This window comes from Acomys russatus, chromosome 13 (genome assembly GCF_903995435.1).
Source record: "Acomys russatus chromosome 13, mAcoRus1.1, whole genome shotgun sequence".
NCBI classification, from domain to species: Eukaryota; Metazoa; Chordata; class Mammalia; order Rodentia; family Muridae; genus Acomys; species Acomys russatus.
Genome location: NC_067149.1, coordinates 50,024,392 through 50,081,681, shown reverse-complemented (window position 1 = coordinate 50,081,681; position 57,290 = coordinate 50,024,392). Strand labels below are relative to the sequence as shown.

General features: G+C 43.7%; 2 protein-coding genes and 1 pseudogene across 2 annotated transcripts; 1 reads left to right on the top strand and 2 right to left on the bottom strand.

Annotated features, from left to right (window-relative positions):
• Window positions 1-5,604: 5,604 nt before the first annotated feature.
• On the bottom strand, window positions 5,605-18,525 carry LOC127197419 (C-type lectin domain family 4 member A-like). Its single transcript, XM_051155313.1, has 6 exons — window positions 18,211-18,525; window positions 16,804-16,917; window positions 12,325-12,426; window positions 8,960-9,111; window positions 7,276-7,391; window positions 5,605-5,864 (listed from the first exon to the last, which is right to left on the bottom strand). The coding sequence occupies exons 1-6, from the start codon at window positions 18,290-18,292 to the stop codon at window positions 5,717-5,719; spliced, it is 714 nt and encodes a 237-aa protein (XP_051011270.1). The 5' UTR covers window positions 18,293-18,525; the 3' UTR covers window positions 5,605-5,716.
• A 13,138-nt stretch (window positions 18,526-31,663) lies between these two features.
• Necap1 (NECAP endocytosis associated 1) lies at window positions 31,664-44,850 on the bottom strand. Its single transcript, XM_051155306.1, has 8 exons — window positions 44,700-44,850; window positions 37,770-37,870; window positions 37,517-37,621; window positions 36,707-36,788; window positions 35,916-36,024; window positions 35,314-35,494; window positions 32,803-32,905; window positions 31,664-32,292 (listed from the first exon to the last, which is right to left on the bottom strand). The coding sequence occupies exons 1-8, from the start codon at window positions 44,792-44,794 to the stop codon at window positions 32,244-32,246; spliced, it is 825 nt and encodes a 274-aa protein (XP_051011263.1). The 5' UTR covers window positions 44,795-44,850; the 3' UTR covers window positions 31,664-32,243.
• A 4,427-nt stretch (window positions 44,851-49,277) lies between these two features.
• Window positions 49,278-49,623, top strand: LOC127196861 (60S ribosomal protein L34-like; annotated as a pseudogene).
• The last annotated feature ends 7,667 nt before the right edge of the window (window positions 49,624-57,290 follow it).

Sequence of the window (57,290 nt, the reverse complement as noted above, 5' to 3'; positions counted from 1 at the left end):
TTAAAGTTTTGAAATGGGGTTTAGGTAACACTTTTTTTTTTTTAAGAGCCAGAACATTTCTGCCATGGGCTGGCTTGAGTGCATATGGGCGATTTAGTCACAAGGGGAAAAGAGAGAAGTGGTTATGGCGCATTACCACGTGTTTCTACTTCCCGTGAGAGAGGAAGTGAGTCAAGCTAAAGAACTGAATCATTTGATCTCGCAGAGAGAAAATGTGTTCCTGGGCTGCACCAGCGAATCAGCTTAAAGCTTTCCCTCATCTGTGTGAGCTCTGTCTGTGCAGTCTGCTCTGGACCACCGGCAATCCTCCACTCCGCTGTCTGCTTCCTCCCATCCTTTTGTCCTGTGTTTCTGGATCGTGCTGCACATCTGTTGATAAAGAATGAGGATGTGGTTAAAGACAAAGTCCAACAGGAGAATAGCTCAGGGTGAAATAAAATATGAAACAGAACAAAGTGGTAAGGAAAATAGAAATCTCAGAGTGTGGGCAGAATGGTGGGTCAAGTTCAAGTCAGGTGTGCAGATGAATGCAAAACATCCTAGCCTCTCCAGGGAGCTAGGTGTAAAACCAAGTCCTCAATGTATGACCCCCTCTGCAGGACTTCGAAGCCAGGTTTGTCCTGCTGGTTGATATAAAGATTGGTGCAGAGAAGAAAGGCACAACATAACTGGAGGAAGAACAGTTTGATGTGTGATTTTATTGTCCTTCTTTGGCCTTGTCAGAGGGCTGAAAGTTGCAGCTATGCTGTGGGAAGGCGGAACCCAATCAAGGTGAAATGACTACACTCTCAAGGGCCACAGCCCCAACCCAGGTTCTAAGGTAAGCTCGGAACCCATTGATGGATTTTCTTTCATAAATATTTTAAAACAATACTTTTAAGATTTTTTAGTCCCGGAATATAAACAGTATGAGCTAGTTTGCCCCTCCCAGAAGAGTCTCTTCTTAAATTTTTCTATAAATACTAAAATCCTTCATTAAAGAAAAGAACAATCATTTTGATCTCATATAACCTCATTAATCACTACTCTTTGCACTGAGGTCAAATTGGATCCTTACAGTCTAGACATAAAGGCTAACTAGAAACAAACGAGCAGTCCCTGATCCAGCAACTCAACCTGAGTCATCTAAGGCTGAGAAAATGGATTTAGAGCCAGGCGATGGTGGCGCACGCCTTTAATCCCAGCACTTGGGAGGCAGCGGCAGGTGGATCTCTGTGAGTCCAAGGCCAGCCTGGTCTACAAAGTGAGTCCAGGACAGCCAAGGCTGCACAGAGAAACCCTGTCTCAGAAAGAAAGAAAGAAAGAAAGAAAGAAAGAAAGAAAGAAAGAAAGAAGGAAGGAAAGGAAAAGGAATTTAGGTGACTGAAGAGTACTGGAGCCCTCAGCTGCCTTGGGGAGCTGAAGTAACTGTGTTCTGCACACCCTTTAATCCCAGCACTCAGGAGGCAGAGGCAGGTGGATCTTTGCGAATTCGAGGCCAGCCCGGTGTACAAAGCAAGTCCAGGACAGCCAAGGCTACACAGAGAAACCCTGTCTCAAAAAGCAAACAAACAAACAAACAAATAAAAAAGAAATTAACAGGTCATCAAACTTTTCATACAATAGTTCATAGTTAAAGGAATGCAACCACAACATGAAGAGATATGATATATCTGGGTATATAGATATATGTATGGACAGATATATACACACATATATGCAAAGAAATATAGTAAGTAAATGGAGCTCAGTATATGGTTTTGTTTTTATATTTACTATTTCAAATTAGAATATTTAGTGTGCCATAAAATAAAATCAACGTTCAGATTTTCTATGAAGAACTGGAAACTTTATTTTTAAAAGCAAATAGTGAAAGTTAAGAGTTGACCAATGCAGTGGCTACTGTTAAGTACTCAGTGTCTGGGTAATGTCACCTACAGTCATCGTGAGATCCCTGGGACACATCTGCTAAGTGTGGAGAGGCCAGAGCTTTGCAGACGCGGTGTTCCGAGAGGCACTTTCCCGAGCACAGCTGCGGCAGGTAGAAGACACTAGATCCAGACTTGATGCTCAGACCTAAGCCAGTCGGAGGTCCTTGAAGGAAGAGGCTGCACCTTCCTACACAGGAAAAGCTGCGGGGATGCCAGTGCAGAGTGCTCAAGCTGCTGTGGCCACCTTATCCTGCATGAGGCAGCAGCAGCAGCCACAGCAAGTCCTGAGCTGGGTGCCGAGGGCCATGGGGATGGGGGCCAGTGTGTACAATACTTGAGGGTGTAACAGGTACAAGTATAAGCAGGTGTGCTGTGGCAGCATGAGCCTGGCCAGATGCAAGCTCTTCAGGCCTGCAGGTGTCCCCGCCGCCCTCCTAGCCTTCAGCATCTCCCTAAAGACAATACACAGACCAGATGCTCTGGGTCCTGCTAGGCGTGACCTCGCCCCTCTCCACCTGCTCCCTTACAGCGCCCATACTGCGTTGCTCAGTGTCCTCCAAAGATGGTGGTGGCCTCACATTACCTCTTCCCCCAGTGGCCTTCCTGGGGTGGAAACTGGATGAAAATGGAGCCCCAGTGGCTGTCAGCGCTGCTGAGGTCTCCCCTCCTACCCACTGTGTCGACCTAGATACAAAGGAGGCAGGTGCCCAGCACTTTCCCACCTCCCTGTGCCTGCTGCCCATCTGGTCTGTGGTCTGAGCAACTTTTGATTGCTGGAGATCTTTTCAGGTATGAAGTCAAACCGAGGCAATGCAAGAGACTGAGAGTCTACTTTCATATCTGACCACCCGATGTTCACAGGAATGCTGGGAAATCGGGGCTATTCTGCAAAATGTTCAAATCGGCTGCTGAGGAAGGTCGCCAGATTGCAGAGGCCTCCCCAAAGCATAGCAGTTAAACTATTCGGACACCGGTGCACAAGTAACAGCAAAAAGTCTGGACAAACATTTCTTAGAATTCAACAGAAAAGGGAAGCCTAGCCCAGCCCCTCCTACAGAATTTTCCTGAGAAGTGGGTCTAGGAAATAAGACACACGCTAGCGCCACTGTCCTGCCCTTCCCTTGGAGGCTTTGCCTTTCCCTTAGGTTTGTTCCACTAAGTGTCAGAGCTTTAAAAAGAAAGGGGGGGACATCTTTCAGTTAAAAGCAAGATCTGAGAATTTTAGCCAGATGTAGCAGCTGCCCACTCCACACTCCCACCCTCCTCCCTCTCACCAAAACAGCTACTGCTGCCCCTGCCCCCCTCCCTGGCCGGGTGTGGGCTTCATGACACAGGAGACTGGGTTACTGGGATGGGCTCAGGTGATCGAAATCCTCGTGGCTCCCTGGTCTTTGCCTCTTTTTTTTTTAATTTTTAAATTTTATTTTATTAATTTATGCTTATTGCATCTCAGTGGTTAACCCATCCCTTGTATCCTCCCATTCCTCCCTCCCTCCCATTTTCCCCTTACTCCCCTCCCCTATGACTGTGACTGAGGGGGACCTCCTCCCCTGTATATGCTCATAGGGTATCAAGTCTCTTCTTGGTAACCTGCTATCCTTCCTCTGAGTGCCACCAGGCCTCCCCATCCAGGGGACGTGATCAAATATGAGGCACCAGAGTACGTGTGAAAGTCAGACCCCACTCTCCACTCAACTGTGGAGAATGTCCTGTCCATTGGCTAGATCTGGGTAGGGGCTCGAAGTTTACTGCAAGTACTGTCCTTGGCTGGTGCTATAGTTTGAGCGGGACCCCTGGGCCCAAATCTGCCTATCATAATGTTCGAACACAAACAGCTCCTCCGTAGTCCATAGGGAACCTTCCCTGGATGGCCATCGGGGGAATTGTCTGGGAAAGGCTGAATAAAAACAGTTCACAGTTGCCCCAGTGCGGCTTAAATTACAAACCACAGATAACTCTTCGCCTGCCCCCTCTGCTCCACTTCCTGAACCAAAAGTGACACTTGTTTTCCCTTCCTTGGGCAGTGTAACCCAGAGCAGGAAGGTCATGACATCAAGGGGTGTTTGATACATTAGAAATTGTTCAAATCTGTAAGATGTAGAAGGTGGGTTGAATGTGCTTTGCTGTTTTGCGGCAAAAAGTTCAGAAAGTGTAATGCAATTTAAAACCTATTCGGCTGTAGGTGGCTGATAAATCACCCCGACCCCTCAGGCTTGAAGCAACAGCTAATTTAGTGTTTCTTACAGGCCCATTCGTTGATTTGGACTCACAGGGATAATTTTTAGTTTAATATCATCCTGTAAACACAGAGCTTATTTCATTTTGTGACATACTCATTTACTTAAAGATGCCCTGGGGGAAAATTAAAGAGGCACTGAAATGTGTCCATAAAATACAAAGAAGTGGGAACCCATCCAGCACTGAGAAGGACACTCTGCACTCCGAGTGCACTCAACCGGGCAATCAGGGGTTCTTACTAAAGTGGGACTTTTCTACTTCCTTCACTTCCATCTCTGTTGGAAAAAAACAATGAGAAAGGCTCACTTTTAATAAAGTTAAAGTCCCACCCCGACCCCACATATGACAGATGCCAGCCAAGCAGTGATGCCACACACCTTTAATCCCAGCACTTGGGAGAGAGATATCTCATCTGGAGGCTAGCCTGGTCTATAGAGTCAGTCCTGGAACTACACAAAGGACTACACAAAGAAACGCTGTCTCAAAAAGAAAAAAAGAAAGAAAGGAAGAAAGAAAAGAAAATCCCCCAGTCACTTCTTCTCTGGGAAGTGAACTTGCAAATCTGACCACACATGAAACCGAAACCTGCATAAAAATAACTTGAATTTGGATATTATGAGGAAGTAAGTGGCTAATGAAAAAAGGCTCAGATGCAGGAACTCTGGATGTCACATAGTGATGACCCTGTGTAGATAAAAAGCCCACCTGTGTGTGGAATCCTTACAAGTAAATCTCACAGGAAGAAAATACAATAGCAATTTCAAGGAGCTGGGTGTTGGGGGAAACAGGGTTATGATGTTCAACTGAAAATTTCAGAACCAATGTGTATTGGGTGACAACAGTCAACAGTTTTGTAGTATGCACATGAATTTGTTTAGAAGAACCTTAAGTGTTGTTTATTACAAAAACACAAACAAATGGCCACTGTCTCAGTAATGGATGTGTTAACTAACCTGCAGTTATTTCCAAGTATATATGCACATCAGATCACATCAGGCATCTTCAGTATACAAAAGTTTATTTGTCAATTATACATCAACAGAGCCAAAGAGGGAAGACAAACAGGGCTGAACCACATTATCCAACCAGTGAGTAAAACCTTGGCAGACAGACATTAGCAGAAAGACACACGTGCTTTCTATATGTCTAGCACAATGTGAGGAGATGAGTGAGGAAATGATTCAGTGAAAATGTGAGCTGATGAGCTGATGTTCTCATAAGTGGAAGAATCAGTTACCTCCCTTCCTACCTAAAAGTCTGCAGACATCTCTTGCACATAAAGAAGTCATGAGGAAGCCAGGCAGTGGTGGCACGCTCCTTGAATCCAAACACTCAGGAAACAAACACAAGAGGATCTCTCTGAGTGTGCAGCCAGCCTGGTCTACACAATGCGTTCTAGGACAGCCAGGGCTACATAGTAAGACCCTGTCGCCAAAGACAGGGGCTGAAGCTGGGGTTCTAAGAACTGAGTTACGGATAGAGTTCCAAGTAGCTATGTTTGATCCCTAAGAGGACCAAATGAGGAACTTTCTAGCAGTCATGTCACGTGTCCACAGAGAATGTTTGATTCATAAGTAGAGCTGCCTCATCTCACACACTGCCCTATGATCACCATCACAAAGGGCATCACTCCAGCCCCATCTTTTAAGGTTTGGGTGATAACTTAGCACAACGCAGAATTCCCTGTTGCCATTGGGTTCATCTGAGTGCCAGGATCTGAAAGAGAAAGAGATGAGGGTAATTCTCACAGTCACCATACTTTGAAAAGGGATAGAGGCACTGAGGCTGCCCAACTCACCCCTCCCTCACTACAAGCTCTGGCGTTTCCCTTGAAAACTGAGGCCACAGCATGCAATATTCTCACACCTTATTGCATTACGCATTCACCCCCAACCATCTCAAAGGCTCACTTCTATCTATTTGATTGTTTCTATATTCTATCTGATAAAAAATACTTCATACTGGTACCATAGGCCAATGATTTTATCTTTTTTAAAATAATATTTTTATTCATTATTTGAGAATTTAATACAACATATTTTTATCATATCCTTTTCCATCCCCAACTTCTTCCAGATCCTCCCCAAACTCCTTAACCACTCAACTTCATGTTCTTTCTCTCTCCAAAAAAAAAAAAAGAAAAGAAAAGAAAAGGAGTCCGTTTTGTGTTTGGCAACTGACTACTCCAGAGCATGGGTCCTGCCCTGGAGTGCAGTTGCTAGACCTAGTGACACTCCACTAGTGAAAACTGACTTCCCCTCTTCAAGAAGCCATCAATTGGGAATAGCTAGGGGAGGGGCTTTATGCCCACTTCCCCTCCCCCACACTGGGATTTCATCTGGTGTGAGCTTGTGCAGGTCTTGGGCATGCTGCCACAGTCTCCATGAGTTGATGTGTGCATCTGCCCTTGCAAGTGGAACGACTTAGAACCTGAGGAACGCATTAAGATGTACAGATCCTCTACTCATTATATCTTGGGCAAGTACTTTAATTTCTGATATTATCAGTATCTTCTCTTAAAATTTGGAACTACAGTATCGCCATTATAGATGTTGCTCCTTAGACAAAAATATCAAGATAATAATATATTAAAAGTAGATAAGCCTATCAGAACTGAGGATGCTTCGCTTTTGAGAAATGTCACCTTTTAATAATCAATTATCATTGTAACATAATTTTTATTATCAAGATATAAACAGTGAAAAAGCCCAGAATTTTTTACCTAGATCTGAGGGCTATGGTTTGGGTAGCCTGAATCAATTACTGAGGTTCTTCAAATTCAATGTCCTCATCTCTAAAAGGAGAAATGGTAATGTGTGTTTTACAATATGTGATTAAATGAATTAATAAGTCAGGCTTCAGTGGCCTATGCCTTTAATCCCAGCACTCGGGAGGCAGAAGCAGGTGGATCTCTGAGCTCAAGGCCAGCCTGGTCTACAGAGTTCCAGAGCAGCCAGGGCTACACAGAAACCTTGTCTTGAAAACAATAACTAATTAATTAATTAACAAAATCATTGAACCTTGTACAAAGCAACTAAAACAAGAGTGAGCTATTTCATTCTTTTAATCTGACATCTTAAATCCCCAGCATGACACAGGGCCCAGGATTCCTCAACTCTAGACTTACATAGCACTTTGATTGTATGGTGTTTGATCAACCCACTGCCATTGTCCATGGCCCTCTGGATCTGATAGCCCCACATAATAAGCAGCCCAAGTGTCTAGGGTCTTGGTGATGAAATCCTAAAGGGAAAGAAAGAAAGAGAACTCAGTTTGGATTGAGGTAGGTTGGTTAGTCGGTTGGTTGGTTGGTTGGTCGGTTGGTTAGTTAGCTGGCTAGATAACTAGTGTGTTGGTTTGTTCAGCTATTGGAAACTGGTGGCTGTTTGGAGAGAAAGAGTCAGGTTCAAGGATGCAGCCCCCAATAGGCTATCCATGTTACAGAAGAGGTGTTACATTCGTGTACATACTGACAACAAATGGACTCAGTGGATTTAAAATAAATTTATGAAAACTGTGTTCTTAAAGAAGGGAATAGAGGTTGGTAGATAGAGATGAAATGGGGAGGGAAGGGAATGGGGGGCTTGATCAAATATTATATATGTGTATATATATATATACATATATATATCAAGCAATAAAATATTTTCTTCTTTAAATCATTCCATTTAAATCTTCAGTTATAGAAATATGTGCGGATAGCGTGGTAATTGATACAGAGTCACAGCATAGAATGAGCAAATCAGAGTTGCTAGCATTCCAGTGTCTTTCAACATGTTCTTTAAATCTATATTAATATATGATGGATGTATATTTTTATAAATATGGAGTAAGACTTCACCCGAGTTCTTTATATTTACACAAATATAAGAAGAAAAGGTAAAGCATCCAGAATTTGTCACTTGAAGAGACCTACTCACATCACATGTGGAAGCCATGTCTATCCTCAATCCTAAATAATTGCTACCTGAGATTTCCTTTCTTCACTGGGAGGTGCCATTCCTCAAAGTTGTACCTGGGAGAAAATCTGCAGACATGATCGGTGTTTTTCTCATACATTAAGTGTTTTTTAATCTCATTCCTGACTGGTCACTGGCTTTTTAGAATTTAACTTTATTTCCTAAACAGCTTAATAGGCCTCTGTGTTGTACAGTTAATGATGAAGCATTAGCATAGCAAAATCACAAGGTGATATGTCAGGCAGAAGCACATTGCCCTTTAACCCTCAAGGGTTGAACCTTTATGACGGCACAACCTTGTAGGGTTGTTTAGTTTCACTGGAGCAGGAACAAGGTGTAGAATGTAAAGGCTGAAACAACCTTTCCCTTTCTAAATTTAATTTTAATTTTATTTATTTATTCAGATTACAACTCAGTTGTTATCCCATCACTTGTATCCTCCTATTTCTCCCTCCCTCCTTATTCCCCTCCCCTAGGTATATGACTGAGGGGGACCGCCTCCCCCACTATATGGTCATAGGCTATCAAATCTCATCTTTTTTTTTTTTTTTTTTTTGGTTGGGTTTTTTTTTTTTTTTTTTTTTTTTTGGTTTTTTGAGACAGAGTTTCTCTGTGTAGCCTTGGCTGTCCTGGACTCACTTTGTAGACCAGGCTGACCTCGAACTCACAGCGATCCACCTGCCTCTGCCTCCCAAGTGCTGGTATTAAAGGCGTGTGCCACCACGCCCGACTCAAGTCTCATCTTGGAAAGCTTTCTGCCGCAGCCCCAACACCCACGTCAACAAAACCCACTCTTAGTAAAACCAGGCAGACAGCAGGCCAGCCCAGACCCCACTCTCTCCCAGAATGCACCTGTTCTTCCTGGCTGTGGATCACCAGCAGATGAGCACCCAAGCTGGAGCACTTCTCCTCACTCTCTTTCCAAGTTGCAGAGTCAGGGGAAGTGAAGTAGCAGTTGAAACCAAATGGCTTCCAATTCCTTGGGCAACAGCTCCAGACTTTGTCTTTAGTGGAAGAAAGGAGATGTAAGTACAAAGCACAGTATTTAACTGCAAAAATACACCCCAGGGCTCAGAGAAAAGGTAACTCATCATACCAAAAAACCAGGAGGTTTTCAAATTTAACAAAGCAAAGTAAAAAGATAATAGATGCTGAGAAGCAAGGTAAATACCCCTCCATGATTCTGGACCATGAAGGAAAGGGGAGAGAGCAGAGAGAATGTAAGAGCCAGAGGATGGGGAGGAGTGTTGGCTTCTGGGCATGACACGGATGCTGCACATTACAAACTCATTATGGCGGTGAACCACACAAGACTGAGCCCATCACCTACCCTTCCTAGAAGACCTCAGCAGCTAAAGGTTGCAGAATGAGGAAGTCATGTTCTTCAGTGATGTGGCCATTGATACATCACCCTCATCAAGTAGTTAACTACCCCCACCGTGCTCATGCAAGGAGTTCTCCCTAAATGCAGTGGGTCACAGAAAGCAAGACATGAAAGTAAGAGGAAGAAGTAGGAAGGGCACTTGGAACAAAGAAGAATCTTGGTGGTAAAAAGATCAAAGAACATTATATGTGTATAAAAATGTGAAAGAATTTTTTGAAGACTCAAGATAACAAAAACATTAGAATTTTCTGAACAAGATTTAAAGCACCCATGATAAAAGTGCTTCAGTGAAGCTGGGCGCAGTGGTGCACACCTGTAATGGCAGCACCCAAGGAGATAGAGGCAGGCGGATCTCTGTGTGTTCAGGGCCAGCTTGGTCTACAAAGTGAATCCAGGATAGCCAAGGCTACACAGAGAATCCCTGTCTTGAAAAAGAAAAAGGAAAAAAAAAAGTGTTTCAATGATCACAATAACCTGCAGGGTACAGTAGTGGTATTCATACATTGGTAGTAACCAACAGCTCTGTAATTGGACTTAAGACCCACTTACCAAGAGGAAAATAATTCCTGGTACTAGAAATCTAACCAGCTACCCAGGGCTAGTGAAGTCATGGATCTTGGAGAAGAACCTACAACCGCCACTTTATTAAACCAGTAAACTCCCTAACTACATTCTAAATATTTGTCCTTATAGCAACATATAAGTGTAGCCTCACCTCTCATCAAGGAAACTTCTCTTTGCAACACACAGAGACTATCTCAGAAAGCAACAACCAATCAAAAGGTGGAGTTGTGGAGCCCGTTCACAAGGGATACACCTGCAAAACAACTCTAGCACCTAAGGCTCAGGGGTTCTTTCAATAACAGAGGGTGTAAAGAGTGTAGGACTGAGAGGAACAGGGGATTTGCTCTGAGATCGTGTCTCCTAGAAATGTCAGAAGATGCACCCATAAAGTCTCACCGACACGACTGCCTAGACATGAGCTGAACATGGACAGCAACACAGACACGCTAATGTGGATGGGGTACATGGCAGGGAGTCTGTAAGTCCTCAATCCTACACGAAGAACTACAGGCAACCGAGGAATGCTGAGAGTGGGGGAAATAGTCTTCCTCAGGGAAGAGCACATCCACTAGTTAACCGTTACCAAATGGTCTGCCCTGAAAACGTACACACAATTAACATTATACATAATGAGCAGGTGGTACTTACGTACTTATTTTTTTTCTTCAAGGAGAGCTGTAGGGAATGTGTATACAGATAGACAGACAGATATAAACATATATATGTTTGTAATATACATGTATCCATATACATATGTAACAACAAATAACAAAACTAGAAGCCATGAACTTGAAAGATCTAGAAGGAGCTTATAGGAGAGTTTGGAGGTAGGAAGGGGAAGAAGAAATTATGTAATTACATAGTATATATTTATATATGTATAATTTTATATGTAATTATATTATAATCTCAAAAAATTCTAAGTGCTTCAATGAGAAGATACAGACGTCTTGGAAAAAGAAAAGCCAGCAAAGATACAAATGTCAATAAGAATTAAAATGGAAACTTTTTAACTTGAAAAATGCAATAACCTTTTCTATTTACAATAGATGGCACCAATACAGAATGGAGAGGACAGGCAAATCAATCCATTGCCCAGTAGAACAATAAAAAAGACCAACTTAATAAAATGAGATACACAGAAAAAAATAATACAGCCTCATATCATGATCCCAATTGTGTATATAGCAGACCCAAGATATATGAAGTATAAACTGACACAGGGGAAAAGAGAAATGAGACACTCAGAGGTGGAGACAACCACATTTAAAAAAAAAAAAAAAAAAAAAAAAACAGGAAGCGTGTAAAGGGCATTTCCCAACATGCTGGAAATAAATCAGAAGTCAGCAAATAAGAAAAAAAAAAACAAGAAAAAATCTGAGAACCAATTAATACATGCCTATATAATCTAGGTGTCAACCATTAAGGTCTTTTTTTTTTTTTTTTAAGGTCTTTTTTTTAAAACACATTTACCTAGGGTGGGATGTAGCTTGGAGTATTCGCCTAATGATCAAGGAGCGCTGGGTTCTAAACACAGCACATCATAAAACCACTTGCAGCCTCAGGACAAGGGAGGTGGAGGCAGGAGGACCGGAAGTTAATGTCATCTCAGCTGCATAAAGAATTTGAGGCAGCCTAGGATGCATGGGACTCTCTCTCTCAAAATAAAACTGAACTGAACAAAAATGAAAATACAACGTGTCAAAACTGGTAGGACGTTGTTCTTCAATGAAAGGGTCCAGGGCTATTCAGTGAAACGGCTGAGATGAGGATGGCGACCGAGCTATCTGTCACAAGTCTAGGATAAAATCCTTCTACATCCCAGAAGTAAGGAAGCAATTTGTTGAAGGTCACAGTCGAAGGGGCAGAAGGACCAATGAGAAGCGCTCCTAAGGCACAAAGGGGCAGAAGGACCAATGGGAAGCGCTCCTGAGGCACAAAGGGGCAGAAGGACCAATGGGAAGCACTCCTGGGGCACAAAGGGGCAGAAGGACCAATGGGAAGCGCTCCTGAGGCACAAAGGCAGGAAACACACAAGGATCAACTACAGTACAAAACAAACGGCCATGGTACGTGCAGATACAAGTGATTAAGTACAGTAGTAAGTGGACAGAAAAGACAAATCTCATAGGCGTAAGAATTTCAAAATACTATGTTGCTAAGCCTAATGGCTAACAACGCACTTCTCAGGGTGATGTCCTGGATTGCCTTGTGTAGGGTGTTTACACTCTACATTTGATAATTGGATTCAAGGTACATTAAATTTTACCTTCCACAGATGAGTGGCTTTTCATACAATCCAATTTTGTGTGATTCAGTTGTTTTATATTATTTTTTTCTTCAAGGAGTTCAGAATACATTTGAAACAAAACTGGAAAACAAAATAAAGATATTCGTTTTCTTGGTAGCATTATAATTTTATTATTTACTCATGACTTCTTTTCCTTGCTCCCTCTTTGTTTCATTGAGGCAGTGTCTAGCTGTGTAGCCCAGACTCATCTTTTTTTTTATTTTATTAATTTATTCTTATTACATCTCAATGGTTATCCCATCCCTTGTATCCTCCCATTCCTCCCTCCCTCCCAGCCCAGACTCATCTTAAACTCACAATTTATTGTCTCTCCCTTCAGAGAATGAGGCCTGAGCCTTCACAGTTGGCTTTTAATGAACCAAGACTGTCATGTTCATTTCAATTTAAAACAAACTCACAGACCCAAATTGGGGAGCTAGGGAGCTAGGGGTGGATCTAGGAGGAATTAGAAAGGACAGTAGGGTGAATATGATCAAAATGCATTGAATAACATTCTCAAAAAATTAGTAGAAATATATTTTTAAAAATCAAAAAGAAGGAAATAACCACACTACAATCCATAGACCCAAGGAAACCAAGGAAGGATGAAGGGAGGATGCTCGACTCTCACTCAGAAGAAGAAATAAAATAGACATCTTAAGTAGCAGATCGATGGGGGGGCGGATCTGAGTGGGAGAGGGGGTGGAGAGGGTAACATGGATGGGGATCAGGTGTGGGAAGAGAGGAGAGAGAGCCTAGAGAGAGAACAGAAATCGGTGCAGGGGTGGGAGGGTGTAAGGAAGGGCTAGGGGAAAGTTAGGGGAGGTTTAAGGGAGGCATCTCTGGGGCAAGGGAGGCTCCTCAGAGTCTATGAGGGTGACCCTAGCTGAGACTCCTAGAAGCAGGGGATAGGAAGTCTAAAGTCACCACCCCCTGAAGCCAATGGGGGGAGGAGGACGCCAACCCACTCACAAAACCTTCAACCCGATTTCTCCTGCCTACAAGAAGTGCAGGGATAAAGATGGAGAAGAGAAGAGATTGAGGGAATGCCAGTCCAATGACTGTCCCAACTTGAGACCCACCCCATGGGAGACAGACACCCTCTAACGCTATTCATGATGCTCTCCTATGCTTACAGACAGGAGCCTAGCATAGCTGTCTTCTGAGAGACTTCATTCAGCAGCTGATGGAAACAAATACACAGACCCACAGCCAAACAATAGGCTGGGCTCAGGGAATTTTGTGGGAGAGTGGGAGAAAGGATTGGAGGAGCCAGAGAGGTCAAGGACACCACAAGAACACCTACAAAGTAAACTAAGCTGGGCCCATGGGGGCTCACAGAGACTAGACCATCAGCCAAAGAGTATGCATGGGCTGGACCTAAGCTCCCTAAACATATGTAGCAGATGTGCAGCTCAGTCATCATGTGAGTCCCCTAACAATGGGAGTAGGGGCTGTCTCTGATTCTGTTGCCTGCCTTTGGATCCCTTTCCCCTGCCTTGTCTGGCCTCAGTGTGAGAGGATGTGCTTAGTTCTACTTCCAGGGTGGGTTGGTACCCCTTGGGGGACACTCCTTCTCTGAGAAGGAGAGGTCGAGAGAATGAGAAAGAGGCATGAGGATGAGACTGGGAGGAGAGGAGGGAAGGGGCTGGAATCAGGCTATATAGTGATTACAGAAATAAATAAGTGAAGAAATAAAGAAGGAAATACATTCTTTCTGTGATTTGTAATGAACATGATTTTTTTTAACTAATTGATCTATCTCTTTAGAATTGGAGGCTTTTCTCTTTCCTCACTATATCCTATTTGCTCTGTGACCCACTATATCCTGGCTTTTGCTTCTATCATTTTACCAAAACCATCCTTGAGCCAAACATGATGGTGCCTATCTATAATCCAAACACTGGGGATGGAAACAGGAGGATTTCAAACTCCAGGCCAGCCTAGACTATGTATCAAATCCAGTCTTGGCTACAAAGTGGGACAATGACTTTTAAAAAATCATTGAAATAGATTATCAGTAACATCCCAGGGCACTTATTATAGGTCTTGCTATTGGGCTTGAGCCCCCAGTTCTCTCCCTTCTCAGGCCATAGGACAGGGCTGATTTGCCTCACCTTTCCTGCCATCACTTACTGTGTTTTATAATCTCCCCTCCCTCCCCCCCCACCCCTTTAAAACTGCGACACTCCCCACTGTCCTGTTGCTATCCTTCCTGCTCTCTTCCCACGTGGTGGCACATACATCCCCCACGGTCTCACCAGCTGCCTGAATGTGAGGAAAACCTCAGACCTTCCCCTGCTGCCAAGTGTGCTCGCTAAACATGACACTTGAGGATAAACCCAACACGCTCAAAAGCCGAATCAATGTCTTCTATCCTAAGCCTAACCCCTCGCCCTGGGTTGTCCACCTGTGTGAACGTCTTCATCACAGCTGAGTCTCCCATGGCTGGGTTTGGAATGTCTTCACTCTCGGGTCCCCTTCATCCCCAGATCTTGATATTCAGCAGGCCTTTTCCTCCTGGGTTCTTTCCCCTTCACCACTCTTCACAGATAGAATTCTTGGGTCAGGATCTGATCGCATGACTACTGGGTGGTGCATTTGCTTTCTAGCCTTTCTCTTTACCTCTACTTTTCTCTATTCCACTTTCATGCTGGTCTAACAGTGCATTTCTGCACGTCTAATTTGACAGTTTCAATTCCCTGCCTAAAATTCTTCACTGACGACTTCTCCTGACTATGACACATTATAAAAACGCTAACTATTTTTTTTTTTCTTGAGACAGGGTTTCTTCTATGTAGCCTTGGCTATTCTGGATTTGATTTGTATGTCAGGCTGGCCTTAAACTCACAGAGATCCTTCCTGAGTGCTGGGATGACAGGCACCAACCATGCCTGGCGTGCTAATAGTTTTTAATAGTCTTATACCCATGCTTCATCTGGCCAGTCTCTCATTCAAAAGCTACTCTGACTACTTCCAAGTCGGGACTTGGAAGGCATGACTGGCTCTCACTCTCTGTCTTTGTGCACTAAGATGTTCCACGAACAAAGACGGGCTATCCTGGCCCTATTGCTCCAGTCATTCCAGGTGACAGTCTCTTCCTCCAAAGCTATGCTGCGTGTGCCTGGGCCACATGTATGTGGATGGTTGGATTCAATGGGACTACAGGAGCCTCCTAGCTGATGTCAACATAATCTACCAAGCCGCAGAAGCATAAAGCAAACCGAAAGCTGTCTCAATCTATGAAACTTTAGAGCTGCTTCTTAAGAAGCAGAAGATACTTGAAAAATGTTTAATGGAAAAAAATATCTAAACCCCTTTTTGTTTTAGAGACAGGGTCATACAGCATAGCCCAGGCTGGCCTTGCACATACTTTGTAGTAGCCCAGGTTGGCCTAGAATTGGCAATCCTCCTGTCTCAGTTTCCCAAGTGTTAAGATGACAGGCATGCAACTGCATGCCCCACCCAAATATTTTTACTGTTGCACAACAATTTTTCACAATCTGAGTCCCGACGTTGTCTACCACCTATGGCTTCGTTTCCCCCTCACTTGATACGCTTGCTTACACTTCCCCATATTTTCCCACACTCTCACACTTCCAGGACGCTGCTGACCCACGCAGGTCTACATGTCACCTCCTCCAACCCTACCTTGGCCCCCTGTGCTTACACTCTACCTGAACAACACCTCATATACAATTTTGTAACTGTTACCTCACTTGACCAATCTCTAAATTTTTAAGAAACGGGGCTATCATTCTTTCTGGACCCTCTAACACACTGCTTAACACACAGTAAATGGGCATTACTAATTATTGAAAGTAAAAATACACAAAAATATACTAATTTTACACTTTTTTTTTTTTAGATGAGTTCTCACTATGTAGACCTGGCTGGTCTGGAACTCACAGAGATCTATCTGCCTCTGCCACCTGAGTACTGAAATTAAACTAAGGGCATGTGCCACCATGTGGAAGCCAGCCTTATGCGGAAATCTTCTATTTTGCTAAAGTGGTTTAGATCGCACATGGTCTGGATGAGGAACAAAATAATTAGAAGGTGTTCCATTGGAGCACTGTCCCTGGATCAGCCCTGTGCATGTATCCCTTCTCATCCCCCACTCATTCGAAAATGTGAATGTCTGTGTGTCCAATGGGGCTGGCTCCTAAATGGTGCTGGGGACGTACAGATGCATCCTGGGTACTGAAATCTATTAAAGATGCCCAGGATTTCACCATGTGACCCTAATAAGCACGCACATGCTTCTCTAGTGAGAATGAATGGTTTGTACGGAAGCGTGATTCTAGAAAAGGGCAAAATCCCCCAATATTATCATCTTCCCAGGAAACATTACTTCTCCGGGTTTCCTGGGAAAGCCACTGATAATGATCTGTTTCCAATGGATGTCTCTGATTGTGCAAGGCACACACGGTTTACTTATTCCGTTGTCATACTTACTGATCAGAGTAACAGAGAATAAGATTGCCAACAGCTGGAAAAATACCAACAAGGCAAGAAGCAGCACGGGAAAGCCAGGGCTACTCTTTTGAGTGGTAGTCTTCTTTGGGAGAGCTAAAGGAGAAACCAAATGAAGTTAAGTCAGTAATGAATTCTGCCATTTTCTCTTCCTCATCTTCTCCCTTTTCTGCCATGCTACATTGATAGCGTAGACCCTTGAAATAGCATAAAAGTTGGCTAGGAGAGGAAGGATGATGTCCACTGGATAAACACGAAAGCACAACTTTCTACCACTGACAGGAACTCACAAATACTGATATTTGAGAGCTACATGTGTGCTTTTGTGTCGTTTTACGGAGTTTTAAACTGTGCAGACATGTATGCATATTTCCCCAATATGACTGGCATGTCACAATCACTCGTTTCTGCTCCATTGTTTTCCTTCACATTGGATTGTGGACATTTTTCTGTCGTTATATTTTCTTCATTAACCTTCTTTATTATGGCTACACAGTACTTTATTGTATATTTAAATAGTCTCCCAATCTGCTTCCAATGTTACTTTGAAGCCCTCAAAACCAGGTAAGTCTGTATAAGCATATATCGCATGTTTAGGATATAGTCTAAGGTCAACTTTTTAGCTACTATCTCTTGGTTAGAAACCATTCTCTGGGTTGGAGGGGACTGCAAGGGGAAGAGGTATAAATGTGGGGAGAGAAACAAAATGTCACAACTGCTTTCATGAGTGGTGAATTTAGGTGTCACTATATATAAACACATGTGTAAATGTGCGACATGAAAGCAGAAGGAAGGACTATTTCAGAAAGGGACGAGCGAGAGAAAGGAGGGAGATGTGAGACAGCTAAGGATAAGCACAAGGGGTGATGCTATGTCTGATGTACAAAATGCCATAATGAATCAAGTAACAGAGCTTGCATCTGGCATGTGTAAGGTCCCGCATCCTGCACCCCGTCTGAGTAGAGAAAGGGACACTCAAAACGCTCCTTCAAGATAAAATTGCCCCCAGACACAAACTAATTTCTTAAAGTTATCATATGCTGTCAAGTAAAGAGAAGAGAACTTCAATATTCAATAACATAATTTTCATAGAAAAGTATAGTTTTACATACATCAAAAATATGCAGAAGAACTCAGACTTTCTCTAAACGGCGAGAGTAAAGATATTAATGTGAACTCATTTCTTTGCCTGATACAAGGCAGCAAGACCTTCAGAGCCTCTTTGCAGACAATTCAACCTGTAGAGACCCCCCTCCCCCATCTCGCACACACAGCCTCTCCGACAGCCAGTAGCAAAGATACCCAGCCCTTGCTGGGGCCCTTCACCTCACCATTAGCCTAGACCATCAGAAAATGAGGTTACATTATTCTCGGGGTGGGGGAGTTTACCTGAGGTTGCGTCTGGGATGGTGCCTGAGGAAACAGGTTGAGTTTTGAAGTTCACGTCAGTGTAAATGTTGGGTGAAGCCATAGTGAGAAGAAACGTGCTTTCTTCAGAAAACCTGTGTCGTTCTGAATTTTTTCTTTTTTTAACAAGAAATAAGTGTGGTGATAATTATCCCATCATCAACTAGAAGATGCAGACGCACAAAATGGCCAAGTACCTCTGAAAGTACAGCATGAAAATGTAAAACCACAGGGTGAAACTCTCCGGGCCACAAAGGTCGGATCCCCACAAGAATCACAGGCTACAGCCGAGTTCGGCATGAATATGCAAACACTGTGAAAAGTGGACTGAGACGGGGAGGGGAAGAAATAGGAAGGAAAGAAAAAAGGAAGCAGGCATTAGACTTCAGTTCTGGCACCCATGTTCTCAGCACTCTGCAGCAGAGTTCGGGCACTTTGCACACGCAAACGCCATTTCTGCAGCAAAAAATGAGCTAACACTGCCGATCCTGTGGCCACAGCATCCTCTTTAGTGGGACCGCGAGTTCTGAGCATGACATTCTGAAAGGCTCCCTCCGTTCCTTTCGGGCTCAGTAGGATGTGCACGACTGTAAAAGCGGGATGGATTTTTTTTTTTTGTATAAAATGTTTTTAATAAAAAAATTAAAAACATATCATTCAACATAGTAACATTAAATTTTAAAAATGAAAGAAAAATTTGTTTTTTTACATTTTTTAAAAATATATTTTATTGATTTATCCATATTACATCCCAATTGTTATCCCATCCCTTGTATCCTCCCATTCCTCCCTCCCTCCCATTTTCCCCTTACTCCCTTTCCCTATTTTTTCACAGTCATACGGGATGGATTTTCTAAGTCTCTCTGGCTCCCAAAGTCTGCAGCCTGCGTTCCTTCCTCCCAAGAGGAACTCCCAAAACCAAGCCAACGCCCTGGCATGGGCTCTAGACTTTCTCTTCTGCTGGGTCAAGGATCCACCCTTCTACTGTTCTTCCGCTTTCTCCAGATTATTCCCTGCAGATTCTGGAGATTTGGCGGACTGGGCCAGGGTGCACTGTGTACTGCCTTTTAGAGTAACCACTCCCACAACCCGTGCCCCCCCCCCCCCAACACACACCCTGAGGTCATTTCTTCCCAGTGGCACAAGTTTTCTCTGCATCTTTCAAGAAATATGAAGGGCTCAAGGCACTAGGTGATTAACCCTTACATGTCTTCCCTCCTGAGTCAATGCAGTTCTTTTCGACTCAGGCTTGGCTGTGAAGCACAGGTACCCCCAACACACACACACACACACACACACACACACACACACACACACACACCTACCTGTTGGGAGTTGGTCTGGCCCACTGTGTATTCAGATACTGATTTTCTGTGCCCTGCAACCTGGTAACAGTCCAATATGGGCACTGTCATTTCTATGAAGAATCTCCTGTATCAATGTTGTATAAACATTGCTCCCCATTTATCTCTGATTAACAAAGATTCTGGGAGCCAGTGACTGGACAAAGAGGACAGGGAGGCTGGACTTCCTTATGTTCCCAGTGTTGGGGGGATGGGGGTGGGGCGGGGGATCTCAGGTAGAAAGAGAAGAAGAAAGAAGAGAGAGAGAAAGGACATTGCCATGAGGAGCGGGCCATGAGCTGATGGAGCCGAAGCCACCCAGGGGGGGACCAATACGGCCAGTAACTCGAGGTGTGTGGCCAGGAAGTAGCCAAACTAGTGTAGAGATTTTTCTCCCCTTTGGTTGTGTCTTTATACAGTTTTGTTACTGGTCCATGGTGGTTGAATGAGAATTGCCCCCAGAAGCACACATATTTGAATACTTGGTCCCCATTTGGTGGCTGTTTAGTTGGTGATGTGTCACTGGGTGTGGGCTTCAGGTCTGAAGGCCTCCCGCCATCCCCAGTGTCCCCTCTGCCTCCTGCCTGCTGTTCCAGATGTGAGACCGCGGCTGTCCCTGCTGCCACACCTTCACGTAGCCATCATGGACGCTAACCCTCTGGAACTATAAGCTCAGTTAAGTGTGTTCCTTTGTACGTTTCTTTGGTCTTGGTGCTTTACCACAACAACAGAAAAGTCACTAATACACGCAGGGCAAGCCTGGCTTTGTAGGATAAGCTTAGTGGGGTCATTTCCTGCGTATTTTATGGGACTCTTTGGAACATGCTCATATTAAACCTTTGAAAGTCTGGTAGAATTTAGCAATGAACCCACCTGCTCTTGGGATCTTTCTTTGGGGAAAACATTAGTTACTGCTTCAGTCTCCTTGCTTGTTCCAGGTCTGCTTAAACTGTTTTTATCTGTTCTGCCTTTCATTTTGGTAGGTTGTGTACATTCATGGATTTATCCATTTCTCATTGGTTCTCTAGCTTTTTGAAATGTATGTTTTTAAGGTATTCCCTAATAGACTTCTGGGTTTCACTGGAGTCTCTTTCCTCTCTAATTTCTTCTGGTTAGTTGAAGTGAGTTTCTCAATCTTCCCAGCCAACTGTTCCTTTAAGAACTGTCTGGAGGGTTGAGAGTGTTGTCATAAACTGTCTTCATATGTGCTAATCTTGTAACGTCTTTATTGCTTCATCAACTTTGAAAAAGAATTTAGAATCCTACTTTTTAAAAAGACCAATGACCTCAAATAATAAGGTAAATATTCTAATGTAACCAAGTCAGGGCCTAGTCAAGACAGTTACTGTGGAGTCTGACTAACTCCTTTCTGTTAAAGGGCAACCAGACTCCATTGTATCACAAAAGACCTGCAACGCTAGCCCAGAAAGAACTCCCTGGATGAGGCCAAGCTGACTAGAAGCCAATGTTTGTGTTCTAAGGGGGAAAATGCTTATACCTCCAGGTCTGGGTAAAATCCTGCACCAGGTTACTTCAACCACAAATGAATTCAACCTTACAGTCCTTATGTGCTCACCTAGCAACAGCCAATCAGCTCGCTTTGGGAAAGCACCCAGAGTCCAAATATACTTTCTGCTGGTCAAACTGACCACAGATGGTCTGGCACATAACAACAGCCAATCAGGGACAGACATGTCTATCTGTTAAATGTCATCAAATCATATACTATAAAAACCCATTTCTTTGTCTAAAACCTATAAAAAAAAAAAACCACACACTCTAAGCTCAGGGCTCCCACTTCCAATCTGCTGTGTTGGTGAGAGAGGGAGTCCCTGCCCGAGTCTGAATAAATAACCCTTGTGTGCTTGCATCAGAAGTGGCTCCTGAGTGGTCTTTGGGGACCTTGCGATCTGGGCATAACATTACTAAAATGAATGAAGCAAATAATAACTTGGAGGAGAAATTCAGCAAGGAACTGAAACAGAGAGAGAGAGAGAGAGAGAGAGAGAGAGAGAGAACCAAGCAGAAAATCAGGATATCAAAGAAACACTCAAACAAACAGGGGCTGGAGAAGGTTCAGCAGGTACCACTCTTACAGAAGATCCAAACATGCTTCCCCACACACAGCTATAATAGGCAGCTTGCAATCACCTGTAACTTCAGCTCTAGGGGATGTGGCATCCTCTTCCAGCCTCTTCAGGCACATGTACTCATGTGCACTTACCCACCACACACAGAAACATGTGCACACGCACAGTTTTAAACATAAAGATATTCTTTTTAAAAATCAATCAAATAACAAATATAAACATATCAGGCTCCCTGACTCATCACCATATTGTGACCCACAACCCCCTGCTCTACCCAGAGGCCACTACAGCTACTACAACTACAGGTAGACCACCTACCACATGAACCACCCCATTCTCTCACTGCCTGCCTAACCTGCCTTTAATTGCCCTACCCAGTCTCATCACCATAGTCTGGCCCTTAACTCTGGCTGAGGATCCCTGTTAGACCAGAGACAATGCTAAATGCCAGAAATCCAGGCAGGCCACTGCCCACAGACTGCCCCACTCTCTCAGTACTCACCCACCTCACTCCCAATCGTCTCTCCCATCCTCCCCGCCATGTCCCAGCCTGCAATTCAGATGGAAAGCCCCTGTTCAACAGAGGCTACCCCAGCCATCAGAAGTACAGCCCCCAACTCAAGTGGAGACCCTTTATTCAACCACAGGCCACTCCAGCCGGAAGACCAGAGATGAAACAGAAACCAAGGAAAAAATACTCACCCAACAAAGACAAACTCAGAAATCAGCACATGTGCATATATGTGACAGAAATTGATTTACATTCAGAATTTTAGACACACCAAGATAGGAAAGATGTCTTCTTCAAGGCCATCAAATACAAACAGCCAAAACACTAAGAATGTAATATTTATATAATTTCTGATTGTGTCATGGTTCTTCTTGATATAGGTAATCTATTATATATATGTGTAATAATATAAATGTATATGTAAAAAAAATAAAATAATAATTAAAAAAAGAAAAATTATTAATGAGAAGATCTTCACCTAGAGGATTTAAAGAACAAATGGCTGATTGTTTTTATATAAAAGTTTATATTTGTGATTCTTTTAAGATTTTTATAAGGTTAATTTTAAGATAATTGATTCTTTCATTGTAACCACAAATTTCAGCCTGGAAGTAAAGGGAAACGAGCTGAAAAAGTTAAAAAAAAAAAAACCACTCCAAACCAAATTCCTGAACTCCAGAAGAAGAACACAATCAACAACAGCCAAAGCAATATGTCACCACCAGAGGCCAGCTATATACTAGATCAAGCCCTAAATATTGCAACACAGCTGAAGCACAAGAAAATGACCCTAAAACCAACTTTATGAAGATGATAGAGGTCCTTACAAAAGAAATTAATAAATCCCTTAAAGAAAGCCAAGAAAAACAAACAAACAAACAGCAGAAAAAGGAAATAGAAACATAATAAAAACCCGAACTATAGGAATTCTGAAGATGGAAAATCAAGGTAAAAGAACAGGAAGGACTACAGATGCAAGCATCACCAACAGAATACAGGAGATGGAAGAAAGAATCTCAGATGTTGACAATATGATAGAAAAAAAAGGATACATTGGTCAAAATGTTAAATCTGAAAAAAAAATCCTGACACAAAACATTCAGGAAATTTGTTAAACTAGGAAAAGATCAAAGCTAAGAATAATAGCAATAGAACAAGAAGAATTCCAGCTCAAAGGCACAGAAAATAATCTTCAACAAAATCATACAAAAACATTTTCCTAACCTAAAGAAGGCCATACCTGTAAAGATACAAGAAGGATACAGAACACAAAATAGATTGGACCAGAAAATAAAGCCCCCCTTGCCACATAATAACCAAAGCACTTAACATAAAGAACAAAGAGAATAATAAAAGCTGCAAAGGAAAAAGCTAAGTAACATATAAAGACAGAGCTATTAGAATTGCACCTGAAGCCAGGCATGGTGATACACTCCTTTAATCCCAGCACTTGGGAGCAGAGGCAGGTGGATCGCTGTGAGTTTGAGGCCAGACTGGTCTACAAAGCAAGTCCAGGACAGCCGAGATAACATGGAGAAACCCTGTCTCAAAAAAAAAAAAAAAAAAAAAAAAATTGCACCTAACTTCTCAATAGAGACTCTAAAAACCAGAAGGGCCTGGAAAGATGCCCTGCACACTCTAAGAGACAAGGATGCCATCCCACACTAGTACTATACACAGTAAAAACTTCCAATCACCATAGATGGAGAAAACAAGATATTCCATGATAAAGTCAAATTCAAACAATATCTATCCACAAATCCAGCTCTACAGAAGGTACTAGAAGGAAAATTCCAACCCAAGGAGGTTAACTACACCCATGAAAACACAGAGAATAAATAATCTTGCACCAGCAAAACAAAAAAAGGGACACACACACACAGACACACACATACAAACAAAAACAAAACGAACACTACCACCACCAAGAACAGCAACAACAAAATAGCAGCTATTAACAATCACTGCCCATTAATACCTCTCAATATCAATGGATTCAATTCCCCCAACAAAAAAGACACAGAATAACAGAACAAATGTGAAAACAAGATCCATCCATCTGCTGAATACAAGAAGTATACATCTATATCAAAGACAGATATTACCTCAGAGTAAAGGGTTGGTTAGGAAAATAAATTTTCCAAGAAAATGGACCTAAGAAACAAGCTAGTATAGCCATTCCAATATCTAACAAATCAGACTTCAAACCAAAATTAATTTTTAAAAATGTGGAAGGACACTTCATATTCATCAAAAAAAAAAAAAACCCACCATGATGATCTTTCAATTCTTAACATGCATGCCCCAAACACAAGGGCACCCACAATTGTAAAGAAAACACTACTAAAGTTTAAATCACACAACGACCCTCATACATTGATAGCGGGAGACTGCAATAGCCCGTTCTCACCAACAGATGGCTCACCCAGACAAAAACTAAACAGAAATACTGCAGCCAGCAGACATCGTGAGCCAAATGGCCATAACCGATAGCTACAGAACATTTCACCCAAATGGAAAAGAATACACCTTTTTCTCAGCACCTCACAGAACTTTCTCCAAAACTGACCAAACACTAGATCTCAAAGCAAGTCTCAACAGATACAAGAAAATGGCAATAACCCCCTGCATCCTATCAGACCTCCACAGATTAAAGCTGGTTTTCAACAACAGAAACAACAGAAAGCCTACAAACTCATGGAAACTGAACAACTCTATACTGGGACAAGGCAGAAATACAGAATGAAATTAAAAACTTCCTAGAATTAATGCAAATGAAGGCACAACCATAACCAGACTTATGAGACACAATGAAAGCAGTGCTGAGGGGAAAGTTAATAACACGAAGAGCCTACATAAAGAGATTGAAGAGGCCTCACAATAGGAACTTGATGGCACCTGAAAGCTCTAGAGCAAAAACAAGCAAGCGTAATCAAGAGGCGTACACAGCAGGAAATAATCAAAGTGAGGGCTGAAATCAATTAATTAGAAACAGAGAACAACACCAAAAGTCAGTGAAACAAAGAGTTGGGTTTGGTTTTTTGTTTTGTTTTGTTTTTAGAAAAATCAACAAGATAGGCAAACCCTTAGCCAAACTAACTAAAAGATAGAGACAGAATATCCAAATTAACGAAATCAAATGAAAAGGAGGAGAACATAACAACAGACACTGAGGAAATCCAAAGAATCATTAGGTTATACTTTTAAAAATCTGCACTCCACAAAATTGGAAAAGCTAGAAGAAATGGATGAGTTTCTCAATAGACATCATTTACCAAAGAAAAATCAAGATCAGGTGTACATTTTAAATAGACCTGTAATGACCTAATGTCAGCAGTGACTGCAAAGATTCACTTCTGAGAACGGTGGTGCTGAGTGTTCAGCCATATCATATCACCCCCTCCAAGATTCGGGCAACACCTCACGAAAGGGGGAGATAAAGAATATAACAGCCAGAGGAACGGAGGGGCAGGGAACTCAGAGCAACTGGGATCACCTGAGGAAGACTGGGCCTATAGACGTGGACTGGAGAGAGAGTCCTGAGGCGCCCCATCCCTGAGGGTTTATATGTAGCTAATGGTTAGTGGGAGAAAGAGGGACATATTCTTCAGCGAGGTAGCCACTAAGAAGATGCCCATGCTCTATAGACAAGCCCTCACCCACGATCCCATGAGAGTCCGTAAGGAAACTCACCGAGTCATTAGAAGATAAAGACGCGCAAATAGAAGGGGTTCAGCAGAGGTTGGAGAGTGACAAAACAAGGTAACAGAGGGAAGAGCATATGATCAAAATACATTATGCACATGTATGGAGACATCATAATGACACCCATTATAGCATTAATTAGCATACATTAACAAAAAATTTTAAAGATATAAAGAATACATTCTTCATTGTTGTTATCAATCGACTTTGCAACTAAATTATAAACCTAATCATCCGTTATATATGAACTGTGGCAGAAAAGGTCATTGAAAAGTATAGCCCCCCCTCAAATGTTTACTTAAGGAATAATGTCTGAAAACTATCGTCTGACCCTTACTTTCAGCCTGACTAAAGCATCTGTTACTTCTACAGTCTCAGCAGAATCTTTACATACAACAGCACCAGGCAGCTAAGTGTGGCGGCGCACACCTGTAACCCCAGCACTCAGGAGGCAGAGGCCCGTAGATCTCTTGAGTTCAAGGCCAGCTTGATCTATAGAGCAAGTTCCAGGACAGCCAAAGCTACACAAAGAAACCCTGTCTCAGGGAGGAAAAAGAAAAGGAAGAAGTTGGCTTTGCCTGTACATTTAGTTCAAGTTTCTCATACGCTGCATGAGATCCTATCACAAAAAAAAAAACGAAAATCAGCCCATCACTCAGGAGCAGAAGCAGGCAAATCTCAGTGAGTTCAAGGCCAGCCTAGTTTACATAGTGAATTCCAGCATAGTCAGGGCTCTGTAGAGAGATTCTGTCATAAACACACACACACACACACACACACACACACACACACACATACACACACACACGAACTAATAAACAAAAAAAGACCTCAGATGATCTTCCTTTCTTTTATTTATTTATTTATTTATTTATTTATTTTTATTAATTTATTCTTGTTACATCTCAATGTTTATCCCATCCCTTGTATCCTCCCATTCCTCCCCCCCCCCCCATTTTCCCATTATTCCCCTCCCCTATGACTGTTCCTGGGGGGGATTACGTCCCCCTGTATATTCTCATAGGGTATCAAGTCTCTTCTTGGCTACTTGCTGTCCTTCCTCTGAGTGCCACCAGGTCTCCCCCTCCAGGGGACATGGTCAAATGTGAGGCACCAGAGTACGTGAGAAAGTCATATCACACTCTCCACTCAACTGTGGAGAATATTCTGACCATTGGCTAGATCTGGGAAGGGGTTTAAAGTTTACCTCCTGTATTGTCCTTGGCTGGTGCCTTAGTTTGAGCGGGACCCCTGGGCCCAAATCTGCCTTTCATATTGTTCTACTTGTAGATTTCTAGGACCATCTGTATCCTTTTATTTTGCTATTCTCCCATGCGTCTCTCATTCTAGAGTCCTCTTCAGCAAGGCTGAGAAACGTGTCCTACAACTGTCCCAGTTGCTGGGGTAAGTACGCCCTCTAGTGGTCCCGCAGTGACACAGCCAGACGTAACATCCATATGAAGTGTTGCCATGACATTTCTTTCCTGCCATGGCGTAGCATCAGAACATACAAGAATTTTTAAAAAATAAAAAACTGAAAAGCAAACAAAAAAAACATCAGTAGTAGGGTCTTTTTAACACCACTTCTAAGTAAATGACGTTGTTATTAATGAGGCAAAGCGGGAGGTCGCAATGGACAATCCCTTTACTTCGGGCTCAATTGCAAAACAATGCAAGCAGGGACACGAGACATTTCTTGTCCTTATTTTGTATCTTTCAAAAAGAAACTAGGAAGGAGAGAAAGAAGATATATACATACATACACACACACACCCCAGGTTTAAAGAACCAACAAGTAGCAGGGCATGGTGCACAAGCCTTTAATTCCAGGCTCTAATCCTCAAACTCCGCATTTGAGGTCAGTGTGGTCTACACTGTGAGTTCCGGGACAGTCAGGGCTATTTAGAGGCACTCTGTCTCAAACCAAACAAACAAAAACAACAAAGTAAAAAACACTTCACCCTCTTTTTCTCCAATCTATTGAGCTCAGGGCTGGGGACACGGCTCGGTGGGCAAGAGCACTAGCTGTGCCACATGAACCTCTGCGTTTGGATCACCAGCATGCACAGAGAAAAGCCACGCACTCACCTGCAAGCCAGCACGGAGGAGAAGAGGAGAGAGAAGCACGGCTGGGACTGTCACCCATCAGTCTCGCTGAAAAACAGCAAGCTCCATGTTCACCCTAAGTGTGGTAGAGCAGGGCACCCCAAATCTTCCTCTGGCCTCTATGCTCTCATCCACATGCACACATTCATGTAACAGTCCTTCCCCCCAGACCTTAGCACAAGTGACGCCATGATGGAAGTACCATTCAGGCCTTAGAACCCAACACACAGGCAGCACCAGCTGCTAAAATAAAAACAAAGGCCTAATCCACCAAAGGCCATAGTCCTGGCAGTCTCTAAATTCCTAACCTTGCTTTGCCCTCCGTAGTGCTGCTTCTAGCTAACCTTTCTTGTTAAGTGAAGTATGTTAACCCAGGATGTGATTTTATCCCAAACACCAGTTTAGTAGCCTGAGGCTAATGAAGGTGTTCTATTGCCTTAAACCAATGTCTGAGTGAGTAGTCTTCTTTAAGGGATACCCCACTACAAAACACAGAGGCATACATCACAAAACAAAAAGAATATTTAGTTACATTTCAAAAGGGCTAGAGAGATGGCTCAGCAGCTGTGTGCTCAGAGGACTTGAGATTGGTTCTTAACACCCACATCAGGCAGTTCACGGGCGTCTGTAACTGCAACTCCAAGAGACCTGATGCTTTCTTCTGGCCTCCACAAGACAGACAGACATACACACACACACACACACACACACACACAAATAATATTTTTAAATAAAGTTATAAAGAATATATAGTACCTGAATTTCAAGTAAGTAATCTCTGAGATATTTGCCCAGAAGACAGATTGGAAATCTGTCTGCCTTTTACCTATACAAATTGTGTAACACTTATTTATTTTTTTATGATTTATTTAATTTTATGTGTATGTGTATGTATGTGCACCACGTGTACAGGTGCCTGCAGAGGTCAGAAAAGGACAACAGATCCCCCAGAGCTGGAGTTACAGACGGCTGTGAGCCGCCTGACATGGGAGCTGGGACTCTGTGAGGGCAGCAAATGCTCTGCACTGTTCACTAATGTTTGTTGTATTTACTGTGTGTGTGTGTGTGTGTATAGGTGTGTGCATGTGTGCATGCCACAGCACAAGTGTGGCACTCGGAGAACAATCTGAAGGACTAGGTTCTCTACTTCTGTCACGTGGGTTTCAGGGACTGAACTCAAGTAGTCAGGTTTGGTGGCAAGCACCTTTATCCACTGAGCCATCCTGCCAGGCCAACAGTTCTAATTTGATTTTTTTTTCTTGTGTGTGTGTGTGTGTGTGTGTGTGTGTGTGTGTGTGTTTTTGGCATGCCTATGGCCAGAAGACAACTTAACAGGAGTTAATCCTCTCCTACACTGCTGGTTCTGAAGAATGAACTCAGTTTATCAGGCTTGACAGCAAGCACTTACCTGCTACCATCTCACTGGCCTTCTTTTTGACTTTTTGATACTAATCATTTTATTCCCATACAATAAAAATATTTTTCTCCTTTTCACAATGCCTTAAGGGTGGAAGACACTTGACAGAGGAGGCATATAAAAGGCAGAGGCTAAGTGGGACAACTCCAATGTTTATATTCCAATTCTTTAAAGTTTAAGCTGCTCTACTAGACTGGAGGCAGGGCTCTGTATGTAGTCGGGTTGAAGTCTGAGGAACAGCTTTCTAAGGGAGGCTGTCAGGAGGGCACGCTAACCAACACAGAGGAGACCCAACATAGCACAAACGTGTGACACCATCAGCCTTGAGAAGACTTCACTGCCAGACTAAGTTCCCAGTCGCTGGGAAAACTGTGGCTTTGAAATTCAGTAGCTAAGGCGAGTGACTCGTGTGTGGTCTGATGGGCCATGGTGTGCCATTCTCCTGAGGGGCTCACTTTCCATGACGTCACTTGGGTACAAGTAGGCATTTGGAATCATTTCAAGACCACATACCACAGGTCCTTGGACCATTTTTGAGTTAGATTTATTTTTTGCTTGAGTAGTAAGAATTCTTTATACTTTTTTTGATGTTATCCCCTTATTAGTAATTTGCACTTTTTCCATTATGTTGAGTGTTTCTAACACTATGCACAAACTGTCCACTACTTGCTTCTGTTTTGGTTGGCTGGTTGGTTAGTTGGTGAGTTGGTTGGTTGGTTTGGGGTTGGAGTCAGGATTAGGCAAGTTCTCTGACAGGGATGGCCTAGGATTCTCTATGTGCCAAGAGATGCTGAACTCCCGATCCTCCTGCCTCCACCTCAAGTGGTGGGATCACAGGCATGTCGTACCATGCCCAGGGTGATGTGGTGCTGGGGACTGAACCAGGCTCTGCACATACAAGGAAGCACCTATTGACTGAGCTACTTATGTCTGTGCTTTTGATGCCAAATCCAAAGAATCACTTCCGGAATGACCATCACGGTCCGTGTCTGTACTGCTCTAGCCTAGTGGTCCTGGATATCAAGTATGGCAGAAGTTTGAATGATAAATTTCTGCCGTAGTCTCATTTCTCAAAAGAGCAACAAGTACATGTGCCCTTTTATGACTTGCTCGCCCTTTTGTCCTGGACCATTTAAACTAAAAGGACAAACAGGGCTAGGAATGTATCTAAGCAAGAAAGCCCTTGCCTAGCATGCACAAAGCCCTGGGATTAGTTCCTACCACTGGTAGGGGGAGATAAGACATAATTAAAAGATGAAGAAACCCCACCTTTTTTCATATCTTTAATCACCATTATTGCACCAACACAGCATATGCTTTATATGCATATGTCTTCAGCTCCGTCTTTAATTTTCAGCACTTCAAATACATAATATATTATCATCTTAAGAATACAAAGAACACAAGTTGAGAAAGACTGAGAAAATAGGTTTCCCAATAGTTAGTCACTAGTGATCCTACACTTTCCTCTTAGTGTTTTTACTGGAACCTTAAATGTCCTGCCATGGCTCTGCAAGAAGGGAGCTGCCTGGAGAGGGGAAGCAATGTGGAAAATGGACCCGAAATTAGAAAAGCTAGGAAGAATATGAGGAAAAACAATGTATTTAAAATTAAATATGAGGACTCTCTTCAGCCAGAACATACATCTCCAAACAGGTGCTCACAGAAGACTGCAAACCCTTCCCAGTCCACCCTCGAGTGGACACCACCCACTGACCGACGGGACTCTCTTTCACAGCACTGTAAACGGAATGGTGGGCAGAGGGACAGCAAAGTGATGGGCCAGTAACTTGCTTTAAGATTTCCTACCTCGGTGTACAGCCTGACATAAAGCCCATCACAGGTAAAGCTGTGACTTAGCCTCCTTCACACTGACAATTATACAGCAGCAGCTTTCTGTGGAAGAGCTAGATGGACTAAGAAATGTTTATGAAAAGGAGTCAAAACCAGGCAGCAAGGCATGTGGGTACTGATGAGAGCTAAGTGTCTCCATGTCTCTGCTCTACACATCAAGTTAAAACTCTTCATATCTCTAGGTCAAACACAGGGTGAGTATAAATTAATGCTATGCTTCAATGCAATTGCATGGAGATGCAAGAAAGTAAACACTTCAGTGGACTACGACTTGCAAAGCACAGCCCCTTGACCTTCCTTCATCTCAGAAATATTCCATGGTCAAAGACGCTGCACTATTCAACAAGAAGAAAGCAGTGTGAGGTGCTCCCACCACAACCCGCTCATCAAAGGAAAAGACGTGTAAACACACAAGAAGGTGAAGGAGCTGTACCCAGCACTGGATGCTCACTGAATGCAGTAAGCCTTGGAGGAGGCTTACAGAATAGATTCAGGACACAGCTTTCTCCAAACCTACCCCGACAAAAACCCTGACTTTGTAAGTACTGGCCAGCCTGTTCGTTTTTATCTTAGGTTGGAGGAGGCATTTCAAGGCATTTGTCTCTCCTGAAATTGCTAACTAGAGCATCACAAGAGACACACAGGAATTGTGAGATGACTCTGAAATAAGGTCAAGACTTTACAGATGTTAGGTCACTCCCGCTCACAAAGCTGGCCTTCTGAGCTCTGTACGTCAGCCAGTGCGACTGTCCCCACCACTCTCCTGCCTTGGTCATGAGCAGGAAACAGCAGATTGTCTCCTGGCTGTACAGCAAGTAACACAGAGGTAACAAAAAAAAGTCCAGCCTGGATGGGACAGAGAAGCTATGGAAAGGATTGTCCACTGATTTGGTTCTGGGAAATGAGGCGGTCCCTCAGCGCCCTCACAGAACGGTGCCCTTGAGGTTACTTTTATTCTTCAAGTGTCCTTAGCTTCCTGCCAACGCTATTCAAAACTGGACCCAGTTGGATGGCTGAGGTGCCTGGTTTGGAACAGAGCTGCAAGACAAGGGAAGAGACGGAAGTCAGAGCATCAGTTAGTGGGAGAGTCCAGTCTCCATTTCCAAGCCTAAGGAAGTGCTGAGCAGAATTTCTAAAACAACCCTTCACACAAGCTCCACTTCCCAAGGCCTGAAATGCTCGTCAGCTTCTCCCTGCAGCCTTCTCCCCCTAGTCCCAGCACCCCTTCATTGCTCCCCTAGAACTCCTTCTGAAACGCACAGGAGGGCAGCTGCCTCCCTGACTACACACATGCTCTACACCAGCAGTTCCAACCTGGGGGCCACCTTTTCACAGGGGCCATACACCAGATAGCCTGCACATCAGATATTTACATTACAATCCATAGTAGTACCAACATTACATTATGAAGTAGCAAAGAAAATAATTTTATGGTTGGGGGTCACCACAACATGTGGAACTGTAGTAAAGGGCAGCAGCATTAGGAAGGTTGCAAACCGCTGCTACACACGCTAAGGGAGAGGCTGCTGGGTGCATTGTGCCCATTACCTGGATGCAGTGCTGAAGTCTCCCCACAAGTCATTGCTTGTAGAAACTGGAGCTGGTGCTGAGGTCGTGACAGGAGCAGGAGAATCCAAATCTAAAAGGACATCTAAACGGGGTGGGGCGGGGTTAGTCAGATGTTCACAGAAACACACACCCAAAGGTCACAGCAGCTTCAGTCATCATCACTGAAAATGGGAACAGTTCAGATGCTCTTAGGTGATGGTTAAAAGCACTGCAGTAATTACATACACCCAGCAATAAAAAGGAGAAAACTTGACATAAAGGACAACTTGGATGTATCTCTAGGGATTCACACCAGTCTCATGCCCCTTTCCGACTCCACAGGCACTGCACACACATGGAGCACAGACATATATTCAGGCAAAACACCCATACACATAAAATAAATCTTTTAAGAAAAATTTAAGGCTGGTGAGATGAGTCAGCAGTTAAGAACATTGAGTGCACTTCCAGAGGTCCTGAGCTCAATTCAAGGGATCTGATGCCCTCTTCTGGCCTGCAGGGGTACATGCAGGCAGAGAACTCCTACATTAAAGAAAAAATTTTAAAGTGTTCGCTTCAAGTTACAAGCACTGATACACTTCTAATTCCAGCTGTCAGAGGCAGAGGAAGGCAGACTGCTGCAAGTCCAAGGCCAGCCTGGTCTACATAGTGAATCCCAGGGCAGTCAGAGCTCCATAGTAAGACCCTATCTCGGAAAAGCAACAAGCATTCACTTCAGCAGCAACAATATGGAGACAATTAGGATGGCCCTGCACGGGGTGGCACATGAATTTGTGAAGTGTTCCATACTCTTAAAAAATAAATAAAAATTCAAAACCTACCAAATTCTAATACCTGGTTTTCTAATATTAAGTGTATGTATGTATATATAAATACATACAAACACACACACACACACACACACACACACACACACACACAGTTTCCATGTCTTTTTTTTATAAATATTTTATTTAGTGATGTTTATTTTATATATATGATTGCTCTATCTCCATGTACATCTGCACACCAGAGGAGAGCATCAGACCCCAGTATAAATGGTTGTGAGCCACCATGTAGTTGCTGGGAATTGAACTCAGGACCTCTGGAAGAGCACGTTGAGCCATCTCTCCAGCCCCAGTTTCCATTTCTTAATGAGTTCTCTAGTCCAGCCTGCTTACATAGTATAATATCCCCTCAAAAAAGAAAAAGGGAAGAAATCCCTTTGAGTCCTAATGGTCTTGTTTCTCAATTGGGAAAACGTAACTCCATCTGCAGTTCTTCCTCTAGCCAGTAAGCAAAGACACAGGTGTTATTTGGTCACTTTTTGTTTGAGTGGCGCTACACAGCTCCAGCTAGCATGGACTGCTCACTGTGTAGCCATGCACACCTCAAACTCAGGAGCCTCCAGCTTTAGCCTCCCAAGTGCTGCAGTGCCTGTGCGGGCTACCACCTGACTTTTCTTTTCTTTTCTTTTTTCTTTTTTTTACAAGTAGGTGCACAGACCCTGAGGGCATCTCTTTACAGAATGGCTCTGTTCCAGGAACTGTGCTAGGCGCTATACAGCATTAATTAACCTTACTGACCTGCGGTGGGTTTTCACCTCCACTTTGCATGCAAGCACACTGAGACTTAAAGACCATAAGCAAGCCATGTGATGGCACACGTAATCTCAGCACTTGGGAAACAGAGGCAGGTGATCTGGATCGGGGATTCAAGGTCCTCTTCAGCTACATAGCACAATCAAGGCCAGCCTGAGCTACAGAACACCCTGTCTCAAAAAATAAACGTAATTAATGAAAAGTAAATAAATAGCTTTCTTGAAAAAACTTAAGTAATGTTTACCAAATGCATTCAGACATGAACAATAAAACCAGCCAAACCCATTTTATCTCTCACAAACCTTCTAGAATCTACTCAACGATTAGAAGTCCTTTGTTCATTAATTAATTCATCTATTTATTTACTTATTTTATTTTTGGTTTTTAGAGACAGGGTTACTCTGTGTAGCCCTGGTTGTCCTGGAACTCGCTCTGTAGAGCAGGCTGGCCTCAAACTCAAGAGATCCCCCTGTTTATGCCTCTGGAGTAATGGGATTAAAGGCGTGCACCACCACCACCTGGCTTCTTTTATTATCTTTAATTATGTGTACATGCGTGTCTGTGTGTGGGTACGTGCACACGAATGCCTGTGCCCTTGGAGGTTGGAGGCCTCAGATGCCCTGTGAGCTGCCTGACGCACGCGGGTGCTGGAAGCCACACTCAGGTCCTCCTCAGGAGCAGCACTTACACTTCAGCCATCCCTCTGGCCCAGAATCAGTCTTTTAAATAACCATGTGGCTTCTATCAGAGCACCTAGTAGATGCACTTCACCAAGAAACCGCTAATGGCTTTGCCAAAATCACCTTGTTAGCACCAAAAGCAACTTCCCAGCAAAAACTCCTTGGTAAATGGCTATTATCAGTTGAAAACATAATTTAAGGTTAGTCTCAAAATTAAGGATGAGATTTACCTGCGTCATTACCTCCATGGTTAGATTTTGGAATAGGTGGTGGGGTGACGTGATTGCTGATAGCAACTGAGGATGGTGGGGGAACAGTGACTTTGCCTCCAGGTGGAGGTGGGAGTAAGCTCAGGCCTCCAGCCCCTGTGGCCCGGGGCTTAGGGGCACCTCCTTTCTTGGTTGTAATGTTCTATAATAGAGAGAGAGAAAGTAAGAAAAGGGAGGATGTCACAGACCAAAGAATAACAGAAAAATATCACAAAAAACAAAAAAAAAAAAAAACAATATAAAAAACCTTAATCCCAGTACTCCAGAGAAAGAGGCACACAGATATGTGAATTCAAGGCTAGCCTGGTCTACATAGCAAGTTCCAGGCCAGCCAGGGCTGTATAGTGATACCTTGTCACAAAAAAGAAAATAGGGACTGGACTGGCTACTATCCCAGAGGTCACAGTTTGAATCCCAGCAGTCCCCGCAGTGGCTAACAGCCATCTGTAACTCCAACCCAGATAATTACCACCTTCTTGTGGCCTCCACAGACACTGCATGCCTATGATACACAAAAACATATGCAGGCAAAACACCCATACACATAAAGAAATGATACTTACCCCAATACTCAATTTGATGGTCTGTCCTTCCTTGAAGCCTAAATCCAACTTGGGACGATTATCCATTTCCTGTGATTCTTTAGAAATCTCAGTTTCCTGTTTTACCCATCTTTGGAGAAATAAGAATATCTCAGTCTGGAATTACCTGAAGCAGACTCTGACCCAAATCTGGAAAGCCCTCACTCAGATGAACTGCAATTCCAGAAAGCAGAGTGGGGACCCTTAAGATGTGCGAGAGAAAATATCCAAGAGAGGCCAACTAGGTTCCTACCGAGGAGCAGGACAGAGTGCGTGGCAGGCACATCCCTCCCCAGTCCTCAGCCCAGTGGCTGAGTGGTACCCAAAGGAGATGTGTTAGTTACTATGTTCTCGCAGGTTCCATCTGGGCTTTAGACTTCAGAGTCCTGAAGCAACAGAAGAGCTACAGTGTCCTAGAGACAGGAAGTGACGCGACGCTAGGCACTGCTCACTACAGCTGTGCCAAACTCCGCTGGGCTGGAGAAATGCAGGCGCAGGGCACATCAGCTGCACACGTGACAGACGTGGCCCACGGCTGCTGCTATGTGCCACCCTCCACCACCTTCTTAAAAGCAAGGGCGACTTCCCCACGGTGTGGACAGGAGCAAAGCAATGCACAAGGATCTAAGCTGTATCACAGGGTATACGGGAAAATGAGGGCAGGTACAAAGATAGGAAATACAGAACAAACTACTAAATAAACCATGTGTCAAGACAAACACCCGCTCAGGCAGCACCCCTGTAGTTATTTACCAAGGACAAGCGTCACTCACTTGAAGTGATCTTGCAGGGAAACGTTAAAGTCGAAGGCATCTCCCCGATCTGTGAAGCCAATGCCAATGAACGCGCTGCGCCCTGTGAGATGGAGGGATCTCAGAAAACGTGTTCCTAGGATAACCTCTGCCTATCAGAGTTATGCGTCACACAAACTGCGTAAGATCTGCTTAGTATCTTCTCACAGAGCAGCAGTCAGCAGAGAACATGCAGCTGAAAGAGTCTGAAAATGAAGTCCCACTGGAATCCAGCCACCCTGCCGTGATAGTGTCTGTGGCTACCTCCCCCTGCAGCCAGCAAACTGAGAGCTGCAGTTACAACTTGACCTACAATGCCAAAAATATTTATTAAAACTACAACCAACCTATTAAAAACTACAAAGAGGTCGGAAGTGGTGGTGCACATCTTTAAGCCCAGCAGAGGCAGGCCCATCTCTGAGCTCAAGGCCAGCCTGGATATATTGCAAGCAGCCAGGACTACATACTAAGACTGTCAAAACAAAGCAAAGCAAAACAAAACAAAACATCTTGAAGAAATGGCAGAGAACTGCTGCCCTAGACATGCTGATCAAGACAACCCCATAAAAACCACCACAGGAATCTCAACATGCATTTTGATCAACTTAACAAACGTCAGTGAACTTATGCTCATATCTGTAAACCATTAACCCTTTCCTTTCAATTACATCAGAGTAACGTGGAACGAGAGGGCAGAAGAAGTCATCAAAAGGAAGAGAAAGGTAATGAGGACACAATTTCATTAGACTACAGTCACTATTTTCCTACCACTGAAAACCCCAGATCCCTTACCGGTACCATCCTGGATCCTGATCACAAAGTAGCGGCTGGAATCTGTTACTGTCTCCACAGCGATGCCAGGGTACTGCTCTACCGGTGCCTGAGCAAAGAGCTCCCCTACAGTAAAGAAAGAAAGATGTCGTGGAGCAGCAGCAACAAAGCTCACTCAGTTACAGGTGTTTCTCCCTGCCAGTGCCCGATCTGAGGGGACTTACAAAGCACACCAAGCCAGCCCCGCCATGTTTGAGATGATCTCTGCACTTACCTGAAACTTTGTCCTCCAATTTTATGTAGGCAATCTTCCCTTTTGAAGTGATTCGGAGGCGACCAGTCCAATCAGGTTGATCTAACTTCCAGTCAGAGGCCCTATAACAGGAAAACAGCAACCCTGAGGCCTTAAGGACATTCTTGAACATTTTTATTTTATTTTGTTTTTTCAAGACATGGTTTCTCTGTGAAGCCCTGCCTGTCCTGGAACTCACTCTGTAGACCAAGCTAGACTCGAACTCAAGAGATCTACCTGCCTCTGTGTCCCAATGCTCGGATTTCACTGGTCATATTTGTTTCCCTGTACTAGAAGGCCTATTATATCTGCCTATCAAATAATCATGAGGGGGCTGAAAGATGACTCAGAGGTTAAGAGCACCACTGCTCTTCCAAAGGTCCTGAGTTCAATTCCCAGCAACCACATGATAGCTCACAACCATCTATGAGATCTGGTACCTTCTTTTGGCGTGTAGGCATACATTCAAGCAGAATACTGTATACATAATAAATAAATCTTTTTTAAAAATAATCATGAGAAATAACTCAAGCTCTCCTTAAACTGAAGCCTCATGTTCTTGTGCTCCATACTGTCTAATGCAGATAAAAAGCAATGTTTCCACTGAACCAGTTTAGAACCTAGTAAGTACCAATAAAGATATGCAAAATGTGTACAAATAAAAACTACCAGCCGATATGTGCGCCTTTAGCCCCAGTACTTGGAAGGCAGAAGCAGGCAGGTCTGTGTGAGTTCAAGGCCAGCCTGGTCTATAGCGCAAGTACCAGGACAGCCAGAAAGAGCCTCAAAATAAAACAAAACAAAACAAAACAAAACAAAAACAACAACAACAAAAAAAAACTAAATTTCTTGAGAATTTAAGAGTGCCCAGCATGGTGGAGCACTCCTTTAATCCCAGCCCTTGGGGAGGCAGAGACAGACAAATCTCTTTAGTTCGAAGCCAGCCTGGTCTACAAAGGGAGTCCAGGACAGCCAAAGCTACACAGAGAAACCCTGTTCCAAAAAGAAAAAGAAAAAGATGTAGCTCTGTGGTACAGACTTGCCTAGCATGCAATCCCAACAACAGAGAAAAAAATTAATTAATTAAGCTGGGTTTCATGGAGCATGCCTACAATCCCAGCACTCAAGAAGCAGAGGCAGAAGTCAGGCATGGTGGCACACGCCTGTAATCTCAACACACAGGAGGCAGAGGCAGGCAGACCTCTGCGCTCCAGAGCCACCCTATTCTATACAGTACACCCATCATGCACACAAACAACTCCTACTTCCCGACGGTTTTCCCTGTGGAGCTTCATTACATAGGGCCCAGCCGAGCATCCGCTGCTGCAGAAATCACTAACCGCATATTATCATTCACTGACCTCAGTCAGGATTTACAGGGCACTGAGGACGTGCAGGCACTATTCTAGATGCTTGGGGCATACCAGCAAGCAAAACATTCTTCCCCTCAAAAAGCTTACGTTCCAAAGGAAGACAAACAATGGAGAAAACATAATTCCTAACAACATCGGTATCTTAGGTTATTGTTAAGGTGAGGAGGAAATGAGAAACAGACAAATGTGACCAGGAAGCCCAGTGGTCAAGGCTTGCTTGGTATGCACCGAGCCCTGGATTCCATCCCCACACCACCACCAAAAAGGCGGGAGGAGGGGGAGTCAGGGTAGGCTTCACCAAGAATGCAGTTAGGCAAAAATGCAGAGCAAAGGTTGTGGAGCTAAGCACTTGCTTTTAGATTGAATCTGAGGCCTGCTCCATAGGAAGGAATTCAAGCCTTGAAACTGTAAAACCCGTGAAAAGCCTCCAGGTCAGGAGGACACTGGGGTGGGGGGGTGTAGAGTAGGTGGAAGATTCCTTTTGGTACCTGAGGGAAAATACTTGAAGCAAGTGCAAAGGTGCTGAAGTAAAGCATGCTTGCTTGGCATGTCTGAGGAAAAGGTAGCTGTTCTTGGAAGAGCCAACTGGGAGAAGAAAAAGAAAGGCAGCCATGCAGGCCCCTGCAGGCCGTCCAAAGCATGGTAGCTCTTATGACAAGTTAGCTGTGCAGGTTTTACAGCTATGATATGAAAAGTTAGCAAGGACAGCTGTATGGCCCAGTCCTCCTTGATTTCCTCAGTGATTGCTTTGTCTGCTGTGTGGAAGAGATGTAGAGGTGTGATGATGAGTCATGAGAGGGGCTAGGAAGAAACTTGCTAGACTCTAGATGCATTTAAAGTAAAGGCCACAGCCAGCTATGGAGCAGCAAGCCTGTAGTCCCAGCAGTTGGGAGGCAGAGGCAGGTGAATCGCTGTGAGTTCCAGGCCAACATGGTCTACAGAGCGAGTCCAGGACAGCCAGGGCAGGACAGCCAGGGCTACAGAGAGAAATCCTGTCTCAGAAAAACAAAAACAAGGGCTGGAGAGATGGCTCAGAGGTTAAGAGCACTGGTTGCTCTTCCAGAGGTCCTGAGTTCAATTCCCAGGAACCACATGGTGGCTCACAACCATCTATAATGAGATCAGGTGCCCTCTTCTGGCAGGCAGAACAGTGTATAGATAATAAATAAATCTTTTTTTCTTAATTTAAAATTAAAATTAAAAAAAAAAATAAAGGCAGCAGGATTTTCTGACATATTTGTGTGGGGCCAGGAGAAAGAGATGTCAAGGAGAACTCCAAACTGTCTGGCCTGTGCAAACGAGGTGCCAATATCTACAGTAAGGAAGGCTTACTTCCCTATCCAGGAAGATAGGGATTGAGTTTTGAATATGCTGAATTTGGGGTGTCCAATATGTTTTCAAGGAAAAATGAGGAGCAGACAGGTGAGTTTATGAGAGCAGATCAGGAAAGACATCTGAAATGTAAACACCACTGCTTACAAACCATCTGAAAACCCAAACATTTACTATCTGTGTTTATAAGAACATCTAAGGTATTATGATCGGCCAAGACTACAAAGCACTGAATTTAGATATATTTTTTAAGGATGTAGAGAAGGGGAAATATGTTAATAATTTACCTCTTAAGATCTGAGGACTTTAAAATGCAGTCTGCATGCCTAAAATCCTTTAGGAGTCAAAAGCAGAAATAGCGGGAGTGTGAGGCCTGCCTGAGCTACAAAGTTAAGGCTCTGTCTCACAAACAAAAGACAGCAATACTTAAAGACAAGAAAAGTAAAAAGAGAAAGTTTAACAAGACAGTAAGTTAAAAGAAAAAGAGTTAAAATTAAGGGGGGGGAGTTTTTGTCTTTGCAGTGTTTGGGATCAAACCCAAGACCCTGAGTGTGTTAGGCAAACACCCCACCACTACCTCCCCCAGCTCCCCCCTTGGAGCTCTCACCCAGGGCTGTACAACAATGCTCTCATCCCCTTCCCTCTTGATGTTCTATGTTCAAAGACTCTTTTTTTTTTTTTTTTAAAGATTTATTTATTATGTATACAGTGCTCTGCCTGCATGACAGAAAAGGGCATCAGGTCACATCATAGATGGTTGTCAGCCACCATGTGGTTTCTGGAATTGAACTCAGGACCTATGGAAGAGCAACCAATGCTCTTAACCTCTAAGCCATCTCTCCAGCCCCTCAAAGACTCTTAAGTATCCAAATCTGATGCAGATGAGAACATTCTACAAGTCCTCATGAATTAACCTTTTAAAAACATGTGCTTGACTGTTCATTTATTTATTTGAGGGTGGGGACATGTATGCCATGATAAACATGTGGAAGTCAGACAACTTTCAGGAGTATGTTCCCTCAAACAGACTCCTCAAAATTCAGGCGTGGCAGCAAACACTTTTACCCACTATCTTGCTGAGCCATTTTGCATGTCCCTACTAATTTTTTCAATAAATCATTATTTATTGCAGTCATATCACCAACAGACATTAAGTATACATGGGAAATATTAGGAACAAGCCTATTAGATGTATCTTGGGACCAGGTCTCTTGTCATTTTTATCTTGTGAAACTAGTGCCGTTAAATAATTAACAAATTTCCAATAAATAAATGGATACATGCCAGCAATTTCCTTCATCCTTAATCCTAATTCCTCTCCCTCTCCAAAACCAAACCTAAAGAATTCTTGGTTTCTTTGGTCTCCTAACAGTGCTATAAACCAAGCTCACTGGCCAGGTGTGGTGATGAAAGCCTTAGTCCCAGCAGGTGGGAAGCAGAGGCAGGTGGAATCTCTGGGAGTTGGAGCCACAGGGCTACACTGTGAGACCCTGTATAAAACTAATCTCACACTTTCTCATTTACTTAAGCAATAAAAATTTATTTACAAAGGAAGGAGAGAGAAAAGGTAACATTCATCAAGCACCTACTGCACGCCAGGAGTCACACGCATTCTTATGGCAACCAGGTGAGTGTATGCATGCTAAGTGTTAATATGGTCATTTTCAAAGACGAGAAGATTAAAGGTCAGGAAGTGACTTTCCTGAAAAATAAGTTAAACTTACCTGTTGCACATAGGAGGAAGTGGCTAAAGGAGGTAAAGGTTTTCTTTTTCTATATGCATGTGATGTATACAGGCGACTGTGAAGGCCACATAGTACTGGATCCCCTGAACTGGAGTCACAAGCAGTTCTGAGCTACTACTGTGCTGGGAACTGAACTTTGCCCTATGCAAAGGGCAGCAAGCACACTTGACCTCTGAGCCGTCTCTCCAGCCCTGTTTTTGTTGAACATTTTAAGACAGCCTCTGTAGCCAAGGATGGCCTTAAACTCCTGACCCCTGCTGAGATTATTTATAGGTGTGTGCCACCATCCCCAGCTTCAAATTTCATTTTTGTCTTTTCAGTCACTATACAGTCAGAGTGAATAATGACAGAATGCCCCTTGGATAATAAATGTCAAAATAAGTATAGGAAACAGGAAGATAAAGAGAAAAAAAGAAAAAATTTTCAATTGCTTTGGTTCTGAACACAGTGGTGCACACCAGCACTCACGAGAAGAGGCAGGTGGATCGCTGTGAGTTCAAGGCCAGCCTGGTCTACAAAGGGAGACCAGGACAGCCAAGGCTACACAGAGAAACCCTATCTCGAGAAACAAAAAAAAAAATTGATGGGACACTACGGTGGCCTGGTAAGAAGATAAAGGCTGTGAATAAACTAGGAAGTAAAAGAGATGGAGGCAGGGAGTATAAAAAGGCTTGGAATAAAAGGAAAATAAGACTTAACCCCTAAAGAAGGTCATAAGATACTTAGCAGTTCAGCCATTGTCAGCTTATGAGACTGAGTTGGTTAATGATCCAATTTCTTCTTTTTTAATGTATTATCCATGTGTGTATGGTGTGTGTGTGTGGGCACAGGCACGCCACAACACAGAGGTGGCAGTCAGAAGATAATCTGTAACGGTGCCTCTCTCCTCCCTTCACATGGGTTTGGGGGATCAAACTGAGGCCTTCCAGATGGCACAGTGTTTTTCACCTTAGGGGGCCCCCAATTTCTCCTTTCAGTGAGCATTTGAGGGAGGGCCTACTATGTATCAGACGCTACTCTGTCCTGCTAGTCCCTACAGATACAAAGTTTAACAACAGAGACTAAACAACCCATTAAGAGACAGAGCTAGAGATGAACACACAGTGCTGTGTAAGTCCACACAGAGCTGCCTAAACCAAAATGGGTCTGCTGGAGCCATGTGTAAGGTAAATCATAATACGGTACCTGTGACAACCACTAGAAAGCATGCTGGTAATCCCAACACTCAGGAGGCAGAGGCAGGCGGATCGCTGTGAGTTCAAGGCCAGCCTGGTCTACAAAGAGAGTGCAGGACAACCAGGGATACACAGAGAAACCATGTCTGGAGAAAAAAAAAAAAAAAAAGAAGGGGACCAGGGTTCAGTTCCGAGCACCTATGCATATGATGGTTCACCAACTTCACTGACTCCAGTTCCTGGAGATCTGATGTTATCTTTTGACCTCTCTGAACACAAGGCATACACATTCATACACACAGCCAAAACCCTCATGCATATAATATAAAACAAATTTTTAACCCTGAGGCACATAAGAAGTGCACAGTACTTACAATGCTTTTCCTCCTATTTTACAAATGAGAGAATTAAGGCTTGAAGAAGAAGAGACTGGGTCATAAATTATACACAGCTATTTAGTGTCCAGGGCTCATACTCAATATTTCTCAACACAAATCCCAGTGAATTCTCTTTGAACTCCATACATCCGACAGCATCCTCAAGCCGTCAGTCACTGGATTACAAGGTTCTCAGGCCTTCAAGAGCAAAAATGCTGCACTCACTGTGGAAAAGCTACAGGAGAGGTGACCAGGTTTGCAGGAAGGCAGAAATCTCACACACACACACACACACACACACACACACACACACACACACACACACACACGCTAAAAAGAAACGCAATAGCTAATCACTGGAAAACAGGATCTTAACGTTTGCCCACTGGCACCAAAACAAAACAAAAAACCTAAAGGAAAACCCAAACGGTGGATGATGATGACACTTGGCGAGAATGACAACAGTGTGAATTAAATTAGATCATCCAAACACTGGACCGCAGAGCTGATGACGCACAAATGTCATAGGGGTATCAGACGAGCGTGTGTGAGAAAGGGGGGCGGTGGGGAGAGCGTGCTGTGTGCGTAAGTGCGCGCGTGGAGGATTACAAGCCAAAGGTCGCCGGAAGAGTAACAGATGGAAGCAGGCATGAATGAATGCGGATGACGAGGAGCAGATGATGTCCCAAGTGGGGGTGGGGAAGATAAGTGGAAAGATCATAAAGGCAGTAAGAGAAATAAAGCAAAATAGGAATTGCAGCAAAACAGAAAAGTCAAAAGGGAGATGCTGGCAGCCTGGGTGGTAGGCTAACCAGGGAACTGCTCGGAAGCAACGGCGCGGGCCACAGAATGCTGCCCAAGGGCACACCCGTTACCCCGGTGGGCGCGGCCCGCAGATCCCGCTCTGTACCTGTAGCCGCGGTTGGAGGCCCGCGGCGGAATCCGGTAGACGCTGACGTCGGGCTTCACACACAGCACAGATTCGTATTCCAGCTCGGTCGCCATCTTGGCTCGGCTAGCGCCGCGGGGGCGGGGCACGGGCGGAGGCGGGCTGAGATGCCCGACAGCTTCCTCTACGTCACTTCCGCTAGGGTACGGCTATGAGCTTAACCTCTGGGAGGCGCAAGATAACCAAGTCCTGCTAAAACCTGGAAACACGGATGCGCTTGGCTCGCCATCTTGAGTAACGGCAAAGGCCGGCTCAGTGGTAGAGCACTTGCCTGCCAAGGCCTTAGGCTCTTTCCCTAGCGAAAAAGTAAAAATAAAAAATTCAATTATCTTTTACCTTCAGATGGTAGGGGGGAAAAAAAAAGAGCCACTGAACATACAGAAAAACAGAGGTTGAACAAAATGAATCTCTGCTTTCTCATTCTGTTCGCATAAATACTATCAGCAAGTGTCTCATGCATAGTCTATTATGTGCCACCATTCTTTTTTGGAATTTTTTAGGTTTTGTTGGTGACTTCTGCATATTAGAATGACCCCAATTACAGTGCTAAATGCTATCTAGCATTTCTCAGCATAAGAAGACCGATGTGCCACACATCATGATGAGTACTAAGCAGTTCTATCGCCAAATACGTTCTTTGTACGTCCCAAGTGTAAGCTTACAACACTAACTTAGAAATGTTTCAGCTGGCACAGACTGCAAGTGGCAAAACCAAGTCTGATCTTGTTTTGTTGCAGGAAATACCATAGCAGTCTCCATCAGTGCATTATATTGACTGGTTGACTTACACTTCTCATTTGTCTTTCCCTAGGAAAGTCACATCTGAAAAATCAAGAATTAGATACAACTGGTAAGGATGTAGAGACTGGCTACTCTCAAACATTGTTGCAAGGAATAGAAATTGATACAACGCTGCTTTGAAGGGACATCTAGCAGGACTAGTCCAAATATTAAGTATATGTACCCTTTAGTTAATAATTGCACTACTAGTTGTTTGTTGATGTTTGTTTATTTGGAGACAGAGTTTCAATATAGTCCAGGTTGGCCCTCATCTCATTATATACTAAAGAATAACTGAACTTCTAATCAACCTGTCGCCAGAGTGCTAGAATTACAGGCGTGTGGCACCCCACTAAATGTTTTTCTGTGTTTTGGATCGAATCCAAGGTTTCATGAGAACTATCAACTTAGCTACATTCCCAACCCAAAACTGTTATTTTCTATCATATACGTCTCTACATGTTTTAAGAATTTGTAAAGAAGATACATACAGCCTCAATGAAGACCTGAAAAAAGAGAAAAGAAAGAAAAATGGTCTATTACTTGTTTCCTATTTCTAAACCTATGATCTCAGTTTAAGCCTAGGTCATGTGACTATACCACATTGAACTCTTTCATTTCCTCTTTCTAAGTCAAAAGTGCTGACAATCACTTCCTGAGGACCCTGGCCCCTGGTCCACCTTTTAAGTGTTTTGTATTCTTTCTCTCCTAATCTGGTCATCCTAGATACTTCCAGTTTCATATAGTTAACTCTTCTTAATAGTGCTTTCATTCTTGCAATATATAAGATACAACATACTATAACCAACTGGGGCTTACTCCAAGAATTTGTGCTTGGTTTATTATTTTAAAAATCAACAAACATAAGAAAGCATATTTGCAAAATAAAGAGGCAATAAATACACACTGGTCTCCTCCATCTAGCAGAAAGAGCACACCACTTAACCACAGTCTCCTCTCTAGCTTGCATGACCATATTACCCTAATTTTCCAGTGATACTTCTGGTTACTGGTGGTGGCCTGTCTGCAACAGCATCTCCTTCTCTAGTCCAGGCTGGTCTTGAACTCACAGAGTTTCAGCTGCCTGAATGCTAATACAGGTACAAACAATCATCCTTGCCTCCACGTTTATTTCTGCTTCTGGACATGTATGTCTACCGCACAGATCTTTCTCATTTATTCCTGAGTAAGATGCCCTGAGATCTAACTTAAATACCACTTTCTCTGGGATGCATTCCTCACTTTTTTTTGAGGGGGGGGGGCGGAGGGTTAAGTTTTTTTTTTAAACTGTATGAGTGCTCGCCTACAGGTACCCATAGAGATCAGAAGAGGCACTGGATTTCCAGGACCTGGCATTCCAGATGGCTATGAGCTACCATGTGGGTTCTGGGAAGCAAACCAGCTTACCTGGCATGACTTGGCTTTCCCTTTTCTCTCCTTCCTCCCCCTTTGGGCATCAGCTCAGGTTCTACTGTTCGCCTGCTTGGACATTTTTCTTTTAAACTAATAAAATGGTTCTTGTGCTTCCATTTGAGTCAATTATTTTATTAATGAGACACTCTAAAGGGGTCCCCAATTTCCTCTGTATCACTAAAATTCAGCACAATTTCTAGTCTTTAGTAAGAATTTAGGATATTATCATTACAGCCAGGTTGGCATGTGAGTGTGTGTGTGTGTGTGTGTGTGTGTGTGTGTGTGTGTGTGTGTGTGTTGACAGTCAAGATAATTTAAAATGCTTTGGCTGAGACACTAACCCCAGCACTTGGGAGGCAGACGCCCACAGATCTCTATGAGTTCAAGGCCAGCCTGGGCTATGCAGGGAACACTTTTCTCAGCAGAGCGTGGGATGTACTGACTGGCACTCACTTCTACCTCCCACTGGAGGATAGTAGCCACACAACTCACAGGTTCAGATTAGCTGATAAAAAAAAAATCAAAATACTTTGCTCTTATGTGTGACTCTCAAGTATACATGATTTAGCCAAGTTGTGTAAAACCACTTTTCTTGGCAATGATGTCACCTCACCCATTTCAAATTGTGATTACTTTTAGATATAATATAAACATGAGAATGAGTCACATTTTTATTGGCTTTTCCCAATTTTCTTTACCCACACACAAAAAGTTATTTTTTTTTAAAGTTTATAAGTTCTGAGTTTATGAAAGTAATTTTATAATTTACTTTTGTCCAGAGCAAAATTATCAATGGTCTTTCTTTTTCTTTCCTTTTTATTTGTTTGTTTTTGTTTGTTGGTTGGTTGTTTTTTCTTTTTTCAAGACAGGGTTTCTCTGTATAGACTTGACTATCCTGGACTTGCTCTGTAGACCAGGCTAGCCTTGACCTCACAGCAATCTGCCTGCCTCTGCCTCCCGAGTGCTGGTATTAAAGGCATGTGCCACCACTGTCTGGCTATCAGTGGTATTTATTAGGGTTTTAAATTTCTAACTCTTGGGGCTGGAGACATGGCTCAGCAGTTAAGAGCACTGGCTGTTCTTCCAGAGGACCCTGGATTCAATTCCCAGCATCCACATGGCAGCTCACACATGTCTGTAATCTAGTTTCAAGGGATTTGACACCCTCACACAGACACACATGTAAGCAAAACACCAATGCATGTGAAATTAAAATAATTCATTTAAAAAGAAAACAAAAAAATGTTCCACTCCCAATGCTGCTACACAATGACAATTAAAAAAAAAATGAGATTTTAATCATTATTTGCATACATGCTCAAACGAGCCTGCGTGGCGTTTAGTATAAATCTTTCATTTTACCTGTGTAAAAGATTTACATCCTGGCCATAATAATTCATTTATCTAAAAACATAGTTAGTGAAGCAGCCAGGGTGGTAATCTCATGTCTCATGATTTTTGAAGTAACACTTTTCAGCACATCACACCACGCAGACTGAGCAGTACACAGGATGCTATTTCCAAGACAATGTAGGCAAACTTTCCATTGAAAATAAGCCAAAAACTATTTCTCACATAAAAAAAAGTGCAGGATTTGTCTCCTAGGTGATTCCAGAGCCTCTCGGGCTGCCAATCCTGTTAACCAACACAACACGCATAGGCTGAACTACACCTAAAAACAGATAGAAAAGGGCACGTGGTAGCATGTCCAACCTACTGCGAAGTGCACTGGAAAGGGTGCAGTGAGAAATAAATTTAACTCCTCTTTAAGTATGTCTGCATTTGATCCTTATGGTATAAATGTACTAGGTTTGTAATTCATACAATGACGCCTTTAGTAGAAAATAGGACTCACAGCCTGGAGAGATGGCTCAGAGGTTAAGAGCACTGCTGTTCTTCCAAAGGTCTTGAGTTCAGTTCCCAGAAACCATGTGGTGGTTCATCATCATGTATAATGCCAGGCGTAGTAGTACAGGCCTTTAACCCCAGCACTCGGGAGGCAGAGGCAAGTGGATCACTGTGAGTTCGAGGCCAGCCTGGTCTACAAAACAAGTCTAGGACAGCCAAGGCTAACACGGAGAAACCCTGTCTTAAGAAACAAAAACAAAATTAAAAAATTAAAAAAAAAAAAAAAAAAAAAAAACAGGACCTGCAAGGTGAGTGGATGGATAAAAGCACATGCATGCAAATCCCGTGACCTGAGTTCAACCCTAAAGCCCACAGATGATAGCTGCATACAGTGACAAACCAGCTAGCCCTGTGCTTCACAACAGAAACAAAGAGGGAGCCCCTGCTTCAAGAAGGTGGAATTTGATCTTCTGGGGAAGATGCTTAGAGGCACTCAGAATGGTCCAGCGTTTTCGTCGTAGGCTCTCCTACAATACAGTCGCTAACAAAACTAGGCTGTCTGAACCCCTGCAACAGGATTGTATACATATACACCAAGAAGATTGGGGAAACAGCTAAGTGTGCACGCAGTGTATGTCCAGGCAGACTGTGAGGGGTTCATGGTACGAGGCCGAAAATCCTTGGAAGATTATCTAAGACAGAGAAGCACAACAGCCAGTCCCAAGGTGGCTCCATGTGTGCCAAGTGTGCACACGACAGGATCAAGTGGGCTTTCCTTATTGAAGAGCAGAAAATCACTGTGAAAGTGTTGAAGGCACAAGCGCAGAGTTAGAAAGCAAAATAAATATGGAGCTTTTTAAAGTAATAAAAGTCAAGGCTTGCTCGGCCGGGCGGTGGTGGCACATGCCTTTAATGCCAGCACTTGGGAGGCAGAGGCAGGTGGATCTCTGTGACTTCGAGGCCAGCCGGGTCTACAAAGCGAGTCCAGGACAGTCAAGGCTACACAGAGAAATTGGTTTTCTGTCTTGAAAAACCAATTTAAAAAAAAAGAAAAGGCAAGGCTTGCTCTATGGAATAAAAAAAAGTGAAAGGAGAGAATCTAGTCTTGAAAGTTGTCCTTTGACCTCCACACACAAGTCATATCACTCACACACACACACACACACACACACACACACACACACACACACACCATACAGGCGCACTTGAATTAAACAAATGAACAAATAAGTCAGTACATAAATGTAGGAAACATGCATTGGTTTGAGCATAACTCTATGATATCCTAATTAAGGAGTGGGAAAATTAAGGAGTGTAGCCATTCCTATGGGCGCCAATGCTGTGCTATAGCTATTGAGTCAGGTTAAACTGGCCCTGCCTGCAGTTCTCAGTTGATAATGTCTAAATGCGAGGAGCAGCCAATTAATTCTAACTGATTTGTTTGCTATTCTCAACCCCCAGAGCAGCACCTAGCACCAGACAAGTATTTAGCCAGTGACTCCTAATGACCTTGAGACTCAGCACTGCAGAACTCAAGGTCAAAACCATCTTGGCCTTTGCGGAGAAAATATTCTCAGGTCTTGAAAAAGCAAAGTTTCCGTCTCAGTTGGGGACATTGGCTTAAAGTCCCAAATGAGAACCTTTAAGTTAGGATTCTGTTGCCCGGTGATTTCAGAAAAAGAAGAAGATGAAGAAAGAAAAAAAAAAAAAAAAAAAAGTCTGCGCAAACAGCAGAGGCTGGTGATTCAGACCCAGGAGGTTTGCTGCAGTGACTCACCCCTTAAGAAGCCCCATAACAAAGCCAGGAGGCACGTCACAAGTACCAGCTGTTATTAGAAGAACAGGGCACCAAAACTAGCATTTGCCAGGCACACTAACGGCAGCAGTTCCTCAGCACACTGTGAAACTGGTGGAGTCAGCGTAGATGCTCCAGGGGGAGCCATTCAGAAAGTGTTTCTTCCCAGAGTAGTGCATACTCAGCCAACAGTCTGAGTGGGAAATGCTTTTAAAACGTTGAAGTACATTTATTGGTGTGTGTGCACGCACGCGTGTGTGCGTGTGTGAGGCTTGAGTGCGGAGGTCAGAGGAGGATAACTTGCTGCAGTTACTTCTTTCTCTCCGTCTGCCACGTGGGATCAACCTCAAATTGCCAACAGGTGCCCTTACCTCCTGAGCTATCTTGCCAGCCCTGCAGCACAGTTTTTTTAAAGGTAGGACGAGGGGGTGCTGGAAAGACCGCTAAGAAATAAAAGCGCTGGCTGCTCTACCAGAAGAACTGAGTTCGATCCCTAGAACCTACTGTATGGGCACCAGGCAGGCACATGGCGGCAACAGACAAAAATACAGGAAAACACGTACACACAGAAAATAGTTTTTAAAAGATTTGTTTATTGCTGTTTTTATGTGTATGGGTGTTTTGCCTGCATGCACAGACGCCTAGTGCAACGAATCCCCTGGAACTGGAGTCACAGACAGCTGTGAGCTGCCATGCGGTTGCTGGGAATTGAACCGTGGTCCTCTAGAGGAACAGCCAGTGCTCTTAACTGCTGAGCCATCTCTCTAAACCCCAGAAAACATTTTTTTAAGGTTAAAAATTTAAAGCCAGTCATGGTGACACATGGCTTTTGCTTGCTGTACTTGTTTGTTTGTTGAGACAGGGTCCCTCTACAGAGCCCTGGCTATCGTGGAACTCACTATGTACACCAGGCTGGCCCTGAACTCACAGAGATTCTCCTGCCTCAGTCTGCCTAACTCTGTCTTCTGAGTGCTGGGATTAAAGGAGTAGACCACCACATCCAGCATTTTTTGTTAAGATTTTATTCTTATTTATTTTCTATTATGTAAGTGAGTGTCTGTCTGTGCAGATGACGGCAAGTGGTCCCAGAGACCAAAAAAAAAAAAAAAAAGTATCAGATAATCTGGGGCTGACGTTCCAGCTGTCTGTGTGTGTTGAGAATTAAACTCTTGTCTTCTGGAGGAGCAGCAAGCACTCTGAACCTCTGAGCCATTTCTCCAGTGAGTGCACACCTTTAATCCTAGCACCCAGGCAGCCAGATCTCTGTATGTTCGAGGCCAGCCTGGTCTATATAGTGAGTTCCAGAGCAGCCAGAGTTCCATAGAGAGACCTGTCTCAAAAAACAAACAAACAAACAAACAAAAGGTATAGTGATAACAACTGACTTATTAGGTATTGCTCTCAACACTAAATCTTCTGATCAGATCACCCAATATATATAAAGCACATTTCAGATTGGGAAATGCTTTTACATTTACTTTCTCCCTTATCTCTCACAACAATCTTGCCTGGTAAACAGGGTTACTTACATTTTGTTGTTGTTGTTTGTTTCTAAAAATTATGCTAAGATTCACAGGTCATCGATTTGCCTATGGGAGATTTATGTGCCAAAGCAGTGTAGATAGATAGATAGATAGATAGATAGATAGATAGATAGATATGCTACATTTACGTGTCTGAATGTATTATTGAGGCAAGGAAGGGAATCGCTTAGCATTGGCTTAGGCTGTGCACACCCGTCTTCTAACAAAGCACCCAGGAAGGCTGAGTAACCTGGGACTCCCACCTACAACACGTTCTGTGCACACCCCTCTCCAAATGATGGATTACATTTCTCACTCCTTTAGCAAAAATCAAAAACCACTGTCTGGTCTGGCCTGGTGGTCCACAGAGACACACACAGAAAACAACAGCAACAACAACAACAACAACAGCAGCAGTAAAGTAAAATAAATAAATTAAAATAAAGCTCCGAACTTGAGGCTCATGAATACTCTTTCACCCATGTGGCCGGCTCACTATCATCCTTAACAGATCATTTCTTTCTGGTCTACACTACAGCCTTGCTTTGGACGAAGTTTCCTCGGTACTTTGGCTAATCTGTGTGTGCCTGTACTGCGTTCTTGACTAAGATGCTGTCCTAGTTAGCTTTCTGTTGGTGTGACAAAGAAAACCAACTCGGAAAGGAAAGGGTTTGTTTGGCTTCCACATCACAGTCCGTCGAAGAAAGTTAGGACAGGAACTAAAGGCAGGAACCTGGATGCAGGCACTGAAGCTGCTTACTGACCTGCCGCCGCTGGCTTGCTTATACATCCAGGACCCCCCTGCCCAGGGATGGCAGCAGCACTGTGGGTGGAGCCCTTCCACATGAACCATTGATCAAGAAAATGCCCTACAAATTTGCCTACAGGTCAATCTTACGGAGACATTTTCTTAATGGAGATTCCCTTTTTAAGGGGTGGAGAGATGGCTCAGGGGTTAAGGGAACTGGCCGCTCTTCCAGGGGTCCTGGGTTCAATTCCCAGCAACCACATGGTGGCTCACAACCATTTATAATGTGATCTCATGCCCTTTTCTGGCCTGCAGGTGTACATGGAGGCAGAGCACGTGTATGTATAATAATAAATAAATAAATCTTTATTTAAAAAAAATAAGATTTCCTTTTTACAGATATGACTAGATTTATGGCAAATTGGCAAAAACCAACCAAGATGACAAGAACCTGGGAGCACCCATGCTAGGCCGGGGTTTACTTACAGCACTGTCAATGTTTCTGTGCTTATGGTTGAAACACACTAACAGGCAGCATTTTTAAGTATTGGACAGTGTTCTAGATGGTGTGTGCACCATAGCACAAAAACTCACACAAAGTAGGTTCTGCTGTTATCGCACTCATCTGATAGGTGAAGAAGCTGATATAGTGTGATTAAATGACTTGCCAATAGTCATAACTCAAGGCTGGGTGTGGTGGCGCACACCTTTCATCCCAGCACTCGGGAGGCAGAGGCAGGTGGATCTCTGTGAGTTCGAGGCCAGCCTGGTCTACAAAGAGAGTCCAGACCAACCAAGGCTACACAGAGAAACCCTCTCTCAGAAAACAAAATAAAACAAAACAAAAAACAGTAGTCATAAATGATACAAATAAATCTAATTATCACCAAACTCAGGCCTTGAAACAATATATAATTCGACATCCGGAAGTTGTTATTTTTCTTCTTTTATTTTTCCAGACAGGGTTTCTCTGTGTGTAGTCCTGGCTGTCCTGGAATCACTCTGTAGACCAGGATGGCCTTGAACTCACAGAGATCTGCCTGCCGCTGCCTCCTGAGTGCTGAGTGCAATTTTTGCAGGCTTTGTTGGCAACTTCACCATATTCAAAATGGCCCCAATTACAATGCCAAAATGCTATCTAGCATTCTCCATGATAAGAAGTTCAACTGGTATACTGAAAGACACAACTGGAATTAGGGAGCACTTTGGGGGCAAGTAGAGAGTTAGTGCAATGGAAAATTGAAGGAATCTATTAGGGAGACCCTAGCTAAGACTCCTAGTAATGGAGGATACAGCACCTGAACCAGCTTCCAGCAGAGGGTTTGGGACACCAACCCAGCCATAAAGCTTGCAATTTGTCCTCTATGCAATATGTGCTGGAGTAAAGGTGGTGAGAAACTATGAAGGTGGCCAACTAATATAACTGGTCCAACTTGAGACCCATGCCACAAGAGGGATCCCACCCCTAACACTGACTGAAGGGCCAGGAACCAGAGGCTGGATAGGCCGGAGACCTAGGGTAGAACCAAACACAACCAAAAGTAAAAAATTTTTAAATGTCTATGGAATTATTCCTAATGATACTCTGCTATAATCTTAGACAGGAGCCAAGCATAACCATCATCAGAGAGGATTCATCCAGCAACTGATAGGAGCAGATGCAGAGACCCACAGCCAAATACTGGGTTGAGCCTGGGAAATCCTGTGGAGGAATGGTTGTAGGAGTCAGAGGGGTCAAGGACAACACAAGAAAGCCCACAGAAGCAACTAACCTGGGCTCATACGGGCTCACAGAACCTGAACCGACAACCAGGGAGCCTGCGTGGGTCTGACCTGGGCCCTCTGCAGATATGTTATGGTTGTGTAGCTTGGTGTTCTTGTGGGACACCTAACAATGGGAGCTGGTGCTGTCTCTGGGTGTCTTGCCTCCTCTGGGGACCCTTTTCCTCCTACTGGATTGTCCCGCCCAGCCTTAATATAAGGGCATATGCCTAGTCTTACTGCAACTTGATATGCCATGTTTGGTTGAAATCCTTGGTAAGCCTGCCCTCCTCTAAAGCGGGGGTGGGGGGATGGGGGGGGGGGGGGCAGGAGGGGAACTAGGAAGGGAGGAAGGAGGGGAAACTGCAGTTGAGGTGTAATATACAAAAGGATTTTCTTTTAAAAGGCTCAGCTGTGCCTCACAAAGAGAATAAGCATCTTAGAAAAATTTCATTCATGTCTGAGCTACTACGCTATTAGTAAAAAGCTCAGTGCTGAGGCCGGAGAGATGGCTGCACAATTAAGGTCAGTTAGCATCCAGGTTTGACTCACATCAGGCAGCTTACAACTGGTAGTAACTCCACTTCCAGGGAATCTGACGCCCTCTTCCAGCCTCTGCTGGCCCCCAAGTATACACACAGTGTACATACATGCATACATATATACATACACACACGCAGGCACATATACATCAAATAAAATGTTAAAGTATTTCCTAAAAGGAAGTCTAAGGTCTCACTGCATCAAGAGCATACACTAGGTAAGGCATATTTATGATCTGTGAGAGTGGTCTCAAATTTTACCTTTAATGCCTGGCATGTAGCTCGGCGGGAGCACCCTTGCCTAATACACACATGGTTCTGAAGACTTGTCCTTTGGTCCGCTGTGATGCTTTAGTGTCAACTTGGTAGAATCAAGAATCACGGGGGGGGGGGGGGGGGGGGAGAGGGCTGGGGGGGGGGGGGGGAGGGTGTTGATTGTGTTCACTGCTACAGGAAGAGCTGCCCTACACGAGGTGGCGAATGTCCCTGGCTTGGATTCTGAACAGTATCAATAGGGAGGGAGCAGAGGCTGCACACACCCTCATTCCCTGATGGCCGCTTCTGCCGTGGATGAGTGTGAGCAGCTGCTTCAAGCACCTGACTGTGTGCTTGTCATGGCCTGTGGCCAGGAGCTGTGAGCCAAAATAAAAGCCTCCCCTTTATCTTGCTTTTGTCAAGAGTTTATTTTATTGTGTTTATTTTTGTTTTGTTTTGTTGGTTTTTCAAGACAGGGTTTCTCTGTGCAGCCTTGGCTGTCCTGGACTCGCTTTGTAGACCAGGCTGGCCTCAAACTCACAGCGATCCGCCTGCCTCTGCCTCCCGAGTGCTGGGATTAAAGGCGTGCGCCACCACGCCCTGCTCCAGAGTTTAAGGCCAGCAAAAGCAAAGCAAACTAAAAGAAACTGGGACAAAATGAGTTTGTTACTATGACAGAAGTGCTCAGTTCTTAGCTCACTGGACCTGTTTTGTGGCCAGGATGTAGACAAGTACAGTGGTTTGGTCTAGAAAAACCTAGAAGGCAGGAGGTGTAGCATAGTGGGGCCTTCTGGTGGGAGTTTAAAAGCCAGTACTGCTAAGAGAAACACGGTAGGAGAGGCCTGGCTCACGGGGTTTAAGAGGCAACTGGGACTCTTATCAGTAATCAGAATAGAAGCCGTTCATGTGATTCACGCTTGAGCATCTGACTTCATTCGCCAGTGCGCTGAGAACCTGGGTGAGTCTGAATTTAAAGATAACGGAACACTTTGTTTCACAGGGGCTTCAGGGAGGTGTTGAGAAGGAAGTTGTAATTGCCGAAGAGAAACGGACTGCGCTGCCCTGGGACAGGAAGAAAGATGCGCTGAGGGTAAAACTCCACACCCTGTGGCTCTGTCTTATGAAGATCCAGGTTCATTTAGAGAAATAAAGGCTAAACTGAAGGGGGCCCCTGCTCCTCAAAGGCAACTGTCTAGAAAGAACCAACACAGAAGCGGATGCAGCTGTTGCGGGGCGGGGATGGGGGGTGGGGTGGAAACAGGCTCCATCTCCAGCTGGCAGCAGAATTTAGCAAAGTCATCCATAAGGTACTGGTTTGGGAGCATGAAAAGTGCATGATTTGGGGCCTTATGGAGTCTTACGTCACAGCTTCGGAGAGCAGCTAAGGCCAGACAGTACTGAGGAGGGTCAGAACCGGGAGGCACAGTGTTCAAGACAAAGTCTATTTGTAGCTTGGCTCTCCTAGAAACTCACCATGTAGCCCAGACTGGCCTTGAATTCACAGGAATTCTTCCTCCTGACTCTGCCTCCTGAGCGCAGGGATTAAAGTTGTGCAAGACCACTCCCCAACCCTCCCCCTCCCCCCTCCCCCCCATCCCCGCTCTACCATTTCTTGTTTACAACGATGGTAACACCTCTGTTTTTATTTTGTTTGCTTTTGTATTTATTTTAATTTCTAAACAACTTTACTCTTCAACTTGTGCTACCATTTGGTTTCACTATAGCCGTATGGAAAACTAAACTGTTACAATTTGGGAAAGAGATCCGCTCTGTGGTCGGCATCCTTAAGGGTTATGCGTTTTGACTGATTTGACTAAAAGCCTGCAATTAACACAGGGGAAATAAACCAGGCATGGTGGCGCAGCCAGCTCGCAGGAGGCAGAGAGA

Excerpts from the sequence above, each read along its gene's own strand:
- LOC127197419 (XM_051155313.1), bottom strand. The coding sequence starts at position 18,292 with ATGGCTTCACCCAACATTTACACTGACGTGAACTTCAAAACTCAACCT. Across the intron at positions 16,918-18,210 it reads CATCCCAGACGCAACCTCAG|CTCTCCCAAAGAAGACTACC; the intron begins GTAAACTCCCCC and ends TTTCTCCTTTAG. Across the intron at positions 5,865-7,275 it reads CCATACAATCAAAGTGCTAT|ATCCTGGCACTCAGATGAAC; the intron begins GTAAGTCTAGAG and ends TTTCTCTTTCAG.
- Necap1 (XM_051155306.1), bottom strand. The coding sequence starts at position 44,794 with ATGGCGACCGAGCTGGAATACGAATCTGTGCTGTGTGTGAAGCCCGAC. Across the intron at positions 36,025-36,706 it reads TCCCTGCAAGATCACTTCAA|ATGGGTAAAACAGGAAACTG; the intron begins GTGAGTGACGCT and ends ATTTCTCCAAAG. Across the intron at positions 32,293-32,802 it reads GACTTCAGCACTGCATCCAG|CTCTGTTCCAAACCAGGCAC; the intron begins GTAATGGGCACA and ends CTTGTCTTGCAG.